This window comes from Notechis scutatus, chromosome 5 (assembly GCF_049901735.1).
Source record: "Notechis scutatus isolate UNSWTSFEM ecotype Mainland chromosome 5, rNotScu1.2, whole genome shotgun sequence".
Lineage (NCBI taxonomy): Eukaryota > Metazoa > Chordata > Lepidosauria > Squamata > Elapidae > Notechis > Notechis scutatus.
This window is the reverse complement of record NC_142013.1, coordinates 68,691,980-68,749,493: the sequence shown is the minus strand read 5'-3', so window position 1 is coordinate 68,749,493 and position 57,514 is coordinate 68,691,980. Positions and strand designations below refer to the sequence as shown.

General features: G+C 40.1%; 2 protein-coding genes across 8 annotated transcripts in view; one reads left to right on the top strand and one right to left on the bottom strand.

The window, feature by feature from the left end:
- Window positions 1-10,813, bottom strand: part of SMPX (small muscle protein X-linked) — a 28,484-nt gene extending 17,671 nt beyond the window's left edge. The window contains exons 1-3 of one of the 5 annotated variants that reach the window (XM_087966931.1): window positions 10,593-10,745; window positions 7,671-7,810; window positions 4,885-4,944 (exon numbers count right to left, since the gene is read on the bottom strand). In XM_087966931.1, the coding sequence (XP_087823057.1) occupies window positions 4,885-4,923 (39 nt within the window). In that variant the 5' untranslated portion in view covers window positions 4,924-4,944; window positions 7,671-7,810; window positions 10,593-10,745. Of the gene's footprint in view, window positions 1-4,884; window positions 4,956-7,670; window positions 7,811-9,742; window positions 9,806-10,592 lie in introns of those variants that run through there. The other 4 variants (XM_026674906.2, XM_026674907.2, XM_087966929.1 and 1 more) reach the window with 4 other exon arrangements.
- A 7,561-nt stretch (window positions 10,814-18,374) lies between these two features.
- Window positions 18,375-57,251, top strand: MBTPS2 (membrane bound transcription factor peptidase, site 2). 3 transcript variants are annotated; one of them, XM_087966924.1, is made up of 11 exons: window positions 18,388-18,568; window positions 20,653-20,798; window positions 21,079-21,217; window positions 28,308-28,411; window positions 39,009-39,136; window positions 42,284-42,402; window positions 43,647-43,827; window positions 45,766-45,860; window positions 50,383-50,584; window positions 52,969-53,044; window positions 54,538-57,251. In XM_087966924.1, the coding sequence occupies exons 1-11, from the start codon at window positions 18,494-18,496 to the stop codon at window positions 54,758-54,760; spliced, it is 1,488 nt and encodes a 495-aa protein (XP_087823050.1). In that variant the 5' UTR covers window positions 18,388-18,493; the 3' UTR covers window positions 54,761-57,251. The 3 variants fall into 3 exon arrangements, with proteins under 3 accessions (XP_087823052.1, XP_087823050.1, XP_087823051.1); XM_087966926.1 differs by lacking the exon at window positions 21,079-21,217 and having other exon boundaries at window positions 18,375-18,568; XM_087966925.1 differs by lacking the exon at window positions 20,653-20,798 and having other exon boundaries at window positions 18,406-18,568.
- Window positions 57,252-57,514: the final 263 nt, after the last annotated feature.

Genomic DNA, 57,514 nt, shown 5'->3' with positions numbered 1-57,514 from the left:
CACTTGGTACCATGCCTGCAGATTCTGTGGTATCCTTTCAGAGTGGGCAGTTGTGGTATAACTCCTTGTTTAGCCCCTCTCAAAACTGGTAGTCCAGCATGCACTTGGGCCTATCTCTTAGGTGGCTAGCCAGGCTACAGAAGTCCTGAATGTACTCCATCACTGGCTGCTTGCCTTGTTTCAGGGTGAGGATGCAGGGGGCTTCTGCATGTTGAGCCATCATGGGGTCCTCAAACCACTCACACAGGGTCTGCATGAAGGCATCTAGGTCATTCAGCTCTGGAGCCTCCTCATTGTGCAGGGACGCCAGCCATCCTGAAGTGCTCTCTTCCAAGTTAGACACAATGACATAAGCCCAGGCTGCATTGTCTGGATACATTCCTCCATAGCATTCCATATGGTGCCATACTTGGGATAGAAAGAGGGCCAGGTTATCTGGATACCCATCAAAGCAGACCATTAGGGGTTGGTCACTCCTCTCAGACCAGGCTGTATCCCAGTGGCAGCCCTGCTGGTACCATTGGCTGCCAGGTGTACAGTGACCCCAGCTGCTGCCAGAGCCACTTTCTGCCCTGCTGGGGGTGGTATAGCTGGTTCAGCTGTCATCACCCCCCTATGCCAGGGTCTTGGCCACACAGTCAGGGTAGGCACCATCAGTTGGAGGAGGAGAGCCAATGAGCTAGTTGATGCTGTTAATGACTTAACACCTCCCATCTGGTTATTGCCACTGTGGCTCTGGATGATGTGGCCACCTGGATCTCCAAGCCACTGAACTTCTCCTTCAGCTGCTCCATCAATGGGCTGTGGGTGGTGAACATCCACTCAGTGGGCTAGTCCCACTCGACTGGCCATTTTGCTTTTCATCTTTCAACCCTCAGATATCATTGACTCCCAATGAAACTCCCACTGCCTTATCCACATTCATTGCCCAGCAGGTCTTGGGACCCTGGTACAGACCATCCCTTTCCCACTTTCTCATACTCATTGGCCACTGCTCAAGTTTTTCAACCTTCTGTTTGGAGTGCATGCCAACCGGCTGTGCTCCTGCTCTGGCTTGCAGCACTGCCAGAGCCCCTTTGGCTGGAATTTCTCCTGGCTTCTCCTCTGACTCTTTATCAGCTGCTGACATCTTGGGGGAGTTGGCCTTCTGGTGAGGTCCAGGTAGGCTACTATTGGAAAGTTGGCTTAGTTCCTGGGATATTATTTTACCAAGAATATGCCTTTACTCATAGATCCATATAGGCACAGAAGAAGCAAAGCTTACTCTGAGGTTTTCAGGTGAAAAGCAGCATAGTTAATTTCCCCTTTTTCCATTTGGGCCACTCATTGTCCATTGTCCACTAATCTAACATGTTGCTTTTATTTTGGGAAAACAGGCTGCACCTTTGGAAGATTCCCATTGCACAGCCTTGAAGTGTCAGAATTTTCTCAGGCTGCAAACGGCTCACATAAATTCCTCACCTCCCTTCCAGCTCCCAATACATTCCAAGCATTCCCTCCATACTTCCTTTGTTTCTGTTGTCAAGTTGCAAGTAGAGGTGTGATAAGAGTCAGCCTGGATGCCAGCTTTGTTTCCCTTTCCTCCAGTGGTGGGATTCAAAAACTTTTATCACCAGTTTGGTGAGTGTGGCTTGGTGGGCGTGCTTTGCATATATGCACACACTTTGCGTACACGTGCACACGAAACACGCACTTTACACAGGCGCAGAGGTGTTTGCGCAAGGGCAGAGGCATTTTGACTCACTTCCTTCAAGCCTGTAACTCTCCAGATTGCTTCAGCAGCTGCCGCGCAGCACTCTTCTGTGCCATGCAATGCAGCTGTGCTTCAAAAGCAAAAGATAAAGGTGAGTATGGGAGCCCAGGTGGGCAGGTGGGCCCAACAGTAGAGTGGTGGTGAGAACCGGTTCTGTCTCTGCTGCTCATCGCCGCTACCGGCTCAGCAGAAGCGGACTGAACCGATAGCATACCACCACTGCTTCCCTCCCATCAAAGGTCAAAACATAGTAGAGAATAAACCTCAAGCATTCTATTTAATGTAGGTATAAACATGAATATAATGCTCTTCTGGGATCTCCTCTCAGTGCCTTGACCTGTTAGTTGATGAGATCCTTCTTTCAGGGCTAGTGAACTGCAAACAGGCCCAGAAGATGCAGAGGAGAACGTCTGAATTCTATTATTTCTGTCCCAACCAGAAGAGATCTGGAGGACAATGCCCAAGGACCACAATGGACTGCATCGTAAATAATGAACTACACCAAACATTTTTTTCATAAGTGCTATTGCGAAGCCAAAATTTTCCCATTGAAAAAAACTATATATATATTTTTGTTTCTCAAACACATAATTTTGAATTTGTCTCTGTTCAATTTAATTTTCTTTTAGCATATTTCTCTAAGCTTTCAAGATAATTCAGATAATTATTTCTGTCTTCTGGATTGTTAGATGTACCAGCCAATTTTGTGTCATCTTCAAAATTGAGAAATATTTTCTGCAGCTTTTCATCTGAATCATGAATCAAAGTGTTAAATAATACAGGACCCAGAAAGGAACAATACTATTCTTTGTTATGAGAAACCAATTTTCAAGCCCACTTATCCCCTTAACTATTATGCAATATAGCCCACACTATCCAACTTGTTAATCAAGGATCATTTGACACTGTGAAATGTTTTTGCTGAAATTAGAATATACAACAAATAATTTTCCAGTATTAACAGCATAACAATATACATAGTTTGTGAATAGATAGTAGGAAAATGTTATCCCTTCCATTCTACAACACAGAAAATCTATAGTTAAAATGGGGCCTGCATCAGTTCAATTTTGGTTTTGAGGTTCCTCCCACAAATAAGTTTTATTCAATGTCAAAAGAGCAACAAAATCCCTTAATTATTAATTAGAAAATCTTGAAGGATGACTTCAGTTATAAATAATAAAGGGATTATAAATTAAATCAGCACTGAGTTCAACACATTAAATATAGTTAACATAATTGTTTAATCATTCATGACTAGACATTAATGTATTGGAATTCACTTTTGTCAAATTTTGAATGGAATCAAGCAAAATGTAAAATGTAAATATAAATACTATCATTGCTCAGTTTTTATTTCATTCTTCATAGGAACAACAACAAAAAATGCCCATGGCTTTACTGATTGTTTTGTTAGCTGCAAGTATCAGTAAAAATATCAATGTTTTTCTTCTTCCTTAATAAAACCCTAATCCTAACCCTAATTTATGTTGGGTTCTTTTTGTATGTTTTTACTTATATTTCTCTCTTGATCTTTTGCCTAACTGCAGTAAATGACTCTTAATGATGGAAAATTAATAAAGTATGCATCCTATTGGGTTTATTACTATTACTAGGAAGCAAAATATTTATTTCTTCAAAAACTGTATCTATAACAAATTCAGACTCTTACAATAACATTAGAGCCCTGGTCATCCCATTCCCAGAATAATAGGGGCATAATTTATAATTCATTAGTAGATTGTATGTATCTATATAGAGGGGTGGTTTTTCAAGAGGCAACTGGACTTTCTGATTCTTTTTCTTTCTTTCTCTTTCTTTTTTGCATTTATTTTTGCATTGCATGTATAGATATAACATCTGTATTTTAATTCCACTGTTTTATATTCAAATGTACCAATGGAACAATCTAAGTCCATAGTTAAATCTACAAACAGGCTACCCAAAGAAAACAATTATATTACAGGAATGTCCATAGATCATGCATGGCATCAATTTAGCCTTAGTCCTAACCTAGTTTTTTTTATCTTACTGGATGAGGATTTCTCTCCTTCTCCATTCAGATTCTTTCAGTGGTACATTAAGAATGAGAATGCTATGTCCTCAATAGAGGCAATAAGAAGCTGTTGTCAGAAACAATTGAAGTTTATTCATAGGGTCAATAGCATGGAGTTGGATTGCTATTGATGACATTCCAATCAGCTGTTTAGTGGTTGGCAACCTAGCGCTGCTAAGTAAGTGGAGCTAGCAATGTTTCCAGGCCTTTTTAGTGATTGATTGAGAGGAGATAGATGCTCTGGGTTTCAAATAAATTACGTATGCCATTGGTTTCTTCAGAGTGTATATTTGGGGAAATAACTCATCTGGGCCTAACTTATCTGGATGCTTTATTAATTCATTAGAGCTATCCAACATGACCTACAAGGAAATAAAAAATGTCTAATTTCAATTATATTTATTCCTTTGTTCACAGAAATACCCATCAACCTTACCTAAGCATGACCAACAAGCAAGCTATCTGGTGTTTTAGCTGAACACTATCTGGAATTGGCAGAATGGAATATAGCCAGCATTTTCCTGTCAAGGAACATCAATAACAGGTATTTAATTGAGAGTCCCAAAGGTGCTTTTTAAAGAGGCAACTGGACTTTCTTGTTTTTCCTTGAAGAAGTTCCCTTCCCATCCAAGAAGCTTCTTCAGCAAAGAAGAAGCAAAACATCTTCAAAGAAAAACAAGGAAGATTGAGAATCTCCATAGATATTTAATTGAGAGATTTATTTCCAGTTACCAGCTAAAAGAGTGCTAATAGTGATAAGTTAATTTTCAAGGAGAATAAGGAAAAGTAACAGCACAAGTAATGTGTGTATGTATGTGTATGATAGCACTATTTAAACTTTAGATAACATATTGAATTGCTTTTTTACACGGAACAAAGCACACGGGGGAAGCAAATTGTGATTATTTTTAATGCTAATAAAAATATGTGAGACATGCAATAAATTGTTTCCTCAAAATAATTTAGCTGCATTTCTAGCAAATTGAGAATAATTCCTAACTAGAAATAAAGCTCCATCCCATGTATCTCTTCTCCATTTAAAGTAATTTATAAGCAATCACACAAAATACCTTACCTGAATGCTTCTGACATTTGAAGCTCGTTGATTTGACATATTTAAGCAATAGAGTTTTCACTGCAAAAAAACTAAAATCAATTAAGGAAACAAAAAAAAATGATAGCAAAACCTTTATGGGTTATAATGGCATTCTATAAGCAAAGATTTTTTTAACCTATAATTTCACTATGGTGCTTCCTGGTAACTATGTATTCATCAGCTCAGATTATCTTTCGGACTCAAGTTTCAGAGTTACTAAGATACACCCACAGAATACTGCAAGGAACTTAGAACCTCTGAAATTCAGTACTGAATTTTTAATAGATCCAATGAGATAATATCACTTTCACAATACAATAGGAAAGGAGCACACATCCCATCAAAGGCACAAGTTAATAACTATCTACATTATTTATTTACTATTTATTTCACTTCACAAAACAGAATTGCAAAACCCTTATATACAAAACCAGAGTTTTCTGGATGAACATGTCTTTCAGTAGACTGTAACCTAAGGATAAATAAACTACTCAGAGGTCTGATAAGAAGGGATTTCAGAAAATAAAGACCCCTAGAAACTACAAGAGCAATAGCATTCGGTATGCTCAATACAGCTTCCCATCTTACTGTGCCTAAGAAAAGGTGTAAAATGGGACAAAACTCACTTAACAAATTTCCCACTTAGCAACACAAATTTTGGGCACAATTGTGATAATAGGTTGAGGATTACCTGTCTGGCATGGCTTGGATATATACTGTTTTCCAGAAGCCAGTTTCTAAGTTTATATGTAACCTTAAATTGGGACTAAAAATAAATGATAAGAATAAAATATAAACAAAATGGAAATTCTTCAGTGATACAACTGCATAGAATTACTTTAAGCAGAGGCAAACTTTTTTTTCCATGCCAATTTTAACTGACCTCATTGCTGCTTGAGAAATCAGGACAACAGAATGTTGATGAGTTAAAAATAGACTATCTTCTTGGATTACAATCCCCCTCCTCTCTTTTACTTGCTTAATTTTATTTAGTAATAGAGATATTAAGGACATTATGTCTTCAGATTTGACTGCATGAGCAGGAAGGAGGCTAATAGTTAATAGAAATAGATGGTACTTTCATATTTTCATGGAGCTTTTTCTCCTTTCACCAAAACCACTTTTGGAATCTCACCATATGTGTTAATATTGCAGGAGCATTGCAATGTTGGGGAAGAAAATGAACTATTTCTGAGGCACCAAATCTTTTGCACTAGGGATGAAGAACTTGTGTTCTTTTTATGGTTGATAAATTACAGCTATCAGCAGCCTGGTAAATACAATTATATAAGGGCTGTACTAGACAGGAACTTTGAGATTGATTCTTTATACTATTTATCCCTCAAAACAAATTCCCAATTAGAAGTTCACTACTTGCTTTGGCCTTTAAGACTCCCCCTTTCCTCCCGGCATGGCCAGCGATAAAGGGATGCTGGAAATTTTAATTCAGCCTTGGTCTCTACACATTTTTTAACCCGTCAAAATAGTGTAAGAAAGCGAGTTTAGGATCCTACCTTGTTGCCTTAAAAGAGATTTTTGGATAAAGAATGGATTACGTTCTGTAGCACCAGCCATAATATCTTGGTAATGTCAGCCAAAAGATCTGTTATGGGACAAATTCTTTTTTCTTTCCTAATACTACTACTTGCAGTTATCCTGAATTCAATGGAGCTTTTTCTTCTGTCTGCCTACACTGTACATTGGATTGCAGCCTACCTGAACCAATGTGATTTTAGATGCTATACTAATTCCAGGGATGGGATTCAAAATTTTTAACAACCAGTTCTGTGGGTGTGGCTTAATTTGTGGGTGTGGCTTGGTGGTCATGTGACTGGCTGGGTGTGGCTTGCTGGCTGGGCATGGCTTGCTGGTTACGTGACTGGGTGGGCGTGGCTTGATGGTCATGTGAACTGGGCAGCTGTGGTCAGGTGGCCATGTGACTGGCAAACCAAATACAAGTGGTCCTTGCTTAATGGCCGGTTACTTAGCAAGTGTTCTAATTTATGACTGACCTCCCCAGGGCTACTTGACCTGTTTTTGAAGTTTTGACAGCCATGCACACACAAACACACACACACACACACACACCCTTCTAACCCTGGTGGACCAGGGGGCTGGACTAGAAGATGACCTCTGAGATTCCTTGCAGGCCAGCCCTAGATTGCTGTGCTGTTTCAAAAAGTCTTCTGAAGCCAGGGTTTGTGTCCTTCCTTCCTCTCCTTTTTTTTCTGCCTCCCTCCCTCCCTCCCTCCTTCCATGTATCTATCTATCCACCATATATCTCATTCACTTTCTCCCCCCCCTCTTTCTTTCTGTCCCTTCCTTCCACCCCACTTTGTCTATCCCTTTTCTTCCTTTCTCTTCCTTTCTCCCTTTTTCTCTTTCCCTTTTCTTTCTTTACTTTCTTGTCTCTTCTTTCTCTTTCTCTCTCTCTTTCCCACTCTCTTTCTTTCTCTCTCTTTCTCTTCCCCCCTTCAGTTTCCCTGTCTCTTTCTCTTTCTCTTTTCCTCTCTTTTTCTCCCCCTCTCTCTTGCTCTCTTTCCCTCTCTCTTTTTCCCTCTCTCTCTATCCCTTCCCTTCCTCCTTCCCTCTCTCCTTCTAAAGCTAGGAGACCCACCTGAAACAAACACACACACACACACACATACACTTCCAACAAAGGACTCGCCCAGCAGCGTTGCTTGTGACTAGGGATCTTCCTGGCCAGTCTCCCAGAGTCCCAGGAACTGGGCATGATTGTTTGTTCACACCTGCTCCCACATTACCTGGAAAAGCTGGCAGGCAAGGCTTCTGGATCCAACAAAGGGGCCGCAGGTGGGACTTCCTCCCCTTTTTTCTTTTGGGGAAAGGGCCGGAACTTCAAGGGAAGCAAGGGCATGCACTGCAACCTCGCCCACCCCAACAGCTGCGGGAGAGGTGAGCTGTAGGAAAGGTGAGCCGGCCCACCGTGGCTGACTCACCTTTCCCCCTGCCACCAGCCACAGGAGGAAGGTAAGTTTGCAGGCAGTCAGGAAAGCCCAAACTGCTGTCTACCCCAGAGCTGCCAGTGGGGTGGGCAAGGCTGCAGCTTGTCCCCTGCTTGGATTCTCTGCAGCTGCTGGGGCTCACAGCTGCCCGGGGGGGGGAGTGCGGAAGGCAACCAGGAAGCATGAGGCTACATTGCCCACATCACCCCTCACAGAGGGAAGGGGCAGCAGGCAAAGGGGCGTTGCAGGCCCAGGTGGCATAGCATCATGCTCCCTGGTCGCCCCCCTTACCCTCACCCCTAGCAGGCAAGGCCCAGCAGCTGCAGATAATCTAGGTGGGGGGTGAGATGCAGGCTGGTGGGGACCCAAGTGGCAATGGGTCAGCCCTGGCTTGCCTTACTCTCTGTCACCAGCAAGCCAGGTAAGTTGGAGGCTGGTGACAGTGGAGGGGGGAAGCTTGCTAAGCCGCAAGCATTGAGGGCAGCAGTGGCATGGCAGTGGTGCTTAGGCTGGCCTGGGAATGGGGACTCAACTGGGGCTTGTGGCGGCAGTGGCGGCAAGGGATTGGGCAGCAGCAGTAGCATGGTGGTGACAGCCTAGCCTGGCCCAGGAGTCGGGACTCAACTGGGGCTGGCGGCAGCAGGAGCATGTAGGTGACCGGGGCTCGCAGAGCCTCACTCACGTAGGGAGATCATGATGGCGGAAGGCAGACAGCGATGGCTGGCGGGCAGTGATGGCATGGCCGAGATAAGGAGGGGCGGAGCAGGGTGGGCGGGGGAAAATGCAGTCAGTGATTGTCGTGCATGCACGCAATGTCATTTCTAAAATTCTGTTTTCACTTTGTCATTATGGAGTACTGCATGTAGATTAATGAGAAAAAAATGAATTTCAACAACTGTAGAATCAGGCTGCAGCATAACAAAGTTGACAAGAGTGAAGGTGGTCTGAATACTTTCTGAATGCACTGTATATAATATTACATATATTTCACCCTTTCCACTGAAATCAGTAGGAAATTGCCAAGTTGTTATTAGCAATTCCCACCAGATTTTGATGACATAATTTTTGGGAGCTCTGGTTCTTCCAAAAGATAGCTGAGACTGTTGGGGTTACTGGGTTTCCCCAGGGTGGGCTGCTGGGGGTTCGGGAGAGCTCCTAGCTAATAGTCTGGCAAGTTCAGACAATCCCCAAATCCCACTCCTGGCTGGCCCCACCCCTCCCACCTCGCCCCTCCCAGGAATCCTCACACAGCCAGTTTTGGATGCAGGTAAGTGCGCAGTATGCGCGGAGGCTCGGGGTGAAAAATGGGCCTCCTGGAAGTTTGGGAAGGCTGGAAATGGGCCCATTTCTGGCTTCCAGAGAGCCTCTGAAGCCCGGGGAGGCCATTTTCACCCCCCCAGAGGCTCGAGGAAAGCCTCCGGAGCCTGGGGAGGGCAAAAATGCCCCCTATGGGGCAGGAGGCTGACTAGGCCACACCCACCATGGCCATGCCTACCCAGCAATTGGGCAGAGAACCCTTTGCTAAAAAATTTGAAGTCCACCCCAGGTTGTCCCCATCTGTTCAAGAACTCTGGGGCACAATTGACAATTAGGAGGATAATTTTCAGTGTTTTTCTTACATCATTTAAGACAAAAAAACAGGCTGAGAATATCCATAAATTATAGGTTACAGAGCAGAGTGATAAGCAGTAATTGAATAATTTCAAATTTAAACAATCTGAACAAATCATTTAAATTGTAAACATGATAAATGATTGAAAAAGCCAATCCTATCAGGCATACAGATTTGATCTCATGACTTATCCTTTATGACCACCCCCCCCCCCAAAAAAAAAAGCCTTGCACTGAAGTAACTTAGTAAGTAACTTTACATGCCAAGGTCCCTAAGATTTGTGATCCAGCATGAGGCACAGGAAGAAATAAATGGAGGGCGGGGGGAGTTCTTAACTGCTCTGCCTTATCTAAAAATAAGCCCTGTGGGGAGTGCTGAGGGACATTTAGCACCAAGCTGTGTCAATTTGCTTGAATGAAGTGGAGGTCTGTGCAAGGTGTTTCTCTAATATCCATCTTTCCTACTCCTGCAACCTAGATGCAATTGAAAAGAAGCTGGAAACGACATCTTTGTCATGCTGACCTCCCCCATTTGTAACATGTATAAAACTGGCATGGATGTTATGAAATGGAACTGCATTATCCTTTTTTAACATCTAGATAGAAATTATGCTGAGTAGCAAGCTTACTCAGAAAGGAGGGGGAATACAACTCTGTGCAATTCATTTCATGAAAGGTCACTGTGACTCCAGAGTGAATGATAAGCATTTTTAGCATAGAGAGAGAAATATTTCTGGGTTCAAACTTTGAATATTAAAATTTTGCTTATTTGTATATGGCTCTCCACAAAGCCACAGTAAGAAAAATAAACATGCATTTGGTTAGCTGTCACCAAGTGTGCCCAGTAGGCTTTTATGAAAATCATACAAGAGCACGTACATTTATGAAACTGCAAAATCTCAGAACAACATTCTTTAATTTAAAAACTCTTGTCTGTGTATTCAGTAATTGCAATAGTTAATGAAAAACATTAATGACCTGGTATAAAGAGAATCACATTCACAGCAACATAGTCCTTGTCCTTATTCCCTAGCTATAAATGTATTTCCCAAGTCAACATTTTATTTTTTTTAAAGCTGCCCCCCTCCCTCCTCAACTCCCATTAGGTACCTGATTATTTATATCAGAAAAGTTCCAGTCAGAAGAGTGAATGCTACACCTCCCTTTGCTGCTGACTGAGGCCACTTAGGTCAGCTGAGATCCTTCATGTGAAATAGATGAAGGTCTTTGTGCAGTGGATACTATCAAGGGAAAGGACCTCTGGGACTGGAATAGAGCAATGTTCAGAAGCCAAGTGCAATAGAGAATTCCTGTCATAGCTTGCAGTTGTTCTTCCTAAATATAGAATAAGATTCATCCTGTAACTTCATTCTGTCTTAGTTGAAACTAAGGCTCTCAAGTGTCAAGCAAAAAGATATGAGTGCTCAGTTCCAGGTAATGTTGCTGCCATTTTCTCAATGTAGAAATATCAGAAGTTTTTTTTTAAATAGTTTTGAGTAAATAGCATTTAACAACTTCCTCTTCCTCCTCCTTTTAACATATAACTGTTTTGCAGTGAACAGACCTCATGCAAATCTTCAGGTCACTTGTCAAAAAAAAAAAAAATCATGGGAATATGATTCCCAGTATTTTTTTTTTAAAGGTCAATGCATACAATTTTAGAGGTTTGTTTTTTTCCTGTACTAATTGATATTCCATCTTGAGCTTTTTGACAGATGCTTGGTATAAGAAAATGATGGAAGAAACGATGGAAACCAGGAGGGAGAGGATGCGTCTTGCTCTTTTTGGATGAGTTGCAAATTCGAGGTATAAGTACCTACACAGCGTCCTGAGGTGAGATAGGACTGAAAACCCCACTTCAAGAATGGAGTCCCATGGGCTATCCTTAGACATCTCAATTGCTAGAGGACCCTGAGATACAGGTGAGGGCATGCAGACATTGTTTGGTAATGGCTAATCCCCAGGCAAGGATTTGTTCTTAATGTTTAATTTTGATTGCCTTGGTGCTAATTAATCTTACTTAAAGCCTATAATCAATCATATCCCCAAAAGAAAAAGAAAAAATATCTATCTCAAAGCATACAATATTTTTCAGTGCAAGTACATGTTCAAATGCAACAGAATAATTATAAGACAAAGAAAAAAGAAACCATATGTGTTAGGAATGTGAGTCACCAACAGCTATTTGGGATGGAACTATATAAAAACCAGGATAGACATTTTAATACTGTCTCTTTAAGGGAATGCTAAAATTGTAATTGGGCATGGTTTCTCAAACGGCCATAAGATGGAGCCAGAAACCTGGGGTTTAGTCTTAGTCTCAGAAGAGAGTGTGAGTCTCTGTTTCCTTCTGTTGGAGAATATTGCCGTTCCTCCTAATTGACTGCTATTTTTGGATTTGATGTAAGTCTGATACTGAACTGTTTTTGACACTGGATTTTGTTATTGGATTATCCCTGGATGAAAACTGACTGATTTTACTTGTGAATGACTTTGGACTGCTTATCAATGAACTTTGCTTAAACCTTTCTTGAAAGTAAAAAACCTACATTTACTGTACAGTGTATCTGTGTGCTGTGTGTGTATTATTCAAACACTACTCTATACGTCTCCCTGTATGCGCTCATTCTCCTAATGGGGAATTACCTCAACAATATGAATAATAATGAAGCACAATTTCATTTCCTCCCCCATTGTTAATTGAAATAGGCCTTTCTAAAGTCTTGGTGCTCCTTTGCTAGAATATTAGATATATAACTAGCTGGTCTAAATCCAATTTCTTAGATAGTTATAAATATTTATAAACCACACTCTACTTCCAATGCAAATCTGTATCCCCCAATCTTCTGTTTATTTTGGTTCCTGAAATATTGAATAGAGATATAAGAAGGAATGAGAGAATTGTTGCAGTAAAGATTAAAAAAGAGACTAATAAGTTAAGAGATTTTTCAGATGATTTGGTGTTTAAAGAAACTGAAACATTTGTTGATATATTAAAGAGTCATGGTGGACTTCTGGCTGATGTTGCGGTGAGATCGGACACGAGGACCGGGTCTCCACACTGCTGTGCCAAGTTCTCCCTATTGGTGGGCTCCCAAAGGAGCCAAAGCCACCCTGTAAGAGTGGTGAAACAAAGAGGGATGCCCTGAGAGGTTGCAGAGAGCCGCATCTCTCCTGCCTGAACCAGGGCTTTCTTTCCCTCTCAGCCATGGTGAGGAGAAGAGGCAGCCCCAAGATGGCTTCCATGAAGCCAGGACAGCCGATGAGTTCCTAAGATTTCTGCTGGAACAGTGTGGAACTGGGTGAGAGGAGCCTTTTTTTACTAAACTCAACCCCAAGAGAAAGTTCAGGGGAACTACTAACTCAGAATTAACTTAGAATTAAAGCAGTGAGTAAACACTCTGAGAAAATTATCAAACCAGAAGGAAAAGAATTAAAGAGAGAGAGGAAAAAAACTTTTTTCTTCTTCAAAAATACAGGAAATTGGACTCCCAAACTGGGAAGATATGGAATTAAGAAGGCATTTTAAAATGCTGGAATTATGGATTTAGAAATTAATACTGTTTTTATATTTGAATCACAATTCAAAATAATTAAAATCAGATCTACCAGCAACAATATTATTATGCAGAAAGCACTATCTGCTGATGAGAGAAAAATATATATGCCTGGGAACATTTCTTTGAAGGACTGTGAAAATACCTACTGGGTTATATTCACCTACCCTAAGACCCCTGGAGATTTAAATACGATAACAAGGAATTTTTTTTAATTAAAATGACCCCTGAATGTTGTTGTATGATTGAACTTATAAAAGTGACTTAAGGAGTCTTGGATAACTCCGCAGACTATTTAAATGGAACTGACTATTTGTAGGACATAAAGAACTGTGGCTTGTGTGCATTCTGAAGAGTAACCTCAGCTTTGAATAAAGGGTTCTTGGGATATTGGCCAAAAGTGGGATTTACTAAAACAAGACAAGATGCAATACATGGATGAAAGGAGTGGAACTTTGAATGAGGTGGAGCTAAAGTTTATGATACAGAAAGAACACAAGGCAACCATGGAATTAATAGATGGCATAGACCAAAAACTGGAAAATATTATACAAGGGATAATGAGTAAAGACCAAGATGCTCAGGAAAAGAAGGAGCCAGTAGAAGGAATGGAGGGAAACAGAACTGGGAAACCAGCAAAAGAAGATAACAAGGAGGAGATACCAATAACATTAAAAATGACTGATGAATCTCACCGGGGGGCGGGGGGATATTTTAAGAGATTTAAACAGAGAAGATGCTTTGGGAATGGAGATAGGGGTCAGAGCAAATAGTCACAAAGTTAGATAGTGGAAGAGGGTAGGGATGGGAGAAATATTTAGATTGAACAGTCAGGATGTAGACATAGATATAGATAGACACAAAGATCCAAGAGAATATGAGAGGCAAGTCAAAAAAGAATGAGACTTAAAATATTGATGCGAACAAGAGATGACGGATAGAAAAGAGAGAGAGAGGAGATCTTTCTTTAAGAACATATTTTAACATAATCAGGTGTTTTAACATTAGAATTATAAAGACGGGATGAAAGCAAAGACTATGAACAGAATTATTTTGTATGTATTGCGATAGGTACTAGAATAGTATATTGAAACATTGAACAACGAAATAATAATAATGAAATAATGAAGGACAATATTTTAATACAAATAGATGTGAAGAGTAGAATACGGGATATATGAATAAGAATTAAGTATTTAAAGTGGGAAAATTAGAGATTGAACGATGGTACTAGTAAATATGCTTAAATAATATTATGATCAGCAGTGAAATAATAGTCAAATAGTGAGCATAACAAAATAATGAAAGAATATATTTGAATATAAATATGTGTATTAATAGAAGAATCATATAAACTGGATGAATATATAGAATATGAATAGAATTATATATGTTTAAATAATATTTAATTGGTACCAGAATTGAAGACTGAAACATTAAATAATGAAATAATGATGAAGTTTTAATAGAAATAGACATGAAGAGTTAAATTAGGGAAATATCAATATGAATTAAAGTGTTAAAGTAAATGAGTGATGAAAGACAGAAGGAAACGTCTTTTAATATAATGGTGAAATGAATCAAAGTTAGAATAGAGATAGAAATAAGAGAAAAGGAGAATAACAGTATACACATTTTTATATTACAAGATAAATGTAACAAGAGGGAGGTTTAGAAATTGAATGGCGGTAGTATCAGGTATGTTTAAACAATATGAAATAATGAAAGATTATAACCTACTATAAATGTGTATTACTATTAGAAATATATAAGCAGGATAAATGTAATAATCATGAGTAATATTATTTTTATTTGTACCAAAATGTATGGCACTCAGGCGTCACACTGTTCACACACTGAAATGTATATGTAATATAAAATAAAAATATTGACCAAAAGAAAAGAGTCATGGTGGCACAGTGATTAGAATGTAGTACTGCAGGCTAACTTAGCTTACTCCTGGAGTTCGATTCTGAGCGGCTCAAGGTTGACTTAGCTTTCCATCCTTCCTAGGTCAGTAAAAAGAGGACCCAGATTGTTGGGGACAATATGACGACTCTGTAAACTGCTTAGAGAGAGCTGCAAAGCACTGTAAAGTGGTATATAAGTTTAAGTACCATTGCTATTGCTAAAATACTTTGGTTACACTAGCAGGTATTAAGATTAATAAACAGAAGTCAAGGATGTTAATAAACATACAAGGTCAAACAAAACTAATGAATAATTCAGATTTTAAGATTGAAAAGAAGGTAAAACCCTTGGGTAATTGTGGCTGCCCCCCCACTCCCCACTATCCCAGTCACTCATCATCTCATTCTTGCTCCCAGGGGGCTGCAGATGGAATCTTTGGAAGAAAAATCTTGTCTGGTTCCAAGCTGGGAGAAAGACACTGGAAATAAAATAGAGGCTGGCTACAAGGAAAGATTTCTGTTTCTTTAGTTGCCAGAAACTTTAGAGACAGAAGCATGTTTCTGGGGTGGCTGTCAAATTAGCTTGGTTATACATACAGTTTACAGTATTTTGTAATTTTGAGGTTTGCTTTGTGTGCTTTTATTATCTGATAATTAAAACCCATCATGAGTCTTTGCAAAACAAGTAAAATCTTGTTTTGCAAAGGCTCCTGATGGGTTTTAATTATCAGCTTCCCTTGGTACTAATCCTGTCAGAAATGTGTAATTGATTTTATCCTGTTATCTTTGGTCTATCTATTGCCTCTAGCACAGGGGTCTCCAACCACCGGACCCCGGACCGGTACCGGTCCGTGGATCATTTTCTACCGGGCCGCTGGTTTGCTGGGTGCCGCCATCTTGTTTCGACGAGAAAGTGCTTCCAGGTGAGCTTTTCCGGTTGGAAAGCGGTGTTTGGGTCCTGAAGGAATCCTTGCGCCTTAGTTTCATCGAAGGGGGGCGGGCGGCTTCGAAAAAAGAGCCGTCCCGATGGCGGAGGAGATTAAGAAAGCACAAAAAAGCACAAAAAAGGTACAAAGGAGGAGTTGAAGGTGGAGGGGAGAAGCGGGGGACGGCTGGCTGGCTGGTCGCCGGCTCGCCTTGCCTTGTCATGGGTGCTGATGCCGGTACCGGGCCGCGGATCATTTTGTGATGCCAGTACCAGGCCGTGGCACAAAAAAGGTTGGGGGCCACTGCTCTAGCATACCTTTCTTAATGGATCGGCAGGCTTGAGTCATTGTTTCTCAATGACAAAGGTTACTCAAGTTCATGATTGTAACATTATTTCTCTTTCAGAGCTTGAAAGAGCTGGCTGTTTACCTGCAGCTATTTTGTATTACGGGAAGAAGAAGAAAATGGAGATGGCGTTCTTTTACTATTAGCAGATTCAGTATTAATTTTTCCTGGCTTTGAGTTTTATTATTGCAATTTTGGGGCATAGTCAAAAGGATTGGGGTGGAGTGCATTCTTACCACAGAATGAAGGCTGTGTTACAGATGCCCTTTTACACTTCAGAGAACCAGAAAATCAAACAAGACTGAATTTGAAATCCTAAACCTCCCTCGCTTTAAATTCATGCTGGGCATACGTTCCACAAGTAAAGAGTATAGAAAGTTAGCGCCCACTTCTCTCCTAGAAGAATGAGATATTTTTGGAAACATTAAAAAGGCAGAATATATTTCCCTAAAGAGAGAAATGAAAAAAACATGCTCTTGGAAAGCATCCCCATTAAGAGGGAGAAATGAATAGTTATAATGGTGATTATTAATATTGTAAGATTAGAGAATTATCAATGTGATGAATACTGTAAACTTTGATTATAATTGCAAAGAGACATTTGTACCCAGAAAATACACTGTTTAATGGAAGATGATATGTTCGTTAAAAAAAAAAAACTTTATAAAAAAAGGGAAAGCAGCCCCCACCTTCCTTAATAGCCCATAGCAGATGTCAGCACTTAAGAGATAAATAGATAGCTCTATTCATAAGCAAATATCCTCACCCAAGATCCAACAAAGGTAGGATTAGTGTTCAGCCACAATAGGAATTGCCCAACGCCCCTTCATTGCATCAGTCCAAACTTCAATCAAACTTAGCTCAGACAAGCTAGAGCCAGCTATGACCCCCACATAACCCCTACAACAGCCAATAAAATACATGCTCTTGCACATGAACAGGAAGTTCAATGCAAATCCCAATAGAAGATATAACTACCACCCTTCTCAGCTCCATGTGATTCTACTTCATCAATAAATGGACCCTCTTTCCAATTAGCCTCCAGTCTCCATTTTGTCTCCAGTGCCTTTCTCCCTGCTTGGAATTGAACCAGATGGATATTTCTTTTCACAAGATGATAAATGTTCAGTCTATAAGTACCAGACCAGTATTGTACATTTATTTTTAAGTAAGCTATGGCAGCTGTGGGGTGTGTAGAATAAGGAAAGAACACTGTGGACTCCAAAATATAACATAAAAGGCTATAGGTCAACTGGTCTTCAGCTGATCGTCCCAGGAACCTCGCTAAGCATCGGAATGGCTCGAAGGAATTTTGCTGAACAAGCGTTCCTGCAGTTGTAACACAAGTGCATACAGAAACACGCACGCAAACACTCCTGGGGCAGATTTCGGGTTTCCGCTGGAACGTCCACTAGTTCCTCTGAAAATGAGTTGAGTTCTGGGAATTCTGGGAGTTGAAGTCCACAAGTCTTTAAAGGGCCATCGTTCCCTACTCCTGCAATCTATGCTAATAAAATTTGCTTTCCATGTGCCACGAGTGTCTTTGCTTCCAGTACAATAAATTTAACACAGCCTTCCCTTCTAGACCCACCTATACGCTGTTGCGAGGAGAGGACTTCTAGCTGCCTGTCTCCCTTCTACATTTTCATGATATTAAATATCTAGTGAGAAATTTCGCAGGTGAGATTTTTCTTCCGAATCCGGACATTTCCCAGTTAGTGAAACTCAAAGGTGCAACTGGACTTTCACTGAAGAAGCTTCTGAGATGAGAAGCGAAACGTCTTCAAGGAAAAAAACAAAACCCAAAAAGTCCAGTTGCCTTTTGAAAAAGCACTTTAAGAACTACCATGACCTGGGTGACTGAGAATCTCCACAGACACTTAGTGAAACCTTAGGGAGCATTAAAAAGCTTTCTCGAGAAAAAACCCAGGCGTGCGAGTAGGTGGGAAAGATGTGCGCTCGGACTTTTTCAATAGATAGTTATGATTTGAACAAAATGTAAAACAACAAAGACTTCCGCTGTTCACGCAATTCCCCAATATTTCAATTGAAAGGAAGCCATCTATCAACTGCAAAGTAGAACCTGAAGTTAACGCCAAGAACCAAACACGCAGCACTCTAGGTTTCTCCCGGTGCTTTTTCCGGAAGTCTCCTTCTCAGGAAATGCGGTTTCCTCGCTCTAGTTCCGCGGGACATTTTGTTCCGGGCCGTAAAGTGTGAATCGCCGGCCTGATTGCCGTGGCCACTTTTGTTTCGCTTTGGTGCCGTCGCTATGATTCCTCTGCCCGTGGTGGTCTGCGTGTTGGGGGGCTGGTGCGCCATATACATAGGCGACACGATACTGAAGGTAAGCCTTTCCCTTTCTTAGGCCCTTGTATGGGAAATCTTTGCAGGCGATACGTTCCTCAAGTCTACAGAGGAGGGAGAGGAGCAGCTCATAGCGGCCGCGAGCCTTTTCCCCGTTCTGCCCAACTTTCGCTCGGGCTCTGCCCACCTTGCCTCGTCTGCAATGACAGTTGCTCACACGCTGCCCCTCCAATCTCTTAAATTTTATTTTAAGAGGCGCAGAGTAAGACCGAAACGCGATTGGTTCCCTTGCTGAGAACTTGTGTTTCTTAGGTGCTTGATAGGCGCGGGTTGGGCTGCCAGCCGCCCAAGGAAAAAGGATCCAACGTTTACTGGACTGCTTTTTTATATGCGACTTTTTGAGTGCGGGAGCCACTTTTTGTATAGGTAGTCCTGGACTTACGACAATTGAGCCCAAAGTTTCTATTGCTAAGTGAGACATTTATTAGAATAGAATAGAATAGAATAGAATAGAATAGAATAGAATAGAATAATAGAATTCTTTATTGGCCGAGTGTGATTGGACACACAAGGAATTTGCCTTGGTGCAAATGCTCTCAATGTACATAAAAGAAAAGATACATTCGTCAAGATTACTTAACAAATGTCTCACTTAGCAATAGAAACTTTGGGATCAATTGAGTTTTGATGATTCCCCATTGACTTCGCTTGTCAGAAGGTTGCAAAAGGTGATCACATAACCCTGGGATACTGCACCTGTTATAAATGAGTCAGGTGCCAAGCATCTTTTGATGTTTATATGACCTTGGGGATGATGCTAATATTATAAGTGTGAAAAATGGTCACAAGTCACTTTTTGCATTGCCACTGTAACTTCAAACAGTCACCAAACAAACTGTTGTAAGTTGAGGATTACCTGTACTTTGTTACATGATCACTTTTGTAACCTTCCCAGAGATCTGGCATCGGACAAGCAAAGTCAATGGGGGAAGCCTAATCCATTTAATGACCACATGATTAATTTAACAACTGTAGTGATTTAATTAACAGTGGCAGAAAAAGTACAAAAAGCAAAATATACTTAACTGCCTTATTTAGGAATGGAAATCTTGGGCTCAGTTGTGGTCATAAGTCTGTATTCAGAATGAATTAGGCACAAGTTTTCAGTTTGGAAGTGCATACACTTCCCCACAGTAATATTCTCCAAGCCTTGCAAATCTCTTCAATTTCTGTTGTCAGAATTCTGGTTCTTCTCATTTCATCTTCTCTTTGATTTTGTTTTAAAATGAAGTTAAGCTTGTGCACTTTTACATCAGATACTCATTCATCTCAGTTAGCATGTTGGGTTCGTTGTTTTCATTGCTATTACAGGAATCTACTGCTGCAATTTCTTTCAAAATAGCAAGACTTTTCCATAGGCATTCCAGAAAAAAAATTGATAAATAATGCACTGTTGTTGCTTTATATCAGGGTATCCAACCTTGGCAACTTGAAGACTTGTGGCCTTTAATTCCCAGAATTCTCCATCCGCCCCTGCTTTTCATCCCATCCAAAGAACAGCTGAAAATAGTCAAAAATATAGCAGAGGTTGAATAAGACAGTACATATTCAGTGTGGAATTGATTACATCAGTTCTGTTGATAGTTCTCGCCTCTCCTATTGAAACATAAGAGAGAAAGCCAGCTTTCAGCATCACCATCATTTCATGTCTGTGAACTTCATATGATCCATACATTTTTAAGGAAAGAAAAATGGTGGATGACTTGGCTCAGTACTTATTTGAGAAGAATACGTACCTTTCAGGAACAGGATAAACATAAGCAGGAGTGGAAGAACAAGAGAAAGAGGCAAATAATGTTCTGCTATATTGGTGTCTATATTGGTGTCTTGTGCATAGATAAGGCAGCTATTTTGTGAATGAACCACTTGCTCTTAATAGCCATTTTGCTGGAATGCCCTTCATCATGTTCTCAACATACCAGATGTTGGCTTGCTAGCCCTCATTAGTTAGGGACACATTTTCCAGAAGTAAAAAAAAACATGAGATATTTGTGTAATCATACTTCTAATTTGCAAAGTTCTTGACTTTCTTTTTTGTTTTACTGTATTCACCTTCTCTTATAGTCATCTTCTCTGAAAGAATCTTATGAGGAATGGCTTGTATCCTATGGATTGTCAGTCTCTCCATTCCATGTGCGATGGCAGACAGCTTTTTTCAACCGCCTTTTCTACACCTGGGGAAGATGGAAGCCAAGATTTCTTTATCTCTGGTATTGTTTCACATATACCATTTAGGCATCTATAAGACAGTTACTGGAAATTCTTCATTTCAGTCCTTCCAATCAGAATGGTTACTGTTCTGAAAGTGATTGTTTATATGACAGCTAAATAGGATGCCCTTTTGTTTTAGCATTAAGTATTCTTTTTTGTACAATGAATGCATGTTTCTGGTGTAGGAAATTGGGAGCCATTAAGTATTTGAATTTGCCATGTGTGCTTACCAAGTTGGAGATGATATAATTTATATTAATATTTACATGCTTGCTTCAGGTTTAACATAGGGATGATTTTTGGCATAGCAGCTATGTTTGCTTCTGTGGTTCTGCTTGGGAAGACATTGATGCAGACTCTGTCACAGATGTTAACTGAAAACCCTGCAAGTCAAAATGATCAAATGCTGCAGGTTGTGGTGAGTTTTATTTCTATATTTATAATCTAACCAGTGAAATAAAACTTAAAATCAGTATCTTACAAGAAGTCTTTCAGACTTTTGCTGTGCCAATGTGTCTTAATATTTATTTTTATATTGGAAGATTTCTGGGGCTACTTTCCCAGAACCCAGGGTAACCTAAAGTACTTATGATACACGTAGGCAGAAAAAAGTATCCAGGAAAAGGGGAAAAACACAACATCTGGATGCTTCACATTTATTGTAGGGATACAACTTTTAGTTACAGCTCAAAGTGTTGGCTTTCATCTGTAAAAACCTATAAGGTTTGTCGCCTAGATACTTGCAGGATTGCCTTTTCTAAATAGAATTGATTCATTACTATGCTTTTTTCCTGGGGAAAGTTATCACTTATTGTCAGTTGGCCGGGTCAGAGAATCCAAAGTGTGGGTTGTCTCTGCTTCCTTGCTTGAAGACTGAGTCAACAAAGCTTAGTCCTACCTCCTTCAACTGCGCATGCCAAATTTTTGACTCAGTCTTCATGCAAAGAAGACACATGGAGAGAGTGCTCAAAGGAAGAAATTAATCACACTTTGGATTCTTTGAATTTGGAAAGAAGCAAACTTAAAAACAGCTAACTGTGAGTAAAGCAAAAAGGGAGTGGAAGCCATGGACAGACAGAGCCCGGGATTCTCTTGCAAGTGGGGAGAGCGCTAAACAGTTGTTTAGTGCTCAGAAGAAAGCAGTGGTGGCCCCAGAGTGAGCAAGTGGTCTTGCGCTTGGCCATCAGGGAAGGAACCGGTAGGCAAGTGCTTGGCCATCCTGAAGCCACCGGGCAAAGATAAAGCAAGGGACCGCCAAACAGCTGATGGGCAGCCACGGCAGCTCCAAAAGAGCAGAGCTAGCTTGGGTTAAGCAAAGGACAACAGATACAGGAGCCTCCGCGTAGCCTCCAACAGTTTTTAAAAGGGGTCCTAAGAGACAAAGACAAGACACTCAGTTGCAGCTGAGTGAGCTCCGGAAACAACCCTGCAAGTCCACCCAGTTGAAAGGTGGCTAGAGTCCATACTCATTCCTGGCTAAGCATATGCTTGAGTGTTCAGGAACTAGCAGACCACTCCAGCTGAGCTCCAGCGAGAGCAAAGCTATTATTCCAGACAACAAAGGGGACAACATGGCTGATTTTTCAGAAACGGCTTGGAAGATCAGGGATCGCCTGACCCAAGCCCTAATAGAGAGCAGGGCTCAAAGGGACCCAGGGAGGCTACTAGATCATCAAGGATAGAAGAGAGAGAGAAACCACTAATCTAGACATCCAAATCAGATGAGAGAGAAGCCTTAAGGAGACAAAGGGCCATTGAAAAGAGCTTTGCAAGGGCTGAGAAGGAGGCAGAGAGAAATGGAAATTCCTGTGTTCCAGCGGGCAGGCCAATGGAAACAAAGCATCAGGAGAAGAGCACCAGAGAGTCAACACCAGAGGGCGCTGATGAGCAGTTTTTTCAACCAGCTCTTTGTTTAGAAGAAAATGACAGAGAAGCAAGGAAAGCCCCAGGAATGCAATGAAAGCCAGGAGCCTTCCCCCCAAGAGGAGGAGGCTGGCAACAGAGGCCAGTTTTACAGCAGCAGGACTCAGGGAACAATCCCTTAGGGAGGAAATAAGGGCCATAATGTGGGAAATGCTTTCAGAGGTTAGGGATGGGCAAGGTAATAGACTTAACCTGGTGCATAATGAGAAAAGGCAGGAGGCACAACATCCCTCACTGACAGGAGAAGCAGGGGAGGAATTGAGGTTCCAGAGATCCAATTCAATTAGGTCATACACCCAAAGTGAGGCTTCAGTTTCAGGGGAGGATGATCTGAAAGAGTCAGCCTTTTCAGATGAAGAGGTTTATGAGACAGAAACCCCAGCGTTCACCGGCCTATTTCACCAGCAGCTGTTTAAGATGCTGCTAGGGAAAGCCAAAGTAGCAACAGGATTGGGGAAGGTAACAGCTACAGAGGAATCTGATCTAAAACCATCAAACCCAAAAGACAGGCTGTTTGCAAGAACTAAGATAAAAAGTGAAGTGGTGCCCTCACCTGAATTGTTCAGAGAGGTAATGGAAGGGCAGCTGGACCGACCAGTAATTTTCTCAACACCAGGGGGAAATGAGAAGAGGAATTATAACATGGAAGCTGCGGATTTGATCCCAGTTCCAACAATAGATGGAGCAGTGGCGGCTTCTACGTCTACTGCCGTTTTGACCAATGATGCAGAAGACGGTCTAAAAGGGGAAGACAAGAAGGTGGAGCAGACCCTCCAAAAGGTCCACCAAGCTGCAGCATGGTCAGTAAAAGCAAATTCTACTGCCTCATTTTTTAGCAGGACAGTCCTGATATGGCTTGAACAGATGTAGGAGAGGGCACCACCTGGTGATCTTCGAACAGGATTTAAACAAAATAATAGCAATGCAGCTAATAGCTGATGCCACCCTCAGTGGGGTCAAGTATGCTACCAAGGGTATAGCAGCTTCAGTGGCAGTAAAGCGTCTAATTTGGCTCTGCCACTGGCAGGCGGATTTGAAGCATAAGTGGAAACTTGCTTCGGCCCCAGCTAAAGGGGACAAGCTACTTGGGGAAGCCATTGAACCACTACTGATCGAGACTAAAGACAAGAGAAAGTTCTTGCCTAGGAAGTTTGGTCAAGCAGATAGGCGGTCATCACCATACATGTGATGGCAGTCCTTTCCAGCCTCTGGGGGCGGCTTCGGTCACTCCCAGTATTCCCAGAGATAGTACACACAGATGCCAACCAGGCAACCGGATAGATCCAGATTTAGAGATGGGCAGTCAATGATTCCAAGGAAGATGACCATTCAAGGGCCCCTCCAACAAGCCCTTGGCCACACAAAGTGACAGTCGGAACAACACACCCATCAGCGGAAGACTGGGCCTATTCGCCAACCGATGGGAGACAATAACAACGGACAAGTGGGTCCGGGACACAGTAAGAAGAGGCCTATTTCTAGAATTCCTTTCCAGACCTCCGAACTCATTCAGAAGGTGCCCGATACCAAGGGACAGAGCCAAAAACGTCATCATGGAGACAGCAGTGCAACACCTGCTGGACATGGTTTCTATTACCTTGCCAGAGAGCAGGGAAGGACAATGCAAGGTCAAAGATACAGGTCCTAGAAGTTTCCAGAGTGAAAGTTTCCTTTCAGAGGTGGAGTTCACAGGCCATGACCAAGGGTTGTGGGTTCAAGGAACCCAACTGACTAACCATTAGAACAGATGCCAGCCTGGTAGATTGGGGGGCCCACTGTATGACTCAGATTACACAGGGCCAGTGGTCCAAGACAGACCTCAAGAACAACATCAACTGGCTGGAGCTCAGGGCTACGCACCTGGCTCTAAGAACTTTGAAGACAAGAGTAGTAGGTCAGCATGTTTTGATCCTGATGGACAATGTGATTGCCAAGGCACATATCAACAGACGGCGGGGGGGACTCCCTGGCATTCATGCAAGAGGCAGAATGTTTTGGCCACTGGGTGGAGAAACATCTATCAATGAGAGCAGAGCATATCTCAGTGGCAGAGAACATGCAAGCAGACTGGCTCAGCAGAATGATGGTCGACCATGCAGAATGGCGTCTACACCCGGACCTGTTCAGGGAACTGACACACAGGTTCGGGAAACCAGTCCTTGACCTATTTGCGTCCCCAGCAAATGCACAACTCTTCAGATTTTTCTCAAGATTCTCAACATGGGGCGGAAAGGACCAATGCTCTTTGAGGGGCATGACCCAGGGGTCTACTTTACGCATTTCCCTTGCTCCCATTAATACCGAGAGTAATAAAAAAAGTGGAGAGGAAGAGGCGAAGGACTTATTCATAGCACCTCACTGGCCCAGGGGGTCATGTTACCTGGATCTGGTGGACCTGTCAGTAGCCAGACCATGGAGAATTCCCTCAGACAGAATAGAGTTGACCCAGGGGACAATACAACATCCAGAGCAACAATGGCTTCAATTGACCATCTGGCATTTAAGAGGGCCACAGTGAGTCAATTAGAATGTTCAGCTAATGTAATACAAACACTCCAGGCCTCTAGGAGGCCATCAACCAATAGAATTTATGATGCTACTTGGAAAGCATTTGAAAGTTGGTGTTCCAAGAAAAATCGACTCAACCACAGTGTTAGTGACACAGGTTCTGGATTTCCTCCAGGAGGGTCTGGAAAAAGGCTTGGCTCCCAACACATCCTGTAGGCAGGTAGTGGCGATAGAATCAGTGTTGGGTTGTGAGACCTTGGCATCCCTTACACAACATCCCCTGGTCCGCACATTCATCAGAGGGGCAACCACTTAAGGCCACCAGTGATTCACAGGTACCCCACCTGGGACCTGACGAAGGTGCCATTTGACATGACAGAGCCATTTGAACCATTGAGGTCAGTTAGTTTGCACTTGCTTACCCTTAAGGTAGCCTTCCTAGTGGCCCATTACATCGGGCAGAAGGATATCCAAATTAGTGGCCTTATCTGTGAGGGGGAGGATCTTTGCATATTCCATCCAAACAGAGTAGTATTAAGTCTGGATCTGACCTTCATTCCAAAGGTGAATTTCACATTCCATAGAGCTCAGGAAATCGTGCTACCAGACTGCTGCCCGGAACCAGTCCATAGCTTAGAAAAGAAGTGGCACTCTTTAGACGTAAGGAGAGCAATACGCATATATATTAAGAGAACTAGGGCCATTAGGAGAATGGAAACATTGTTCATATCAATCAGACCTGGTTCTTTGGGTCAAAAGCTTTCACCATCAATCATAGGTCGGTGGATCAGAGCATGTATTACAAAGGCTTATGGAAGCCAGTCATTACAGCTCCCAGGTAGTATAAAGGCACACTCAACCAGGAGCGCAGCCACAGCGGCAGCTTGGAACACACAGGCCCCGATTGAAGAGATCTGTAAGGCAGCAATGTGATCATCACCATCTCTGTTCATCAGGAACTATAAGTTGGATACCTTCGCGTCAGCAGAGGCAGCCTTTGGAAGAAGGGTACTACTACAAAGAGTTCACATGGAGGCGGGATACCGGGACTAGACTATTGCCCCACCATACGGTTAGTCCAGACAACTGGTTTGTGGCTCCTCGCTTCTACACTTTGGATTCTCTGACCCATACAATTGAGAAAGAGTGTTGGTTCTTACCTGAAACACATCTTCTAGTTGTACAGGAGGAGAATCCAAACCCACCCGAGTAATGTCAGTCCCGAGTTTAGGACCATCAAGAAAGAGCACCAAGAAATCTCCAAGTCAATCATTAGCCTTCATCAAAAACTGGGCATGCGCAGTGGAAGGAGGCAGAACTAAGCCTTGGTTGACTCAATCTTCAAGGAAGGAAGCAGAGACTACCCACGCTTTGGATTCTCCTCCCGTACTACTAGAAGATGCGTTTCAGGTAAGAACCAACGCTCTTTCCCCATGTTAGCCAAAAACAAGAAGTGTTTTTCTGTTGTGGCATTGATCACGACATATATGCTTCCTCTCATCAAATTGTTCCTTTCTTAATGGTGTTCCAGATAATGTTAAAAATCGAACTTTTCCAAAGGGCTTGTATTCTGCAAATTGTCATCTTTGTATTTGGTTTACTGTGTTTTTAATACTTTGATGTTAAATATAATTATATTTTATTAAAACATTTTAATTTTTTCCTGTTTTAATGTATTGCCATTGTCATCTTATAAAAATGAGTAAAGTAATGAAAGCCTGTTTAAATTTTCAGTTTTTCAGCTGAGATCAAATTGGCGCTCTTTTGAACTTGCCACAAAATAACTGTAGTCCAGACTTGGCAATGAATATAATATTAAATGCAGTTAGGTTTGTATTTATAAATGAGAGCTGAACTGCATGTTCAATTAAATATGGCTTGTAAACACCTAATCATATATGATTTATGGAGAGGTGTGGTAACTTCCCCTCCCTATGTTGTATTTTTATTAATGTGTTCTTACTATTTTATTTGCAATAAGCAATCAAATAATATCAAGATAAAATTGTTTTAGCACATTAAAATCAAAATATATGCCTTTTAACATGTTTTGCATTCATTTGATCTGTATACAAACTTATTCTATCTGTAGATAGCTATCCAAAACAGTTATATTGAATGCAGTGGATTTTGAATAGCACTTTTAAAAATTGACTTATACCATCAAATGGTAAAGTGTTATGTTTGCCAATGCAATACTTGCAGAAATATAGTCATTTGTTTGATCCCATATCACAGCCTTCTACAGTATGACTCAGGTTTCAGCAACTTTGACACATAATATCCCAGTCAATATTTTATTGAGCGAAACAAAACTTGGCCATCTTGTACAACTTTTTGTGCTCTATTAAACAAAATAAAAACATTCTCATGAGCAATCTCCATTTAGATAATTTAACCCAAAATTTAACCTTTTTAGAGCCACAACATTTTCAGCCAACTTTACTCCAAATTATCTAGCTGGAGATTGCTCATGAGAATGTTTTTATTATTTTGTTTAATAGAGCACAAAAAGTTGTACAAGATGGCCAAGTTGTGTTTCGCTCAACAAAATATTGCTAGAGATATTATGTCTCAAGGTTGCTGAAACCTCAGAGTCATACTGTACAAGGCTGCTGTATGGGGTCAAATGACTATATTCTCAATCACCCAGGTCCTGGTTGTGCCAAAGGTACTTATTTAAAAGACAACTAGACTGTTGTTTTTTTCCTTGAAAATGTTTCGCTTCTCATCCAAGAAGCTTCATCAGTTTTTGAGGATGAGAAGCGAAACATTTTCAAGGAAAAAAGAAGAAAAGTCTTTTGATAAAGCACCTTTGGGACAATAAAATGAAGAATTCTTCACTAATACTTGTGATTTGAAATTAGGGGTTCTTCAACCAGGATAGTTATGTAAATATGACAGGATTATATCTGACTATAATTTTCCTTTTTTGTATCTTACTTTTTTCATGAAAATGAGTTATTTATAAGAGCACTGGGAAATCCATAGTAGTTTTTAGGGCAATTGTGTTAACAGAATGCAGGAAGACCAAACATCTCTTGCTGCCTTATATCTTGTTATGTCTTTGAAAACAGGTACCTGGTGTAAACCTTCCCATCAGCCAGCTGTCCTATTTCTTCACAGCAATCCTCATCAGTGGTATTATACATGAAGTTGGCCATGGAGTGGCAGCTATTAGGTAATGAAATCCACATTTTGACTTTGTAACAAGAAAAATACATTTGCTAGAAGCCTTAATTTATATGATTTCTTAATTTCTCGTGTTTACATATACAGGTAGTCTTTGACTTACGAATACAATTGAGCCTGCCAATTACATTTGTAACCCGAGGATTTGTAGGAGTGAATTGTGTACCTTGACTTGCAATCACTCCCTGCTTTCGCGCTCACATTAGCTAATCAAATGTGTGGGTTATTCAATGCACACGAGGTATCTCAGAGTGGGGAAGGCCATGGGAGCCTAGCGATGGAACAGGCCATCTGCTTTAGACCACACAAGACCTCCCCAGACTCACTGGGATACTGTGTACTCCCACTCCTGGCATCCCCACAATTGTTCCCCTCTCCCATCCTACCCTGCCGGGTCACTTAACTTGTGAAGATCTGCCTCCTCTCCAGTCTCTCTCCCACGGTTTCTTTGTAGTCTTGGCATGAAGAGCATTTGCAAGCTGATGAGACTTCGGGGCAGTGAAATCGCCTTGCTTGAAGCCTCCCATCGGCTTGCACATGCCTTTCGCACCATTCCAGTCTCACCATGAAATGCATTTGCAAGACGGCAAGACTTTGGGGCAGCGAAATTGCCTTGCTTGAAGCCTCCCATTGGCTTGTAAACGCTCTTCGCACCGAGACTGGAATGGTGCGAAAGGCATTTGCAAGCCAATGGAGGCTTCAAGCAAGGTGATTTCGCTGCCCCAAAGTCTCGTTGGCTTGCAAACCTTCGGCCAGATCTAGTACAGGTCTTGGTTCGCAAAGAACAGAGGCCTAAATGACTGTAGTGCAAGGTCATGTGAGATCAGTAGCGCGAGATCTTGCGCTACTGATCTCATGTGATCTTGCATTACAGTATGTTAGGCCTCTGTTTTCTACAAACTAAGGCCTGCATGAGATCCGGGGCCTTCCTCTGTTTCTCTCTTTTCCTCTGTTCCTCTGTTTGCAAAGCCTTTTGCCTCAGATCTTATACGGGCCTCAGTTCACAGAAAATAATGGTCTAACATATTGTAGTGCAAGATCACACGAGATCAGTAGTGCGTTTTCTGCAAATGCACCAAAGCAGGCAATGGAACTGACAGTAGCTAGATCATCTCAAGGTACATAAGTCGCCACAGGCTTAATGGCTGTGGAGACCCCAGGGGGGAATAGATGGGGGGAATGTTGCAGTACTTCTGCCGTTGTTCGTAAGTGTGAACAACGACTGTAGTGCTGTAACATTCGTAACTTCGGGGCTAGGTTGTAAGTTATTTGGGGGAGGCTAGGTCATAACTTTGAACGGTCGCTAAGTGAACTGTCATAACTCAGGGATTATCTGTATGAGAATATATGGGCTTCCAAAAAACAAGGAAGAAAAACTCAAAAACAAACAAAACAGAAAAAAGATAAAATGATCGAGAATCGTGGAATGACTTTCCACTCAAAAGGAACTAGACCACACTTTATGAGTACATAGTATGCCTCAAATCAAATCAGATCAAACCTTACCTTTATTGTCAGTACACAACATGTGTTCAATGAAATTGAATGAGCCTCCCTTGGTACAGCACCCCCCTCCCCAAAACATGAAATAATAGTAATAGTAATAGAATTCTTTATTGGCCAAGTGTGATTGGACACACAAGGAATTTGTCTTGTTGCAAATGCTCTCAGTGTACATAAAAGAAAAGATACATTCGTCAAGAATCATCAAGTACAACATTTAATAATAGTCATAGGGTACAATAAGCAATCAAATCATACTAGGTCACAGTCAATATAAAGTGACAAAGCTACAGTCATACAGTCACAAGTGGGAGGGGCTGGGTGATAAGGAGTGATGAGAAGATTAATAGTAATAGTAGTGCAGACTTTGTAAGTAGTTGGACAGTGTTGAGGGAATTATTTGTTTAGCAGAGTGATGGCGTTCGGGGAAAAACTGTCCTTGTGTCTAGTTGTTCTGGTGTGCAATGCTCTATAGCATCGTTTTGAAGGTAGGAGTTGAAACAGTTGATGTCCAGGATGTGAGGGGCCTTGTAAATATTTTCACAGCCTTCCGACTCGTGCAGTATACAGGTCCTCAATTTAAGGCAGGTTGGTAGAAATTGTTTTTTCTGCAGTCCTAATTACTCTCTGAAGTCTGTGTCTGTCCTGTTGGGTTGCAGAACCAAACCAGACAGTTATGGAGGTGTGGACTCAATAATTCCTCTGTAGAACTGGATCAGCAGCTCCTTGGGCAGTTTGAGCTTTCAGAGTTGGCGCAGAAAGAACATTCTTTGTTCTGCTTTTTTGATGACATTTTTGATGTTAGGTATCCCTTTTAGGTCTTTTGATATGATAGAACCTAGAAATTTGAAGGTCTCTACTGTTGATACAGAGTTGTCCAGTATTGTAAGAGGTGGTAGTATGGGAGGGTTTCTCCTAAGGTCTACCACCATTTTTATGGTTTTGAGTGTGTTCAGTTCCAGATTGTTCTGATTACACCATGAGGCAAATTGTACAACTTCCCATCTGTATGCGGATTCTTCATTGTCTCAAATGAGACCAATCACTGTTGTATCATCTGCAAACTTCAGAAGTTTAACAGATGGATCATTTGAGATGCAGTCTCAAACATTTCAAAATACGACATGGCGTCATGTAACTTAGCGCTGTGCTAACATTTGCATCAGATGGAATATAGACAGTAACTATAACTATAAAAAATCTCTCTAGGTAAATAAAATGGCCAACAAATGACAGTTAAAAATTTCACATCTGGAGAACAGTGTATATAAACAACTCTACTGTTAGTGAGCCAGTCATTACATGTGTGTAAATACAAAGTCCTCCACCTTTGCTTTTACTGCAATTGCCATTTCTGTCAAAGTGGTGTGTGGTGTGGTTAGTTAGCTCCACTGACACATCCAGTAAAAGTGGATGAAGCCAGGTCTCTCTAATAATCATCACACAGTCGTGAATGAGCTTATTTGCCGCCATCCATAGCTCTAGTTCTTCAGTTTTGTTGACAAAGGATCTAGCATTGGTTAGAAAAATACTTGGTAATGCTGGTCTGTGAGGCTGCTTCCGTAACTGAGCTAGCAAACCAGCTCTGCATCCCTGCTTCTGCTTTCTCTCTTTTCATTGTTGACATCTCCTCCCAGGCCCAACAACGATCCATGGAGAGCCTGGCAGTTTTATTACATCACTCGGTATATTATGAGACTGCTGGAAGTTGCTGGTAATATCTAGTCGACTAGAAAATCCAATCTTTAATAACTCCCCGCGGGTATAGACTAGTTTTTGCCCACTCACTCCATTATAAAACACCAGGAGCTCAAAGTCACAGTGTTTACAAGCACAGCCATCTTGGATGTCACCCCCTGCCTCACCTTGCCTCTAGTCAGGCATCTACCTAACCTTAAGATCATCATCTGCTACCATGTTTTCCCAAAAATAAGACCCAAGTAGAAAATAAGCCCTAGCATGATTTATTAGAATGCTCCTAAATATAAGCTCTATCCCAATATAAGTCCCAGTCAAGAGCGTCAGCCCTGGGAGGAGTGGAGTGACCATGGCCACCACAGGAGGCAGCAAGTGCATGGGTGCTGCGGCATGGCACCACTCCTGCCCCACCATCTGCCTTGCCTGATCCGTTTGGTGCGCAACCTCATCAACAACAAGATTGGCAACAGATGCCAAGAAGGAGGGGCAGGAAAAGGAGAGTAAGGAGGATAATAAGGAAAAGGAGAAGGAAAAAAGCGAAGCCAGGAAAGAAAAGAAGTACTGTAGTATTAGTAACCAGGTTTTTTATTTGTAAATTAAAAGCATTAAATTGCACCAGGCTGCTCTGGCTGAAGATTCTTTCATGTCAGTGGCTTGGGAGGGACCAAGAGCCAAATGAGTTCATGGCTGCCTGAAATATGCTTGCAGAGGCTGCTGGACATGGAATGGGAGGCCCCATGCCTGCCTCCACCTGCTGCTGGTGCTGCCCTTAGCAGTCTCAGTTGCTGCAAGTACATCAAAAACTAAAAGTGAGACTTGCCCACCGTCCCTTGCGCTATGGAAGGTGGTGAATCATAGAGAAGAGCCACCTTCCTTTTGGGAAGGAGCCGAGAGGCGTTTTAATAGCAGGTCAAGCTAGGTGTTCTTCAGGTCATATCCTGGCATGCTTTGGAAGGGAGAAGGTGCAAGCTGCTGGCAAGAGACTGCAGGGCGTGTGTGTGGGTGTGTGTGGGTGTGGGTGTGGGTGTGTGTGTGTATAAGTGTATACATGTATACATGTATATATAAATATTTACACACACACACACACATACACACACACGGTGAGGGCAAGACAGTCTAGTCTGTTGCCCTGGGCAAAAAACCTGGAAGCATTTCCCTCCCTCCCTCCCTCAGATAAATACTGCAGTCTCTTGCCGCCAGTGTGCAAATCCAAGCATCAGCTGCACCTTCTCCCTTCCAAAACATGCCGAGACATGATCTAATGCGCTTGCCACTCACTTGCAGCAACTGGGACTACTGCAGATCCTTCGGGGCAGCCTGCAGCCTTTCCTGGGCTAGGAGAAGATGTAGCCCGGAATCATTGGTGCTGACATTGTAATCCTGTAAAGAAAACCAGAAGATGAGTGGAAATCCAACATTCTTTCCAGCCTGCCTGACTAGGGATCACACTAGTCAGCTTTCTCTGCTGAAACACACACACATGCATGTCACATGCAATATGTACTGTGTTTCCCCGAAAATAATCTCTAATGCTGCTTTTGGAGCCTCCAAAAATATAAGACCGGGTCTTATTTTTGGAGAAACATAAATATTAATAGGAATTAAGTGCGTCTCCTTCCCTAAATTAACTCCAACTTCCCTGGACTTCATTAAACCCTCATTTTGAGGTTAGATGTTTGCCCCAAATTCTTGACATTTATTTCAAGAAGCATTGGAGCTGATGCAAATGAAATTCTTAAGTTGTATCTGCTTCCCCTAACGGGAAAACAAATGTTCATGTTGGAATGGAACTAGGAATGCCCTGAATCCAAATGTGAGTTTGGAGGTTCGTGACTAATTACCAGCTAAAAACTTTTTCCCCAGGAAGTCATCATTAAGTTTTGCTGATAACTTCCCCTCAAACTGGAATTCAGTGGTAGAGCTTGTATCATATGGGCTTTTGGCATCATTTTTAATGTAGTTATATTACAATCACGCTAAGCAAATGCTTATCCAAAGAATGAATGATATAGAATATTGGGTTGAGATTATCCCAGTACAATAGAATTTGGGTTGCTAAGGGTGTATGAGAACCAGCAAAACATTTACTTATCTTTATTAAACTGAGAAAATCATTCTTTAAACTTGATCCAAAATTCTTCCTTTTGCATTGCTGCAAGGCAGATATGCTAAAATTCTGTGCTAAAATAACAGAGTTGGAAGGGACCTTGTAGGTCATCTAGTCCAACCCCCTCCCCCCCTCAGGCAGGAGACCCTATACCATTTCTGACAAATAGCAGTCCAATTTCTTCTTGAAAGCCTCCAGTGATGAAGCTCCCACAACTTCTGAAGGCAAGCTGTTCCATTGGTTGATTGTTCTCATTATCAGAAAGTTTCTCCTTATTTCCAGGTTAAATCTCTCCTTGTTCAGTTTCCATCCATTATTCCTTGTCTGGCCTACAGGCACTTTAGGAAATAGCTTGACCCCCTCCTCTCTGTGGCAGCCCCTCAAATATTGGAAGACTGCTCTCATGTCTCACCTGGTCCTTCCCTTCACTAGACTAGCCATGCCCAGTTCATGTAACCCTTCTTCATATGTTTTAGTCTCCAGTTCCCTAATCATCCTTGGTTGCTCTTCTCTGTACTATTTCTAGAGTCTCAACATCTTTTTTATAGTGTGGTAACCAAAACTGGATGCAGTACTCTAGGTGTGATCTTATTAAGGCTTTATAGAGTGGTATTAGTACCTCACTTGATCTTGATTGTATCCCTTTGTTAATGCAACTTAGGGTTGCATTAGCTTTTTTGGCTGCTGCTGCACACTGCTGGCTCATATTTAGCTGGTTGTCCACTAAGACTTCAAGGTCCCTCTCACAATTGCTGCTATAAAGGCTGGTTTCTCCCAATCTGTATATGTACTTTTAGTTTTTCTTAACTAAATGTAAGACTTTACTTTTCTCTATATTGAATTTTGTTAGTTAGGGCCCAGTATTCGTCTTCAAGATCGATCTGGATCTTGAGCCTATCATATAGAGTGTTGGCTATTCCTGCCAGCTTAGCATCATCTGAAAATTTGATAAGTTCCCCTTGTATTCCCTTATCTAAGTCATTGGTCAAGATATTGAAGAGTACTAGGCCTAAGACTTGTGGTACCACACTGTTTACTTCCCCCCATGTAGACAAAGTACTGTTAAGGACTACTAGTTGAGTATGGTTTGACAGCCAGTTACAAATCCATCTGATGGTGATGCTATTTATCCCATTTTTTTCCTAGCTTACCAAGAAGTAGATTGTGGTCTACTTTGTTGAATGCGTTGCTGAAGTATAAGTAAACTATGTCCACAGCATTTTGCTGGTCTACTAATTTAGTCACTATCTTGAAGAATGATATAAGATTGGTTGGGCATGATCTGTTTTTAACAAACCTGTGCTGACTTCTAGTTATTAGTTTACTAGTTTCTAGATGTTTGCAGATCTGTTTTTTGATTATCTTTTCCAGTATCTTCCTGGGTATTGATGTTAGTTAATGTTAGTGACATTAAACCAATTCTCATAAACCTACCTGAGACCTTGAGCCCTGGCCGCCTATCTGACAACACCGGAGCCAGTGCTGCTGCTTGCAGCAAGACAATGCAAGGCTCGTTGTGCCGGTGCTGCTGCTCGCATGCGCAATGGCAGAATGCACCATGCAAACTTCTGTCATGGGTGGAGACACACAGCATCCTGCATTGAGTGGCAATACTGGCGCAATGAGCCATGCAGCAACTGGCTGCGAGCGGATGCGAGTACATTTATTTTTTCTGTTTGGTTGGGTGGCCTGTAGTCAGTGGTGGGCTGCAACCGGTTTAACAACTGATTCTGTGCATGCATGCTTTGCGCACGCATGCAGTATTAAAAAAACACCAATTTGAACCTGTACAGGGTAGCCCTGGTAAGTAGAGCAGCTGAGGTGCGTGAAATCCACTATGCTGCGCGAATCAGCTGAGCTGAAAAAGACAGAAATATAGGACAGAATAGGGTGGGGGTGGGTGGGTGGGGCCAGCTGATCGTCGGAACTACCAGTTTGCTAGAACCAGTCCAAGCCGGCAGCAGCCCACCACTGCTTGTAGTATACATCTATAACAATGTCATTCTTTTGTTCTTGTATATTGACCCATATGCATACTGGGTGGTTTTCGTCTTTGATTTTGTTCATTTCTGTAGTGATATAGTCATCTTTTACATATAGTACAACTCTACCTCCTCTTTTATGATGACTGGGGTTTTTTTTGAACAGTTTACATACTTCTATCAGTATGTTCCAGTCATGGGTTTCATCCCACCAAGTTTCTGTAATTCCAACTATATCATATCTACCTTCATGTATTAATAGTTCAAGTTCACCCTGTTTGTTTCCCAAATTTTGTGCATTTGTATATAGGCACTTGAGATCTTTATGTCTGACTCTGAGTATGCTTTTTATGTCTCTTATTTGGTGTTTGAGTTTGTCTTCCTTCCCATCTCTCCTTACCTCTTTATTTGACTTGCTTTCTAGGTTTTTTTGTATGGAATTAGGTCCTGAAGATTCTAAAGATTGGTCACCCTCCTCCCTCAATTTTAGTTTAAAGCCCTCCTGATAAGTTGTGCCAGTCATTTCCCGAAAACATTCTTCCCAGTTTTTGTGAGGTGGAGCCCATCCCTTGCCAGAAGTCCATCGTTGAGGTAGTGCCAGACCATGGTCCAGGAATCCAAAGGTTTTTTGGTGACACCAACCCTTTAGCCAGTTATTCACTTCTAGAATCCTTTGTTCTCTTACTGGATGTTGTTTTTTCATTGGCAGTATAGATGAAAAAAATGACTTGTGCACCTAAGTCCTTAACATTCTTGCTTAGCTGCTCGTTATCACTCAATATTGAGTGATTAATAGGTCCATTTTCATAGCATTCATTGCTACATGTAGTAGTAGAAAACGGTAGTAATCTGTGGGTTTTATTATTTTGGTTAGGTTCTCAGCCATGTCTTTGATTTTTGCTCAAGGTAGACAACATACCTCTCTGGATTGACTGTCTGGTCTACGGCTGGTTCTATTCCTTTGAGAATGGAATCTTCTATCACCAACACTTACCATTTTTTTTTTAGGAAGATTTGGGGGACTTTTCTACCTGTCACAGCAGCACTTAATGATGCTATCTTTTTAGGGACATTTGATGATGCTTCTTTTCTAAGTGCAGGTTTTCTTCCAGGGAGAGTCTATGAAATTGATTGCTCAGCACCAGTGGGGCTGCATCAGAGTGAGTTGGGTTGGAGAGTGGTTTTGTACTAGGTTTGTGATTTTTTCTATGAGTGACATGTTTCCATCTGTCTTCTAGATAGAAGACTTCTAGATAGAAGATAGAAAAAATCAGTCATATATTAATACACTGTAAATTTCTCAGGAACAGTTAGAACAATTATATTTTACCCCTATTACATAAACATATTGGGAAATTGTGTAAGCACCTTGTGAAGTTCCTCTTAGAAGATTTGAAACCCTCCATCATGCAACCAGTAGCTAGGCTTTGTGTTACCTCAATGGAAATATGATAAAAGTTGAAGAAGACATACTTTTATTCACTTTCTTTTCTTCAGTTTCATCATGCTGTGGTTTAATATAGGTTAAAGCTATATTGTTAAAGTACTAGCCTTGTAGGTTTTAGGAAATACTTTTTATTGATGTTACTTATATTATGTGTTGATCTTATGGATTATAGACAATGTTAAAATATTATGCTCTTGAGAATTACTCTGAACTTAGAGTTACACTTTTAGCATCATAATATATTCTACACCAGTGGTGGCTAACCTTTTTGAGTTCCTGTGCCAAAACTTGTGTGTGTGTTTGCACGCTTGCACTCGCATCCAGCACCCAGAAGGCAATGCGTGCCCCCCCATGTCCCCTACGCATGCGCACACAATCCCCCACCCACCCACACCGCCCCCTTACCTGCACTGCGCCTCACAGCTGATTTTCAGCTGGTTTGAGGCCTTTTTCGGCCTCACAAAGGCTTGAGGAAGGCTTCTGCAGATTTCTACAAGCTTTGTAGGCTGAAATCTATCCCCGTTTCATCACTTCCTGTTTTTCAAAAAAAGAAAACTGGAAGTGACGAAATGGGGCTAGATTTCGGCCTACAAAGCTTGTAGAAGCTTTCAGAAGCCTTCCTCAAGCCTTTGGGAGGCCGAAAAAGGCCTCAAACCAGCCAAAAATCAGCTGTGCGGCGCACACATGTGCAGTGAGATAAGTTTGCTTGCAGCTTGCGTGCCAGTACAAATGCCTCTGCGTGCCACCTGTGGAACACGTGCCATAGGTTTGCCATCAAGGCTCTACACTATTTCCTTCTACTGCTTGAGAAGTTTGGGGGCCAGGATGATAACTTTGTGCTTTTTCTTTTTATTAATTTTTCTTGGTTATGAGTCAAAGATTTATTGAAAACAAACTAAATAGCAATAGCACTTAGACTTATATACCGCTTTGCAGTGCTTTATAGCCCTCTCTAAGTGGTTTACAGAGTCAGCACATTGCCCCCAACAATCTGAGTCCTGACCTTGGAAGGGTGGAAGGCTGAGTCAACCTTGAGCTGGCGAGAATTGAACTGCCAAACTGCTGGCAGCAGCCAGTCAGCAGAGGTAGCCTGCAGGATTATAACCACTGCACCATCACAGGGCTCATCTGATTCTGATTTCTATAGTCTATTCATTGCAATGGCCTCCTGCAACCCTCTGTCAGTGAAAATGGAGCTTGGGAGAGCTGCACACAGCCCTTGTGACCTCCACTTTTGGCTGCGATAGCTTCCTGCAAAGCTCTGCCAGCAAAAACGGCCCTCCTGAGCTCTTTTTTCACTGGCAGAGGCACTGCGGGCCAGTCCTTCGCTGTTTCTAGGGCAGCCCTGGGGACCAGATCTAAACACCCCACGGGCTGGATCTCCCTTCCGGGCCTTGAGTTTGACACCCCTGCTTTAGACTGCTTCTTTTTCTTTAATTGAACAGATCTGTTATATTGTACTGGTTAGACACTGAATAACAGATCAGAAAGACCTTTCCTAACAGCTTTGATCCTTAAACAAACCATAGTTGGTTATATACTATACTCCTTTTGGAGGGTAATAGTTCTGCCTGCAAATTGTGTTAAAGATTATAGTCAGATAATTGAAGTAAAGCATACTGAATACTTAGAATGAAATTACATTAATTGCTATTCAAAATATGCGTGTTATTATTATTTTGTTTATTCTCAAATACATTCTTCTTGGGTTAATAGGAAATCATCTGTATAGCTATGTAGTAGACATAGAAAAATCAAATTCCATGCAGATAAAGTGAAGCATGTTGATCTTTTTGGTTACAAATATTTGATTCAATCTTTAAAAAATATTTTCTTTGCTTTTTAGAGAGCAAGTTCGGTTTAATGGCTTTGGAATTTTTATATTTATTGTCTATCCTGGAGCATTTGTTGACCTATTCACTACTCATTTACAACTAATATCTCCCATTCAGCAGCTAAGAATATTTTGTGCAGGTAAGTTGATTGGGATTACTATTGCAGTATATTTTATATTGTATCTGAAAGCATGGGTATTGCTAGACACACTGAGCATATCCTGCAAATTCTATAGGGCTAATCAGGTTTTTGCATCATATTGAACATACTTAACGTTTCTTAGAACTTAAGAGAGATGATTTTTCAATGTGGAATATTCCAATTCTCCATTTTCCATTCTTTGTATATTCAAGTTTATTTTTGTAACTTTTAAAATTTGTTGATAACATTGAATAGTCTAGCCCAGTGATGGCGAACCTTTTCGGCACCAAGTGCTCATTGTGTGCATACCCAAAATGCAACACACCCTGTGCATGCGCCCCCCCACATTCACACGTACGCCCCTGTGCTTGTGTGCGCACTCCTCACGCATGCACTCCACTCCCTCATGAGCCCTGCCTTCTAGTGCGCTCCGCTCCCCTCATGCGCCCCCCCCATATGCATGGCAGAGACATGAAGACCAGTTGGCTGGCAGGAGGGACGTGCATACACGGCAGAGCAATGGTGCGTGTGCCCACAGAGAGCACTCTGCATGCCACCTGTGGCACGCGTGCCATAGGTTCGCCACCACGTGTCTAGCCTCTGTACAAACATTCTCCAATATGTTCAAAGCTACTGAAGTATTGAGGCTGCTGAGGCCAAACAGAAACATAACAAATACTTGAGCTGTGTATATTATTACTATTAAGATATTTTGGATAAATTAGTTTCTCTTGGTAATTTCTTCTTTTAATGATATATTTCTTACTTGCTCCAAGATGTCAATTTCTCATGAAATTGAAATAGAATTTTAATTTATTTCTGATTAAGCCCCAAATATATATCATGTCTTTGATTACCATGACAGCTGTTTTGTGCTCTTCATGTTCAACCTGTAATTGATTCCTATTAAAGTTTGCAGGATTTATATATAACATATTTTGCTGCTGTAATATGAATCTCCATGTACTGTTTCAAAATGAGAAAATGGAAGGAGCCCAGGTGGCCCTAATTTTCTTACAATTTTCTGTTGAGGATATTAGGAAAGAGATCCTTGAGTTTCTTGGATACATATGTCTTGGAATGGGCTATGTCTTCTTGCCTTTGCTTCTAATGATTTTAATAATACTTGTAATATAATACTAACTACTAGCAGTCAGTTTTGGAATTGTACAATTTTCATTTATTACTGGCAATTTGTTATATGTATGAACAGTGTTTAAGTCATTGTTTCTCGGCATTTGTTCATGTCTTGGCAGTAGAAGAGAAAAAAAAGGAACCATTGTAGATCACAATCTTAATCTTCTAATTGAGGTTGACTTTTAATAATGTTGGGATGACTTCAAATGGAAAATAAAATAAAACACTTCAGACAGTCATTTAATTTAGTCATTATAAATACTTCTGAATGAAGAGGATTAGGATTCTGGTAGAAATTATGCACCATTTTAAGACAGATGTGATTCAAGTGCTCCCTGACTAAGATTTTCATTATAAAGCCAGTAATAAAAAGTAAATATATTATTAGTTGCATAATTATAAACAAGCTGGCTGGTTTCTATTTTTTTTATAACAACTGAGAGATTTGGGGAAATTCCAAGAAGTGGGAATCATGAACAATGTACAAAATAGTAAAAATACATAATTCACAGCAAAAAAAGATTGAAAAAGAGATAACTTTTTTAAAAAAAACTATACCTTGGCAAGGGTTCAGGGAGGTGGTCAGTCCTGATTGGTATTTGGGTGGGAGACTAGGAGGTTATCCCAGGGCTGTAAGTTAAACTAGGAAGTCAGAAACTTTTCCTGTAAGAAGGCAACAGTCAACCAATTCTAAATTGTGCACATTAGATGTGTACACGGATTGTGGGAATCATACTTGCATGGCAGGAATTTTTTTTTTACCAAAATGACAACCATGTATAATTTTCCTTTTGTGTTTCCCTTTAAATTTAGCAAGTTTTGAATGCCGAGACCATTTTGTACATAACAATACTTATTTCATTTAAGAGCAATCTTTGACTAGCTTTATTTATTTTAAAATTCCATTTGTGTTCTAATATAACAGGAGTAGTTCCAGCTGTGAACTGAATTTTCCAGTTCACATTCTTGGCTATAATAGTGCACAACTGCCAGTGGCATTTAATTCCAGGATCACATTCTAATGAATGGATTTTAGTTGAGGGTATATTTATAATATCCAAAATGACAAAGTATAACTTTATTGTTATTCCTCAATGTTAACGTTAAAAAAGTATGCACTACATTCCCTTTAATCTATCTGCTATGCTGATTGTTCTATTTCATATTCATTCAAAAAACTTCTCAGATAGTTCTGTCAGATCCTATCGTGATACTGCCATTCCTGTGGGGAGGGGGGCTGGATACATTTGTCAGCTTATTGCCCTCTTCCTATTTCCCATAAATCCTGTATCCCCCTAGTTTATAGCCTTTATCCTGGCACCTACATGCCCTAGACTTGATTTACCTTTGGGGGAATGTAATAAAGGGGGAGGGCCATGTGTTTTGTCTCAGTCCTGAAGCCTCCTGCAAGATGAACCTGGGAATCTTTATCTTATCTCTTTCTCAGGCCAGCTGTTCTAACAACATCTTCGCACTTGTGGATTGGCTCATTCAACCTCAGACTGAGGGGAGGGGTTTTTGATTACTTTATCCTAACTGTATTGCCCGAGGGGGACTTTAGATCCAGCTTTCCTTTGTCCTGCAATCACTCCCTTTCAACAAAAGGTTCCTTTTGAAATGCTGAAGTTTCAAGAGTCATTACTTTCTTGAATGGAGAGAAGAGGCAGACTCATACAAGTTCATTTTTATTGCCATTGCAGTGCTTGTCCTTTGTAATGAAGGTCAGAGTGGTTCCAAGTCAAGTTTTTTATGACTATCATGTACATTTTTTTAAATCAAGACTTCTGTTAACCATTATCTAGGAGCATTTGCCTGGCCAGTTCAAGTTACATTTAAACACTTCATTTTCAAAATTTTAATATTAGCTTTATTCCTGAAGCAGAATTTATGAGGTTTAGATTAAGTTGCTATTGTAGCAAAATAAAAAATAGTTCTACATATTAAAATTCTGTTTAGCATATTCTTACATGGTAAGACATTAAATGCTTTGTTTTTCTGGTTTTACAGGTGTCTGGCATAACTTTGTGCTTTGTCTTGTGGGTCTTGTATTTCTCTTCTTCCTACCTGCTATTCTTTACCCATTTTATTACACTGGTGCAGGAGCACTTGTTATTGAAGTCACTCAGGTAACAGCATTATAATTTCACCTCTTTGGAAGAATAGTTTGTCATCTTTATAATCAAACATAGTGGTCCTTGTTCTCTTTTCTAAAAGTGCTGGTTGCATATACTGGGAGATTCGTTGTTTGGAAATTATGGCCATAGAACTCCTGGTGCTCAGTGAAGTTCTGGCTTTATGTTACGGTATTAATGAGCTGGTTTTCCACATTATTTAATTTGAAGTAATCTTTGCCTGAAATTGCGAAGGCATTCCAGTTCGTGTGTGTGTGTGTGTGTATAGTGTCCATTCAATTTTCTAATTTAATTAAAATGTTTTTTTCTACATTGAATACTGTTTGAAGTGGAAAGATAGGATATAAAATAGAATAGACACACAATAGACACAATAGAATTCTTTATTGGCCAAGTGTGATTGGACACACAAGGAATTTGTCTTGGTGCAAAATGCTTTCAGCGTACATAAAAAAATACATTCATCAAGAGTCAAGAATTACCAGGTACCACACTTAATAATAGTCATAGGGTACAATATGCAATCAAATCATACTAGGAAACAGTCAATATAAATCGTAAGGATACAAGCGACAAAGTTACAGTCATTCAGTCACAAGTGGGAGGGAATGGGTGATAAGGAGTGATGAGAAGATTAATAGTAATAGTAATGCAGACTTTGTAAATACTGTAGTTGGACAGTGTTGAGGGAATTATTTGTTTAGCAGAGTGATGGCATTCAGGAAAAAACTGTCCTTGTGTCTAGTTGTTCTGGTGTATAATAAAGAAATTAAAGCTCTGTTTCACAATCATTCAGTTTATTACAACTACTTTTCTTTGCTAAGATATGGGTGGTATTAGTAGTGAAGTATATGAAATAAACCCAATTCTATGTGATACAATGAAATATAATCAGGTGTACGTATGAATACAATCAATTAATCAGGGTTAAGTGTAAAAACGTTCTATTAAAATGGGAAAGATACGATACTAAGAAAAATCACATTTGCATCAGGAGTATGTTACTAATATTGAAGTAGCTATTCATCTTATTTTACTTATTGCTAATCACTGTTTATCAATTTGGATGGCCAGAATAATAAGAAAAAATACTTTTTTTTCATACTCCACTGGTTGGTTAAAAGGGAAGTTTGCTTCACTCATTTCTCTTCAGAACTACTGTATATGAAAATGTAGCCAATAAAACAAAACTAGGTGGTCTTCAGTCCAGGATTTATTAACATTTTTTTCTTTTTTAGGATTCTCCTGCTAATGGTCCTAGGGGTCTTTTTGTTGGTGACCTTGTCACTAGTCTGCAAGATTGCTCAGTTTATAGTGTGGAAGACTGGCATGCCTGCCTGGAAAACATCTATCAGAAGCCACAAAAGGGCTATTGCATAAAATCATCAATACTACAGCAGCTAAGCTTCTCAACAAGAGGTACAATTGTTTCTAGATGGCATCTAATTGTACTTTTATGATATATTGTAGGTTGATTTTATATAACTGAAGAATCGCCTGCTTTATATGATTGCCAAATTTTAAAAAATTAATATTGTTAATTCACTGTCTTAAAGAGTATTCTCATTTGGGAGGAGAATTCCTCTTCCAAAGCAAGGCCTAGTATAATCACATAACAATTGTTTTAAAAACTACACATTTGATTTCAAATGTTAAATCAATTACTAGATTATCAGCCTGTTAATCAGATGACTATTTCAGTTCAAAATTATTACTGGTTGCTTATATAGTTGATTATAATTTCAACATATTTGCTTAGTCTGGGATGAAATATCTACTCATACCTACCAGCTGAATTGTTAAGTTTTATGGATTTAGTTTACCTGTTGCAGCACAGTGTCTCCTTGGCAAGTGGGACAGATAAATCTCTCTCTGTTGTCTTAACGCCTAGAGCCTGCTAGGGCAAAATCATATTATTTGCTGGGCTGTCCCTACATTCCGGTCTCCTAGGTAGTCTCTTTCGTAGCAAATTAATCTTATGTTTTTGGCTTCACCATTCAAACACATGGCAGCTGCCAAGTGAGTGTTGAGTACTTGCTTGAGTTGGCCAGCGTTCCTTCAAGCTAGCCAATGGGAGATTGCAAAAATATAAATCAGCCAATGCTCCCTTTCTCTGCTTTTTACCTCCCAAAACTCATGTATGTGGAAAGATAGAGAGAAAGAAAAGCAAGTTAGCCAATGCTTTAGTATTGCTCTGGATTTTGCTCTGGAGCAGTATCTGAGCTGATGAATTTGGAGAGTTTGGCTTTCCTCACAGCACTGTCAAAACACATAAGGACAGCATAAATTTCAGAACACATCTATTACTTGTCATAGAGACTTGAAAGCAGCTCTAGAGTGTCAGTGCACTGTTGTAAATGAGTCTCTTGCAACTTCCTCAGTAGTCCGCCCCCTCAATAGATGCTAGTATCATCCTACACATTATTATTTTATATCAAAGTATTTTTTATAAAGATGAATGGGAAATAGTCATTGGAAATGGATACTGATGGCTACTTATAGCTATTTCTGACTGTCACTGCTATATACGCACACACAAATCCACTCACACACATAGATACAAACCCTGCAGGAAGTGGTGATGTTGAGCTCTTATTATCGTATTTTTCAGAGTATAAAACACTCCAAAGTATAAGACACACCTAGCTTATACAAGGAAAAAGGAAAGAGGAAAACAAGGGGGGAGGGGGAAATCTGCCTCTGCCTCTGCCTGCCAGCAATTTGCCTCCTTGCAGCAAACAGCCTGGTCAGCTTCAGCACAGCCTGATTAGAACAAGCAGCTGATTGTCGGTTGGATTGGCCTCCTGATGAGCAACTGTTTCAGGCTGCAGGGATTGCTATCGCCTATTGCTGCCTCTGCGCACCCCATTTTTGGCCCTCACATCCCATTTTTCAGCCTCCGCATGCCCCATTTTTTGCCTCTGCATGCCCCATTTTTGGCCCGTTCTGGGTGACGGAAAATGGGGCACGTGGAGGCCAAAACGGGGCATGCGGAGGCCAAAAATGGGGCGTGCAGAGTCAGCAATAGGCGATGGCAATCCATGCAGCCTGAAACAGCTGATCATTAGGCCGATCCTACTGACAATCAGCTGCTTGTACTAATCAGGCTGTGCTGAAGCTGACCAGGCTGTTTGCTGTTTGATGCAAGGAGGCAAATTGCTGGGAGGCAGAGGGCAAAGGGTGGGGGTCGGTGGGTGGGAGGAGCTTTGGCAACATTTGCTGTATAAAACGCACAGACATTTCTATCCACTTTTTTTGGGGGGGGGGAATGCATCTTATATTCCAAAAAATACAGTACATTATAGACCAGTGGATCTATATCTGAAAATATAATGTTGCCTTTGCCTTTGTCCTTAGGTTTTAAAAGACTTGATGGCACTGTTGAATGTTGTAACAACAATAGCCTCACAGACATCTGCTTTTCATACAGTAATAATCTGAACAGCCAAATGGTAAGTTTTTATTTAAATAGAAAAGTACATTTTTTCGGAATTCAATAGCATACAAACTACAAAATTCAGTAAAATGAATTATATGAAAAAGGAATGTGCATATTTTTATTTAAAAATACTGTCTCGCACCTGATTCCTCTTGCTAACTTTTTTCAAATATTAGGTTTGACAGAAATAACAGGATGTTGCAATAAATAAGGTTTGATAATGGATATAGAGCAAGACTAAACTGCTTAGTCTTAATGCAAATAACCACATTATTGTGCTGAAATGTTGTGTTAATATTTTTTTCAAATGCCCTTTTTACTTCCAATATTAGAGAACATATATTCTTCAGAATTGAAGGTTCTAGTTGTGTGCTGAGCTTGGTTGTTTTCCTATAGATGTTTTTTTGCTAGGTAAAAAGGAGTCCCTGTGGATTTTACTCCTCTAGTCCCGTTGCTAGGAGGCAGGGCTCATATCCATTTCAAGGCCATTGAGCCAGTGCTGTCAGCATGAAGTCACAGAGCATTGCTACTTTCTCACCAAATTGGTATCTATTTACAGGTAGTCCTCAACTTACAACCACAATTGAGCCCAAAATTTCTGTTGCTAAGTGAAACATTTGTTAAGTGAATTTTGCCTCATTTTATGACCTTTCTTACTACAGTTGTTAAGTGAATCATTTTAGTTGGATATATGCAAGCAGTCTGCCTTCCATTTAGGATCTGGGTACTGTACAGGTCAGAAAGAGGGCTAAGAAAAAATCTAACGATCTCTCACATCCTGGACACAAACTTTTTCAATCATTCCCTCGGGATGCTGCTACATGGCTTTCATGCCAAAACAACTAGCACTAGCATTTAGACTTATATTCCGCTTTATAGTGCTTTTACAGCCCTCTCTAAGCAGTTTAGTGAGTCAGCATATTGCTCCCAACAAACTGGGTCCTCATTTTACCCACCTTGGAAGGATGGAAGGCTGAGTCAACCTGAGCCTGGTGAGATTTGAACTGCCAAATTGCAGTCAGCTGGCAGTCAGCAGAAGTAACCTGCAGTACTGCACTCTAACCACTGTGCCACCATGTCTGTCTCTAGGCACAGAGACAGTTTTTTCCCTCTTGCAATCATTCTGCTGAACACCTAATTCCCACAGTACTGTCTTATGTGTAAATATATTTACCCATGTGCCATGGCTGCATTATTATTATTATCCTTCTCATCTTTTTTTCTACCTTATTGGTATCATTATTATATTTATTATTCTGATTAATCTTTTGTTTTGCATGTACATTGAAAGCTTCTGCACCAGAGACAAATTCCTTGTGTGTCTAATTACACTTGGCCATTAAAGTATTCCATTCTATTCCATTCCATTTAAAGTGGTGGTAACTGCAGATTACCCACACATAATAACTACCTTGTAACTAATATATATTGTTAGCCTAGTTGATTGGGGAAATGTGGATATTGTATATCTTTACTTTAGCAAAGCTTTTGACAAAACCTCTCATTCTTATTAAGAAAATGATCAAATATAAGTTTAACAATTTCACAGTTGCCTCAAGGATCATACTCAAAGTGTAGTTATAAATACTGTCAAATGTACCTGGAGAAACATCTCAAGTGGGCTGTTACATCAACATATTTATCAATGATATAGAGGAGGGAGTCAAAGGAATGCTTGCCAAAGTTGCAGATAATAAAAGTCAAGAGAGGTTTCTAATAGCATCTGATTTATGTAGTCACCCATCTTATCAAAAGCAACTTCATAGCTATCTTCAAATATCTGAAAGCACACCAACCCAGATTTGCATAGCATAGTATCATTTAAAATATATGTTTACAACTAGGTGACCAAAGATAGAATTATGCAGTTGGAAGTGAGTTCATCAAGTCCACCTTCCTGCATACTGCAGGATTCACTATAACTACCAAGGAACCCAACATATAATTTACCAAAGAACTCACAAAAAAGTTGGACACCTAATAATGATAATGAATATCAGTTCTCCATTTCAGTGCCTCCAGGACCTAACTATTAAAAAGAGGAAATTATGGTTTCATTTGATGTTCAGCACTCTTCACAACAATAGATCCAGAATAGCAAAGGAATCTATTATAACACCACTATATAACATACCAAACTCTGCAGAGAACAGAGTAATTGAAATACCCTGGCTCATGGAACTTAATCCTTTGCTTCATCTCTTCCAGTTCAACTCCTGGTATATACAGAAAAATCAGAAGTAACACCCATGAGATCTTCCCTCTCAGGATTCATGAGTCTGTGATGTTTAGAAACAATAGCACTCTTACATGGAGAACCCAAATATAGATCCATTCTGTAGATGACACTTTTATTATAATTAAAAAGGAACAGTTATAGAAGACAAATGAGACAATAACATATGTAAAGGAATAAAATTTACACCAGAATAATTACTATTCTCCTCAATAGATGAAGCAATTAAAGAACAGAAATCCAGATTATTGAAAAGCAATCCATAGTGTCCACCAGCAACATTGTCCTCAGAGGAAGATGAGCAAATGCATTGCAGTATCTGGAACCTCAAAAACAAGAAACATATTATACGTACAATATCTTTTAACACAACAGACACCTTCACAACTTCATTAAAAAGTGCCGGACTATATAATTTACATAACAACTGTAACAACCTATTTTAAAAATCCCTATATATACATATATCTTTGGCAACCAAAAGGCAACTATAACTTCTCAATATCACTATAATCCAAACAAAATCATCTTAAACAAACCTAAAGACCCAGGCATTAAATATAATGTATGATGTAAGGCCTATGCTGCACAGACATGTAGAAGATTGGTAGAATGCACCCAAAAACATGTAAACAAAAGACATGATGAAAATAATAAATGCCTCAGCACACAGACAAATTCAACCACAGTTTCAACTGGGAAACTTGATACTGTAAATCCAAAAATGCTGGGGAATTCCTAGTATTCAGATGTATCAGCCATCAACTGACCCATAAAGTCAGTCTATACCATGTAAAGCAGTGGTCCCCAACCTTTTTTGTACCAGGGACCAGTTTCAAGCACAAACACTTTTTCAAGGACCGGGGGAGAGAATCCGAGTTTGGTGGTTTGCTTGCAGACGTTTCATTACCTGACTAGGTAACATCTGATGTTGTTACCTAGTCGGGTAATAAACGTCTGCCAGCAAACCACCAAGTTCAGGGAGCGCCTCGGCCCTGCCTCCCTCAGCCCCATCCCTCAGGTGTCTCCCTCCCTCCCTCAGGTGTCTGCCTCATTCCTCTCTCAGTCGCTCTCTCGCTGCTCCACCAGCCCAGGAAGAAACTGATTCAAAGAAGCGGGGGTGGTGGCTTTTCCTGTCGCCGCAGCGCCACCGAAGCACCCGTTTACCCCCACCCGCGCGCGCGGTTCAATCCACAGTGCTCCGTTCTGCCTGCCTGCCTGCCTTCTTCGTTTCGGAGCAGCTTCGGCTGATAAAAAGAGGCGAATAGTTATTATTCTCAGCCGAAGCTGCTCCCAAACAACCAAACAGGCAGGCAGGCAGAACGGGGCACGCGGGCAGGGTGGGGGTAAACGGGCGCTTCGGAGGCGCTGCGGCGACAGGAAAAGCCACACACACCCCCCGGCTTCTTTGAAGCAGTTTCTTCCTGGGCTGGTGGAGCAGCGAGAGAGCGACTGAGAGAGGAACAAGGCGGGAGGAAACCGAAGCCGCTGAGCCAGAGAGCAGGACAGGCTTCGGTTGCTTCCTCCCTCCCCTTCTCTCATTTGTGTCCTTGATCCCCGATCCCAGCAGCATTCACCGAAGGCGAAGAAAGCCGCCATTTTTTAAATTTTTTTTTCTTTGCGGCCCGGTACAGAGTGCTCCACGGACCGGTACCGGTCCGCGGACCGGTGGTTGAGGACCCCTGATGTAAAGGATATAACCTAGTCGAAGAAGAAGCTCAGAATACATCCTTGTTAATAATCAATATCCTAGTAAAAAGTGTACAGTACCATGCAAACAGTCCAAGAAGAAACAATACCATAATAAACTGTAAAGGAAGGAAGATTAATAGCCAGCTAATTCTACTCTCCCATTCATTTGATTATGTTGCCTGGTAAGGAAATGCCTGAAAGAAAATAGCCAAGCTCAGCAAACCAAAGAGCCCAACATTTTTTACCTGTCCACTCCAGTACCAAAAAGAGTTGCAAGTCTCCTGGGCCAATTATTCTAAACACATTTCCCAGCTCTCTTGTAGTTGGATTCTCATATCTCCTTAATGTCCCCTCAGGTAGTCATATATGCCACATGGAACTTTATGTTTATAGCATATTGTTGCATTTGCAGCCATAATACTTTTGAGATACTGCCTGGAAATTGTGGAATTTTCAATTTTGTAGAGTTCATAAAAGTTTCATTCTGAGCAAGTGATAATGAATATGTAAACTAACTAAAATGTAGTTTTCTTTTCTTTTTTTTTCATCTAGCTTGTCAAATGAATGTTTTTCAATAGCATACATTTAATACTTATTTAAATTCCAGACCCTGTATGCTTGTTTGCCAGCAAGGAAAACTATTGAGACCAGTCAGCTCTGTCAAACAAAGAAAGATTGCCCAAAGGATTTTATCCCAAGTACATGTGTGATGCCTTCCTTGGAAAATCACACCAGGCTCATAAGGGTGAAGCATCCTCCTCAAATTGATATGCTGTTCATTGGTCATCCAGCGCATCTCCAATATACAGGTATGTATGATTTGATGAGGATGCTAACAGAAGTTAAGCAGGTAAATACATAATATACAGATTACAGTTGGTTGATTTTTTCTTCTGCATTTATTTATTTCAATGTTAAGGTTTATCAGATATAACATAATTTTTTATTGTGTTAATGATATTACCCTATTTCCACAGTAATCAAATGTATATATTTTTATTTAGATTATATGTATATGTATTTGGTCATGTTTGCAAAATAAATAAATGTACTTAAGTTACAAAAAAGCTTACCTGCTTAATATGAAGTTTATTCTGCAGGCATACATTTCATAAACTATGAAAAATATTCTATTTTATACATGTGTATGTATGTTGATCATTGGTTCTTAATAGCAGGAAAATTTTGAAAAACTGACTCAGGAATATGAAAATATTGCTACAGGGTGTTCTAACAAATGCTTTTGCATAGTTTCTGCTGTTATTTCAGTATTTTGATAAAAGTTTGTCTTAAGATATTGAGCTCTAATTTTGTTATGAAATTATTTGTGCAATATAAACTTGTGCTGTACAGTTTCTTAATCTGCATGAATATAGTTTCTTGAACTTCATAAAGTTTATATTTTCAGCTTTAAACCACTGACATTAAAAACAAATCTCAACATAGATAATACTTTTCAATATTTAGCCATAAATAAAATAGACTCCTTTTATAGATAATCCTTGACTTACATCTGGTTGCTTAGCAACTACCTGAAATTATGATGCACCTCAGTGGGGTACTTACGATCTGGTTCCGGTGGCCAGCCCACATTCACATGACCGCATTTCCAGTGCTTAGTAACTAGCCTGCATTTATGGCTATAGGTGTCCTGCAGTGATGTGATTGTGTTTTACGACATTTTTGCCAAACCTGACATTTACTTCTGGTTTTTGGCAAAAATGCCCTTTAAGTGTAATATTGCTTTGCTTAATGACCATTAAGTTCACTTAACGACTGCCGCAAAAAAGATCATACAATGGGTCCAGTTAAGCGATAACCCATTTTATAACCATCATGACGTACAATCATGACAGGAAGGCTCCAATACAGTCATAACTCAAGGACTACCTGAATTTGTTCACTACAGGTAGCCCTCTACCTTTGACCATAGTTGAGCCCAAAATTTATGTTACTAAATGAGAAATTTGTTAAGTGAGTTTGCCCCATTTTACGACTTTTCTTGTCACATTTGTTAAGTGAATCACTGCAGTTGTTAAATTAGTAACACCATTATTAAGTGAATCTGGCTTTCCCATTGACTTTGCTTATCAGAAGGTGATCATATGACCCCAGGACATTGCAATCGTCATAACTATGAACCAGTTATCAAGCATCTGAATGTAAATCACATGACCCTGGGGATCCTGCAATGGTTGTAAGTGTGAAAAATGGTCATAAGTCACTTTTTTAAGTGCTGTTGTAACTTTGAATGGTTACAGAATGAACTGTTGTAAGTCGAAGACTACCTGTACTTTACGTAAGCACCACATACTTAGGGACATGAACGCAATAGGTATTTCCTGTTTTTGTCTTTGCCTTTCTTCTACTAAAATACATATGTGTTCTGACCCAAACCCTTTTCCAATAAGACAAATAATAACTAAAGGAAACAGAAACCTTTTAATGAGTCTTACGAATCCCCGGTTAAAAGGCTGCTGCAAACTAATTAACTTTGATAAGCACAAACCTTGCCAAAACTGTACGAGACTGCCAAGAATCACAGATAAGAAATATTTCACAACACGAGTCTTTAAATACCAACTTAAAATACTGTAATGTCCACGAGGCTGGGTTTCAAAACATCCTTGCTTCCTGCAAAGAACGTTCGCTTCACAGCTGCCTTTTATCTTCTTGAAGGAGTGGCCATTACCTTGCAGCCTTACTCTCGAGTCGCCTGTGCTGTTGCAGCTGCTCTTTCCTGTGAGCAATCCTGCACGCACGCGCACTTGGCAAAGGCTCCTCAGGAACCTCCTCATCGCTGCTGCCAGCCCCCACAATCTCTGAAGGCAGCAGTCCACTCCCAAATGGTCCTGGCCCCTCATCTGAGTCCTCGCTCTCCTCAACCATCTGCACCTGCTGCCGGCTAACCACAACAATATGTGATGTTCAGATACAAAGATCAGCTGCATGTCTATTTTCCCTCTATAGGCACTTGATTGTAAAACAACAGTAAGTGTATTATGTGTTAGACTTGCTGTTTTCACAAAATATAGATCAACTATGAATATAACATAATTATTATAGAAGTGATGTTACCATACATCATGGGGAATGAAACAAAATGTTGTATTTGTTGTGAACAGAGATTTAGACATAATTTGTTTTGAAATGCTCCTTGATTTTGTAACAGAAAATTCTTTCTTTGTTTAAGTGAGCCTCAGCAGCTTTGTACCTCGACACAGTTTTCTAACTTTGGACCTTCCTTTAATAATGGAGACATTTTGCAAGTATCCTTTCATATTTGTGTGGACTTTTTGAGAAAAGACTCTGGGAGTATCATGCATATAAAATACTACAACCATTTGATTTTTACCTTTTGAACAGCCTCTTCTAACTTATTTTGCATATTTGGCCTATTTAAGGGGGTGGAAGCTATTGGCTATGGTGTAAGATTTTGATTTAAACAATCCAATTACAGGAAATGATAAAATTAAAAATATATCTAACATTTTATGCACATCTTTTATGTACATATTTAAAATTACACAGTCTGTTTTCTTAATGGCTTACAAAATTACAGTAAAAACATCAGTAAAAGTATAAACAAATAGTTACAAATTAAAATGTTAGCATTAACTCTTTAAAAAGCCTGAATAAATGAATTTGTTTATTTATTAAATGTATAAGACTGCTAACTCCATACCAACTCTTGATGGCCTTGTCCATGGGAAGTGGGCAAAGCAATTTTTTCTGTTGGAAAAAACAATTTGCTGACTTCCTTTTATGACAAGAAACATTTAAGTATGTGGCTCGTATCATGACTAGATATCAAAACATTCTGGATAAAGATATGGAAATGAGCTACATTTGCCAAGTTGAGTGTTGAGATCTCCACATACCCTTTGGGGTTTCTTATAAAGTGTCCAGGACTGCTTGAGTCCATTGAATCATTCCATTGGTAGTGGGATAGTCAATATAGCTATGGAAGCATAATCTTCACTTCAGTCATTTAAAACAAGATATATTTCTTTCAGTGAAAATCTGGAAAGGACATAGAAACCATGTAGATTATAACCTGGGTAATTAGTCTGCACAATTCCTGCACCAAGTACCAGGACAAGTTGGCACTCATAAAGGACGCCTTGCCCCATTCTGTTTGGCTTCTATAATATTGGAATTTTCATTTCTTAAACCTATAGGAACATGTCACTACAAGTACAGGTAGTCCTTGTTTAATGACTGCCTCATTTAGTGACTGTTTAGCAATATGTTTCATCATTTGTATGATAATGTGAATAATATACTGTATATTCTAATATGTTGCAATAGCATGTAGCTATTACTGAGAATTATAAAAATGACTATAGTGTTTTAGATTACCCATTTCCAAGTTGGAATATTTTTTTAAACGTTGGAATATGCAGGTTTTTTTAAAATTATTTATTTATTAAATATGTATACTGCCAACAGCTCTGGTGTAAAGGCAAATTAGTTTTTTATGTCCACTTGTAGGGGAATATATAATGTGGTCTAGCCTTTACATCCTTTCTCCATATGTTTTTTTTTCTTATGTAAAGTCTCTTCCCTTATCTTGTATAAAAATACATTTTACAACTAGGATCTTACTTATTTTGGTTTTTGCTATCAATAAAGAATTATAAAGAACAAATAAAAATAGTATTAGTTCAATTAAATTGCTATGTTCCCAAAGTGCTGAAACTATAAAATTTATGTGTTTTTAAAAAATGACTATATCATGCACCTTAACAAGCTTGAACAGATATCTGATTTCACTCTCTGGAGCACTGGCTGTTGTTAATGCAATTCCCTGTTTTGCTTTGGACGGCCAATGGATATTGAATTCTTTCTTAGAAGCTACAGCTAGCAAATTTATTGTTGAAAAGCAAACCAGGGAGCTTCTAGGCTTCTTAATTTTACTTGCTGGCAGTGCACTCTTGGCTGCTAATGTGGCTCTAGGATTCTGGGTTGTGACAGCACGATAACATAATAGCACATTTTGATATCATTTATTATGCTGATGCAGAAAACATTGAAATATATCATTTTCCAAAATGACAGTTGGGTGGTTCAATGGAAAGAAAAATAGTTTTACTCTTTAAGAATGTGTCCATAGATTCCTTCAAACATATTTTTTGAAGTCCTCTGACTCTGCTACTTGGTCATACTCAAGCAGTGGTGGGATTCAAATTTTTTTTACTACCGGTTCTGTGGGCATGGCTTGGTGGGCGTGGCAGGGGAAGAATACTGTAAAATCTCCAGTCAGAGGTGGTATTTGCTAGTTCTCTGAGCTACTCAAAATTTCTGCTCCAGGACTGGTCAGAACCTGCTGAATACCACCTCTTGATATTCAGCATTTCTTTTTAGAGGCCCCTATGGCTTCAGAGGCATTATCAGGAAATGGTGCTCGGAGGTCAGTGATTTATTCTGCAGTTTATTTGATTGCATGTTAAAGCCAAAAGGAAGTAAATTGGACATTGTTGCTACTTAGTAAGCTTTGACATGTTAGGACCAATGTGAAAGGAGAGAGTAATAGAAAAGTGTGACATATCCCTACTTTTCATTTGGCATCAGTCTCCCTCATCTGCACCTCTATAACTGTCTGGTTTGGTTCTGCAGCCCAACAGGACAGACACAGACTTCAGAGGATAATTAGGACTGCAGAAAAAATAATTACTACCAACCTGCCTTCCATTGAGGACCTGTGTACCGCACAAGTCAAAAAGAGAGCTGTGAAAATATTTACAGACCCCTCACATCATGGACATAAACTGTTTCAACTCCTACCCTCAAAATGACGCTATAGAGCACTGCACATCAGAACAACTAGACATAAGAACAGTTTTTCCCCAAATGCCATCACTCTGCTAAACAAATAATTCAATCAATACTGTCGAACTATTTACAAAGTCTGCACTATTATTACTATTAATCTTCTCATCACTCCTTATCACCTATCCCCTCCCACTTGTGACTGTATGACTGTAATTTTGTCACTTGTATCTTTATGATTTATATGGACTGTTTCCTAGTATGATTTGATTGCTTATTGTACCCTATGACTATTATTAAGTGTTGTACTTGATGATTCTTGACTTGACGAATGTATCTTTTCTTTTGTGTACACTGAGAGCATTTGCACCAAGACAAATTCCTTGTGTGACCAATCACATTTGGCCAATAAAAGAATTCTAATTTTAATTTAAACATTGTTCCCATACTGAGAAATAGATGAAATCCAGCTTCCCCTCCCCCCACCCCCAAGAAGACTTTCATCAAATCACATTTGCAAATATAGAAATGGTGGAAGCCAGGCTGCACCTTTACAATTCCAAGAGTCATTAGGAAAGTGTCTTTAGTCTTAAACGTTCTGATTTGTTGCCTAGGTTCAGTGAATCATAGAATGTTATTCTTGATTGGGTAAAGCAATGGTATGCCTTTTCTTCTGCTTTAGGGTGCTCTGGCAACTTCTTCAATTTTATTAAACATTAATGATAAATGGAAGACTGCCACTTTCCAATAAACCTCTTCTATTGATAGCTATTAGTTTGGTTTTAGAAGAAATTTCCTATTACACTTTCCTTACCTACCTGACTACAATGTTATACTGCTGTCTTTATGTATTTGAATTCATAGTTCTGCAGTATTGGACTTTGGAAAGGAAGATGCCAAGCACTTATTTCTGTTTTCCTGGAGCTGTGGTAAAGAGAGAAGGCCAGCCTAGAAGGGTAGAGAACTAAAGTGAACAACAGTCATGTGTCAGAAAGTTGAGCCTAGCTGGTGGCTTCCTATCATAATTAACTTTTGCTACTAAATTTCCCTGAGGTCCCTTTTAAAGAAGAAATTATACTGCAAGGTGACCATGGCCATAGGGATAGACTGTTGAGATTGCTGAAATTATTAAGTGAAACAGCAGAAGAATCGGGGGGAGAGAAGTGAGAGTGTTAAATAAATACGATTGCCAAGTAGTATGTTTTTAGACAGTTGACTTGGGGGTGACTTTCCTTTTAATGCAGAATCAAAGTATGGTTTAGGGACTCAGGCTATCTTTGATGTATTTAGGTGCGTGAATGGGCTGCTTTTTATGAATGTAAACAGTCTATTTATGAATTGATTTCTGTTTTATTATTATACTTGTATATTTCCAAAGGAGCCTAAACTGAAAAACCAGGTATTGTAATTATAAGCAATTCAAGACTTATTCCTTTTAAATGAAAAAAATAAGTTTTTTTCCTTTAGTATTTTTTTAAAATAAGTATGTGCTTACTTTCCATTCTCAGCTAACTTATAAGTGGATGGATTTTAATATGTCTTTAAATAAGGTGAATTATATATCTGTGAATATATATCTTCACTATGTAATCTGTGGTATCCAGAAGTCAAGCCTCCTTAATATGGATTTTGGATTATTTGACATGATTTTTAAGAAAGAAATGTCTGTACATGTTGTTGATAATTAAAAATGTGTATAATGTTTTGCTGAAGGCACAGATCTGATAATCATATTTCAAGTATATTGTAGGATTCTTTTTGCAAATGCTACTGCTTATTTTGTTTTACTTTGTAAAGTGTCCTATTTGTGTACCTTCTCATTTTTCATATTTCGTATATTTGTACAACTTTTAAATCCGATCCCAATTATTCAGTTTTATATACCCCAACTCCATCAGTTTTACAGATGGAGAATGATGTTGTCATGATGATGGTGTTTGAATGTGTTTGGGCCTACCCAGAGACCT

Excerpts from the sequence above, each read along its gene's own strand:
- MBTPS2 (XM_087966924.1), top strand. The coding sequence starts at position 18,494 with ATGATTCCTCTGCCCGTGGTGGTCTGCGTGTTGGGGGGCTGGTGCGCC. Across the intron at positions 18,569-20,652 it reads TAGGCGACACGATACTGAAG|TCATCTTCTCTGAAAGAATC; the intron begins GTAAGCCTTTCC and ends CTTCTCTTATAG. Across the intron at positions 45,861-50,382 it reads ATAATCTGAACAGCCAAATG|ACCCTGTATGCTTGTTTGCC; the intron begins GTAAGTTTTTAT and ends TTTAAATTCCAG.